The sequence below is a fragment of the Mercenaria mercenaria genome, unplaced genomic scaffold, assembly GCF_021730395.1.
Source record: "Mercenaria mercenaria strain notata unplaced genomic scaffold, MADL_Memer_1 contig_156, whole genome shotgun sequence".
Taxonomy (NCBI): domain Eukaryota; kingdom Metazoa; phylum Mollusca; class Bivalvia; order Venerida; family Veneridae; genus Mercenaria; species Mercenaria mercenaria.
Genome location: NW_026459543.1, coordinates 1 through 58272, shown reverse-complemented (window position 1 = coordinate 58272; position 58272 = coordinate 1). Strand labels below are relative to the sequence as shown.

Sequence of the window (58272 nt, the reverse complement as noted above, 5' to 3'; positions counted from 1 at the left end):
ACTCAGATAAAAACAAAATTCAGAAAAAGCGGGCTCCACTATTCTAAGGATTGATCCAAGAATGGGGTAAAAAGACAACATTGACCTTAAAGCACTCACCTGTGTACAATGGTCCGTGGGCCAAGGCAAAAAAATTTGAAAGTCGTTACCCAGAAATTAGGCAAAGGTTGAGCTATACCATGATGTTATACTATCATTCAGGAAACTTTTAAGGGTGGATGTCGGTCTGAGCAACATGTCAGTAAAATTTAATGACTATTTTAAAAACATTGGTGTCTAATACATATAATTTAGCATGGCATATGGATATCGCTGATTTGGAAGGTAAAAGAGCCATTTATGCCACACTTCTTATAACAAATCTTATCTTTTAATGCCTGAAATAATCAATAATTTACTTTGGTTGTCAAAGAATGCTACAGCATGTATTATATACTGAATAAAATGTAAAATGTAGGGGCTGATGTACCCCACCCACCACATTAGTACATATACTTATGCCGGAAATCTTTAGAACTTTTAATCCTTTATAAAGGACCCGAATCCTAATGTTTACAGTAAAGAAAACAAAATGAATGAATAACTGAATAAATATTCAGACACCTTTGCATTTTAATGTCAGTTGGCTAAACCTATGGTTTGTGTTTCATTTCTGGGCAAATTGCATACTGACAGACCTATTCTTTGCTAGTGCACTAGAAATGATGAAAGTATTGCAAAAACTAACAAGACTGCAAAAGTCATACATCAAAATGGAAGCAGATCCAGCAATATAAGTCTTTATTCAAGATGACACCTATTTCAAATTTATCCAAAATTATTATATAATAAATTATATGAGTTAATGCCACCAAAGGTTTTATATTTTGATGACTTTAATTGTCTTCTGTTCTAGCTTAGGTTTTCTTAGTAGTCATTATGTACATAGAAATTAAATTAACCAAATTTAAGTTTGTTAATCTACCAACAAAATAGGTTATTAAGTTACACAGACTATTCAAATTAAGACGGCTACAACTTTCCAAATAACTGCCTTAAATTTGATCAAACATGCACATATGAAAGAGGCGTAGCTCTTTAAAAATCAAAACTGTAACAGGAATCACCTGATACTGATTGAAACATGTTACAGAGGATTTTACCGCTTACAAAGTGAACACCTGAAATCGGTTACATGTACAAATATTGATGAGCTACTACTGTTTAAATGTTCAGTATTATAAAATAAACCAAATAAGTTTTCAAGATTGAAGTTTGGTTATCCAGATCAGTCTAATTAATATATTTTCCAAACAAATAGTGCAGACTCTGTAAGTATGTACATATGCATCTATGTGTGTAAGATGAACTTATTCTGATACTGATACCGAAGAGTGACTTCTCGCAACCTCTCATATCAAAATTTAGAGTATATTTCTGTCATATGGTGTACATAGGTCTTATAATGTGTCCTCTTGTGTAGTTCTGAAACATACGTTACCGAAAGTAGATTAAGGTAGTTACTAGACTTTAATGGTTGAAACACAGTTCCATACCGAGGTAATTTATATCATACAGTTGAAATACAGAAATTTTTGAACAAACTAGTTGTTTTTTTTGTATTTGTTAATTAGTTTTGAAAGTAGAATATTGAATTTTAGTAAGAACTTAGAACTGACAATAATGATACCACAACCATGACATGAACAAGAAGTCTTATCTAAGATTTCATTAAGGAAATGTAATATGAATTCGTAGTTCAGTAATTCCATCCCACAGTATAAGTGGTATTTGAAAATCACCATGATCAAAAAAACAGAACTATTTTAAAAAGCATGTTTTACCAAAAGTGTCATTTGTTTCACTACATGTACCCATGTTGTACTGTATATGTATGATGCTCTATAAGTTCAAAATATGCCTTGTTTATTTACATCAGAATTTACATCAGCAACTTTGAATACATAATGCATATAAACCGATAATTTCAGTAATGAATACAACCTTACCTTCCATAAATATCAAAAGAATGCATTAAAAATATAAAATCCTCTGTCTTGAAACCATCTAAGTTCATCGAAACCCCAAAACTATCCTAGCTTTAATGTTACTTAATGGTCTGTGTAATCTTGGTAACGTATGTTTCATAATATATGATTCATTTCATCTTTGTAATGCTGTAAAAACTGACTGAGGAGGTGCTTTGCAATGCCAGTAAGCACAATTTATGTATTAGCCTGGAATTATAACATACGACATACAAAATTGAATAGGTGACCTTTAAAACCTAGGTAGGAGAGGAGGTCTAGTGGATAAGGTGCCGGCTGCTCAATCCAGGGGTTGTAGGTTCTTCGAGTCCCACTGGGGTCACGACCATGACCTCTCATAAGGCACCAGTATTGACTTTTCCAGGAAGCGGACTCAAGAGTGGTTTCAAACAGCTTAAACTTTTCATTACAATTGGACTAAAACAAATTAGTATAAACTAAAACCTAGGTAACGTATATTTGATTCTTAGATATCCTCACTTTCTATATTTATTTTGAACGAAAGTCAAAAATATTCAGACTGCGTACATATTGTAACCAAGTCTACGGTTAATTTTCAATATCAGTGTTTCCTGCAGACTCTTAAAGGGGCATGGTGCTTCCCTTGAAAAGGGGCACTTTTAACGCGCGGTTTGGCATTAAAAGGGCGTTCGTCCAAGAACGCTTGTCGGCGTCATTTTACATACTATTTTCTCATTGAATTTGAGAATCTTTCATATCTCAGATATGGGTTAGATATTTTGTTGTATTCTTTATAATGCATACCATGGCATGTTGTGAAAGTGCTTTCCTTTCTTTTGTTTAAATATGACACTGATGATTCATACTTTCAAACATTCTTATTCTGTTACCCTCATGAAGTGTTAGCCTGCATTTTCAGAGACAGATTTCAGGTGATAATTAATAAGCAACAAGTTTTATTGAACAACTATCAGTGCGCAACTTTATTTTGTCAATCGTATCATTTCACCACTGATTTACGTTAAGAGAATAGGCAGTTCGTCAAATCTACATGTAATCAATGACTTTGTACCTATATTGCTGATTAAACCCATTGTTCTTCCTTGCCAGTAAGATTTAGACGACAGGTCGAGTCGGAAAGTTATATTTTGCTAGTGTTTTGGGCATGCGAAAACGAAAGTAGAATGCGACGTAAAAAGTACATGCTGTGAAATTTGCTAGATTAGATCGTCTGCCACTATTTTTATCACTCCCCTGTTGCTCGGATGTTTTTGCGATACATACAGTGACTGACTATGAGTCTGGTTTTTTTTTTCGTCTAATCACACATTATTCAGTAATATAAACATAAATGTGAATACCAATGGTTCAATGCGAGTAATAACTCAAAATTTCGGCTTGCTTGACGCATGCGGCTGTGCACTTTCATCTTAAATTTCGGCCTTATAAAATCATTTTGGCAAATTATTTACTTAGGGCCTTGCATTTTTAGTATATTCATTTAAATCTAGATCAGTTTTTATAACTTAATCGCTAAGTTATCGGTTATTTTCATACCGATGTACGTTTTCAAATTTTCAAGATGGCGACGACTTCTGCATCGGCGCGTCATGAATGTGCTTCGTAATATTACAAATCAAGACATCGGTCGATTTTAATGAATTTGGTATCATTCTAAAGCTTAAATGTTTATCTTATTATTTTTATAAATGATATCCGTAAAGGAATAAAATAAATCTTGTAGATAAAATCGATATAAAATATTTTGAGTCTGGTCAATTTTCATGGGTTGGTCGGCGATCGGCAAACCTTCATATTTTATTTTTAAAGGCCTAATTAGCGCATCGAAAATGTGCGATAATCAATCTGCATTTTTAATGATTACAACCTTATAAAATAATTACGTTTAATTGGCCGTTTCATCATATCTTCCGTAAAAAGGCTACATGTTGCTTCACCGTCGACGTGCTAAAAACAAACAAATTTTCATCTACTGTTCCCAATTAAACTATCATAAAACAGTAATTGATTGCATAATCCTGTCAGTTCTTAATCAGGGTCATTCACGGTTGATGCACCCACGTGTCGACCTGTTGATCACAGCCGCTAATTGACGGTACAATACACGGAACATGGCCCGCGGACACTGGCTTTCCAGACTGGTTTTGAAAGGGCACTTGTCAAGATAAATATACAAGCTTCATAGAATAAAAGGGCACGTGGCGCAAACGGGCGGTTTGAAGGGCAGCTTGGCGGCACTTCAAACGGGGCATGGCGCTGCGCCATGTTAAAAAGGCCTGCAGGAAACACTAAATATGCTATCTTTTGAAGCAGAAGCCATAAAAAATTGCTATTAAATCTATGCCATCTTTACAGTGATGCTGAAAGAGGCACCTTTGTTTTACTGCAGTTTGTCGACATCCTATAACTGAGAATAGTAACAGGGTTAAGTCCAACAAAATTATAACGGTTTTGTATGCATGTTCAGTAAACATAGTTTATTTCAATTAAAAGCATACAAATGCAATTGTTGGAGTTTTCAATGTTGCTAATTCTTCAGGGTGGAAAATTTGAGTGAAAACTGTTACGTATGTTACATATTAAAGTATCTTTATCAAATAAAGGTCAACATTATACATGTAAGCCTACTTTGACATTTAAAACAGAAGAAAACTATTGGTACCCAAAACCTTTCTGAATAAAACACAAATAGGCTCAATTTATTGAGAAACAGCATGTGATTTATATGTATTACATTTACATGCACGTTGTCTATAACCTAAACTGATAGCAAAATTTTATATTATCTCATGAAAATATATAAAATTGTGAATCTTAGCACAATTACTTGATGATGTCTTATTAAACAAGAGGGCCATGAAGGCCCTGTATCGCTCAACTGACCTACTGACCTAAAGATCATCAAGATAGCTTTATTAAGATATGGTCATAAATGTGGCATCTAAAGTGTTAACTAACTTTTTCTTTGATTTGACCCGCTGACCTAGTTTTTAATCCCACATGACCCAGATTCAAACTTGACCAAAAGATCATCATGATTAACAGTCTGACCAAGTTTCAATAATAATTGTAAAATTGGGCCAGCAGTTTCATACAAAAACAAGAGCTGTCACTAATGGTGACAAATGCCCCCGCAGCGCCTTGACCTTTGACCTGGTGACCTTGACCTATGACCTGGTGACCCCAAAGTCAGTAGGGGTCGTGTACTCAATAAGTACTATCAGCATGTGAAGTTGGAAGGTCCTGGGTGCAGTGGTTCGTGAGTAAAGTGCCTTCATGCCTTCATGCGTAACGTTGTGACTAACGAACGAACGAACAGACGGACAGTTGAAAACTAATATGCCTCCCTTCGGGGGCATAAAAAAAGATTTTTAAAGTTTCCACTATATACATATACTATTAGATAAAAGTGACCACGCCCTCTGGTGACCATGTTGTTTTTTTTTTTGGAATCAAAATAATTTTAACTTAAAGAATCTTGGTAGAGGGTCACACAAGGACCATTTGCTTAAATTATTTTAAAATTGGGCTGACAAAATATTGAAAGGTATGAGAAACTTAACTAATTCCTATGTCAAACAAGAGATCACAGAGTGATCTTGGCGCCCATCAATGTGCCATTTTTGAGTGTTCCAAATTTCAAGACTTACTGACTAGCTCAAGGTCAAATTTCCTTTCCGTACATTTCATTAAGATTTGGCCAAAACTGTGACCTCTTTTGATTTGACCTGGTGACCTAGTCTTTAACCCCGGATGACCCAATATCAAATTTGTCTGAGATTTTATTGAGGGTAACATTCTGACCAAGTTTCATTAAGATTGGGCCGAAATTGTGACCTCTAGAGTGTTAACATGCTTTTCCTTTGATTTGACCTGGTGACATAGTTTTTGACCCCACATGACCCAATATGGAACTCATCCAAGATTTCATTGAGGGTAACATTCTGACCAAGTCTGACGGACGAAGGACACAGGGCAATCACAAAAGCTCACCTTTGAGCACTTCGTGCTCAGGTAAGCTAACAAGAGCTGTCAATGGACAGCACGCTCGACTATTCTCACTGCTTGACAGTATAATATAAGCAATGAGTAAAACTTTAACATTACAATAAGCATATTCTAAGTTGAAAAGGGGCCATAATTCAGTCAAAATGTTTGACAGAGTTGCCTCCTCCTTTTTACAGACTGGGGTTATGATGGTAAACAAGTATGCAAAATATGAAAGCAATATCTCAATGGACTTTAAAAATATTTGGGATGGTACGCAAACTTTAACATTTATTCTAAGTTGAAAAGGGGCCATAATTCAGTCAAAATGCTTGATAGAGTTGCCTCCTCCTTTTTACAGACTGGGGTCATGATGGTAAACAAGTATGCAAAATATGAAAGCAATATCTCAATGGACTTTGAAAATATTTGGGGTGGTACGCAAACTATAACATTTGTGTGACGCTCACGCTAACGCTACTTTAACATTTGTGTGACGCTCACGCTAACGCTAACGCCGATGCCGGGGCGAGTAGGATAGCTCCCCTATTCTTCGAATAGTCGAGCTAAAAACTAGGTGAGATAGTCATGGTAAAGATTCTTCAAGATAAGTACTGAAATATGTTAAAAAATTATACAAATATCTTTGCTGTAGCTTCAAAAGCAAGAAAATAGGTCAGTAGGTTAGGGCTATGAACATTAAAGATGAGTATTGAAATCTTTATCGAAAGTGGTCCAAATTTCTAAGCTGTTATGATCGATATGCAAAGCTGTACATCTCGTCCAAATTTAAAGGCCATATCTTAAACAAAAGGGCCAAGATTGCCCTAGGTCGCTCACCTGAGAAACACACAATAACAGTGTAAACATGTTTGACCTAGTGATTTCAAGCAAACATTCTCACCAGTTTTCATTAAGACTGGACCAAAAGTGTAAACAAGTATATATTTTTTCTTCAATTTGACCTAGTAGTCTAGCTTTTGAGCCAAGATGTTCTACATTCAAAGTTTTTTTCTATACAAGTGTATAGAAGTCTATATAAAATTGGAACCCCCAGGGCGGGGCCTCTTTTCACCCCAGAGACATATTTCAAACAATCTTGGTAAAGGACAACTAGATGATGTCACAAACCTAATGTCAAAGCCCTATGCTTTTGAAAAGAAGTTTTTCAAAGATTTTCCTATACAAGTCGATATAAATCATTTGACCTAGAAAGCATCCTCACAAACATTCTAACCAAGTTTTATAAAAATTTGTCACAACTGTGGCCTTTTAGAGTATTAGCTAGACAATGCACATTGCACAAAACAGAACAAACACTGGTCACAATAGCTCACTTTGAGCACAAGCTAAAATGATCTTAACTTAATTTTATGAAGAACAACCAGATAAAAACATTTAGAGATATTTCTACTTTAGTTAAAGGGGCCAGAAGCAACCCCATTTGAATTAATTTAAGGGAGGAATTTATATAAGCCACAGATCAGGTTTAACAAAAATCTATTTATAAAGAATTTCTTCAGAAGTTGTGTAAAGGTATTTTTAGCTCAAGTTTTCAAACATAGGATCTAAGAAGCCTCATTTTAACAAGAAAAAGAGAAAATAGTGCAATGATGCTAAAGGTTGAGTTTGACGAGTTCATGAGCAGATGACACTTCTTAAAGAAAATTCTATCTTTGTCTCAAGTGGCCCCAAAATCTGGTCAAGTGCATCCGCTGAGTGAATTTAAGAAATGACCTCATAATGATGCTACAGACAGAGTTTCGGGAAAATAAAGGAGAATCTGTCCAGCAGTTCATGAAAAGTTGCTTGAAGATTTTTTTCTATTTCTAGATCTAATGGCTCCTAAAATGTGCCAAGTGACCCAATTTGAACAAATCTTGGACTGGACATTGCAATGATGTTACAAACTACATTTGATTAAGATCCATGAAGTGGTTTATGAAAAATCCTTTAAATGTTTCTTTTATATTTTCAACTTCAGCATTCCTATTATAATGGCAAGGTGCCCTGATTTGAAAAATTTGAAAGAGTACTTTACAAGGATGCTACCGACCAAGTTTGGAGTAATGCTGTCCACCAGGTTCAGAGAAAGAGATACTTATGTAAATTGTGGACAACAGATGATGGATGCCAGACAGTCAACCTATACTGATAGCTCACCATAACCATCCTGAACTTTTAGTTCAGGTGAGCTAAAAACAGATATTGGCTTAAATAAACATGAAAATGACACTTCAACTGGTAAAAATTGAAGATTTCTTCTTTCCAATATCCAAATAGACTGAAAAAGCTACTTGACTGCCTAATTAGTAATGTTAACTTGACATTTTACCTCGCCAAAATCAATGGGGATCATGGGGAATATGCCTGCTAAATTTGAGAGTTATGGGTCATAGGGGTTCTTGATACAGAGTGGAAACCATTTTCTCTGTTGGTGTGATCTTGACCTTTGACAAACTGACTCAAAATCAATTTGTTTTATGCATGAGCAATGTGAATATCATATTGCAAGATGATAGGTCAAAGTATTCGTAAGTTAATGAGCAAAAACTAAACTACTAAAAACCTAAATGCCTGCAAACAGTCAAACAACCTGTGTTATCACATAATGACTCCCTTCAGGTGCATAAAAAGTGATAACGCCCATAGTTCTGACATACCAGAATATTTGAACAAACATGGTACAGGACCAGTCAAGGAACACTGCTCTGTAACTATTTCAAAATTTGACTAGCTGTTTCTACACATAACAGGAAGGGTGACCATGGCCTCCTCTAACCTTTTTTTCACAAATTAAATCTATCTGAACACTCTCTCATTGGTAGAGAGTGCCCATGAGGAACATTTAAGTAAATTAATCTGGTCAACAATACCTAATGATTCCCAAGATTACACTATATATTTAGGAAGAAGCTCTACTGAGCTCCCTAGTTGCAATATCAAAGAAGAAGAATCTGACAGAGTGTTGTAGAAGTTCACATAAGATATTGTATGAAATTATTTCGAAATCAAGTATGCAGTTCCTGACTGCTCCATAACTAAGGATAAGACCCAATGGATATTTGTGGAAAAATAATTTTAAACTGTTTTTGTAGGAGATGTTCTTTAAAGAAATTGTAGACAACTGACATCAATCGATCTTAAAAGCTCACTATGAGTGAGTGATTTTTGCTCAAGTGAGTTAAACATTGACATACCTGTGCCTAAAAGAGGTAAAGCTAATGAATGGCATTTGCACTGCTTCATCCCATCAAATATCTCTGTAAATATTGAGGTTACAGCTTTCCTTCTCTCCTTCTCTGTATCTGACTTTTTCCATGGAGTCAAAATTGCATGAGCAACAAATTTGAAGTTGTTGTTACCACCATTACAGATAACCACACTTCCATTGGTAACAAATTTTGATCTGAAAGCATTCTCTTTAGCTTTCTTATACTCTTTCCCTCCCATTTCAATCAGCTTTTTTGTGACAGCGCCATGTCCGTTCCCTTTGGGGACATCCCCACATGCAATCATCTCAATCTTTTGCAAAGTTAATAAATTTGTTGAGTATACATAAACCACCTGTCCTTGACCAAGATGGCAAGCAAAAGACTCTTGGAAATGTCCAGGAGGCTTTTCAAAATTAATATAGGGATATCCTTGTGGAAGTGGTTTTTCTCTATGACTGCTATCATTACTGTTCAAACTTTGAGGGTAACCCTTTTTTTTTATTTCAGATCTAGCAGTTTCAATATCTAAAGTCTTATGCTTCTGTCCATCTTGAGCACCTGAAACAAAATATCTCTACGTAACTAATATACCTACTAAACAACAAGAGGGCCATGATGGCCCTATATCGCTCATCTGAGTAGAGTTGCTTGCTTGAACAAATTTCTTAGCTAAAGCTTTAAGATCTAGGCCTTCTGGTTTATTTTTAGCAAATTTATGAAGATTTCCCTACGCATAATCAAGTAACCCTGGGGCTGGGTCAATTTGACCCTGGGGGGGGTCAAGATCTGAACAAATTTTGTAGAGGTCCACTAGGCAATGCTACATGTCGAATATCTAAGCTCTAGGCCTTCTGTTTTTTTTTTAGAAAATTTTGAAGATTTTTCTATGTACAATCAAGTAACCCCATGGGGCAGAGCCAATTTGAACCCGGGGGTCATGATTTGAATAAATTTTGTAGAAGTCTACTAGGCAATGCTACATGTCAAATATCTAAGATCTAGGCCTTCTGGTTTATTTTTAGAAAACTTTTGAAGATTTTCATATGTAAAATCAAGTGACCCCTGAAACAGGGTCAATTTTGACTCCGGGGCTCATGATTTGAACAAATGTTGTAGAGGTCCACTAGGCCATGCTACATGTGAAATATCTAAGCTCTAGGCCTTCTGGTTTATTTTTAGAAAATGTTTGAAGATTTTCATATGTAAAATCAAGTGACCCCTAGGGCGGGGTCGATTTTGACCCCGGGGTCATGATTTGAACAACTTTAGTAGAGGTCCACTAGGCAATGCTACATGTCAAATATCTAAGCTCTAGGGCTTCTGGTTTTTGAGAAGAAGATTTTTTAAGATTTTCCTATGTAAAATCAAGTGACCCCAGTGGCAGGGCCAATTTTGATCCCAAGGGTCATGATTTAAAGAAATTTTGTAGAGGTCCACTAGGCAATGCTACATGTGAAATATCTAAGCTCTAGGCCTTCTGGTTTATTTTTAGAAAAAAATTTAATATTTTAATATGTAAAATCAAGTCACCACTGGGGCGGGGTCAATTTTGACCCCGGGGTCATGATTTGAACAAATTTAGTAGAGGTCCACTAGGCAATGCTACATGTCAAATATCTAAGCTCCAGGGCTTATGCTTTTTGAGGAGAAGATTTTTTAAGATTTTCCTATGTACAATCAAGTAACCCCTGGGGCAGGGTCAATTTTGACCCCAGGGTCATGATTTGAATAAATGTGGTAGAGGTCCAGTAGGCAATGCTTCACGACATATATCTAAGCTCTAGGGCTTCTGGTTTTTGAGAAGAAGATTTTTAAAGTTTTTCCTATGTAAAATCAAGTGACCCCTGGGGCGGGGTCAATTTTGACCCCGGGGATCATGATTTAAACAAATTTTGTAGAGGTCCACTAGACAATACTACATGTCAAATATCTAAGCTCTAGGCCTTCTGGTTTATTTTTAGAAATTTTTTGAAGATTTTCATATGTAAAATCAAGTGACCCCTGGGGCGGGGTCAATTTTGACCCGGAGGTCGTGATTTGAATAACTTTAGTAGAGGTCCACTAGGCAATGCTACATGTCAAATATCTAAGCTCTAGGGCTTCTGCTTTTTGAGAAGAAGATTTTTTAAGATTTTCCTATGTAAAATCAAGTGACCCCGGGGTCATGATTTGAACAGATTTGGTAGAGGTCCATTAGGCAATACTTCACATCAAATATCTAAGCTCTAGGGCTTCTGGTTTTTGAGAAGAAGATTTTTAAAGTTTTTTCTTTCGGTTGCCATGGCAACCAGAGTTCTCCATGGAATTAAATTCTTTGAATAATTTTGAAAGGGGGCCACCCAACGATCATTCCTGTGAAGTTTGGTGTAATTCTGCCCAGTGGTTTTCAAGAAGAAGATTTTTTTTAGAAATTGTTGATGCATGACAGACGACGCACGACGGACATCAAGCGGTCACAATAGCTCACCTTGTCACTTCGTGACAGGTGAGCTAAAAACATATCAAAATGCATTAAAGACTGGGGAGTTGACAGTGTGCACCTTTGGAGCATTCATTTTCATGTTACAAACAGGAGCCTCTGTGGCAGTGTGGTTAACATCGCTGATATCAAATCACCTGCCTCTCATCTATGAGAGGAAGTCATCCAGCTGATTTCGTAAGGTCGGTGGTTGTACCCAGGTGCTCGCTCATGAAGAAATAATGCACAAAGGGGCACCTGAGTTCTTCCTCCATAATCAAAGCTGGAAAGTTGCCATATGACCTGTAATTATGTTGATGTGATGATAATCCAACAAAATAAACTAGAGTTGTCACAGGAGTGAAGAATTATACCCCAACATTATGGCCTTGTCACAGAACTAAGCAGACCTACTGACCTGAAAATCAATACAAGCCATCTGCTAGTCATGATCAACATCCCTATGAAGTTTCAAGATCCTCATCTTAAGCATTCTCAAGTTATTGTCCGGAAATTTTTCAATGTTCCAGATCACTCTGACCTTTTACCTTTGGAACTTGTAATCAATAGGAGTCCTCTGCTGGTCATGACCAACCTCCCTAATAAGTTTTGTTACCTTATTCCAAAGTGTTCTAAAATCATTGTCCGAAAACCATTTTAAATGTTCTGGGTCACTATGACCTTGACCTGTGACCCTCTGACTTCAAAATCATAAGGGGTCATCTGCTGGTCATAACCAACCTCCCCATTAATTTTCATGATCCTAGACTCAAGCGTTCTCAAGTTATCATCCGGAAACTGTTTAACTATTCTGCGTCATTGTGACCTTGACCCTTGACCTACTAACCTCAAAGTTAAACTTGATCTGTATTTTATTATGTTACACCCTTGTACAAATAATTATGATCCTAGACCAAAGCATTCTAAAGTTATCATCCGAAAACCGTTTAACTGTTCCAAGTCACTGTGGCCTTGACCTTTGACATACTGACCTCAAAGTAAAATTCGACCTGCATTTCATGATGAGACACCTGTGTAAAAAAAATTTTGATCCTAGACACAAGCGTTTTTAAGTCAACATCCAGAAACCTTTTAACTGTTCTGAGTCACTGTGACCTTGACCTTTGATCTACTGACCTCAAAGTTGAAAATGACCTTTATTTTACGATGATACACTTGTATACCAAAATATATGATTCTAGGTCCAAGTGTTCTCAAGTTATCATCTGGAAACCATTTAATTGTTCAGGGTCACTGTGACCTTGACCTTTGACCTACTGACCCCAAACACAGATCTGACCTGTATTTTCTGATGTTGCACCTGCATACCAAAAATTATTTAAATTGGTCAAGCCTTTCGTGAGTTATCATCCGGAAACCATGAAAACCAACAGACCTTAGGGTTAGGGTTAGACAGACGGACCGACAAGCTCACTCCTAAACACCCTTTGTAGGGGTATAATAAATTCATGTTACAAAAGGCTGTAAACTCATTCAGGCCGAGACTAGAGGGGTGATAAAGATAGGCCATCTGCAGTCGAATCCCACTAACAATTATCAACATGTTATTCTTTCTGAATTCTGCCCTGAAAGTCAGATCACACCTCAAGTCAAGATTTTAAAGTGCTTGTTGCGTGAAGCCCCTTTGTCTAAAGTTAAGGATTTTACCTAATCTATTAATATATAATCAAAAACCTTTATCTTTTCTTCTGTTTTGGTCTCTAGCTGTCTGCTTTCTAGCATCCGCTGGCTTGTAAACACTTCTCTCTCCTGGTATCATAGTTGCAAATGCTTCTTGTATATTCGAAATTATGTTCAAGTTTTTGTCAACAAAATGTATTTCTCTCAATGGATCTTTTGACAACTGGCTGTAATGAAGGATAGCCTTTCCATATTGAACACAGCATAACTCTGCTGGACAACCAAATATGCCTACAGGAAAGAAAACATTATCATGAAAATTGATAACATTGACTGTAATGAATCACTTACAAGGCATTTGAACAAAGGAAAGGGAACAAGAGCTGTCACAGGAGACAGCACGCTCGACTATTTCGATGCTGGATAGTGAAACTGGGCACATCTGAGGAAACTAGAGCTGTCACTGGAGTGTTCAATGACTCCAATTGCGGATGAAGATATTGCACAATAGCCTGAGTCTATGTCAAAAATATCAACTTAAAGTAATAAGAGAGGTAAAGATAAAATGTACCAAAACACTATATAAGTATATCCTAAGCAAAAAGGGGCATGATTCATTAAATATTGGTGCCAGAGTTATGCATTTTGTGTCATATGGTGTGGGTGATGATGTTGAACAACTATTTTAAGTGTGAATCAAATCCATTCAGTAATAACAGAGACAGAGTGAAAGTGCATCAAAACTTTAACCTAAAATTCTAAGTAAAAAGGGGGGAATAATTAATGAAAAATTGGTGCCAGAGTTATGCACCTTGCGTCATATGGTGTGGGTGATGATGCTGAACAACTATTTTAAGTTTGAATCAAATCCATTCAGTAATAACAGAGACTGAGTGAAAGTGCATCAAAACTTTAACCTAAAATTCTAAGTAAAAAGGGGAAATAATTCATTAAAAATTGGTCCCAGAGTTATGCACCTTGTGTCATATGATAAGGGTAATGATGTTGAACAATTGTTTAAGTTTGAATCAGATCCATTCAGTAATAACAGAGATAGAGTGAAAGTGCATAAAACTTTAACCTGAAATTCTAAGTAAAAAGGGGAATAATTCATGAAAAATTGTGCCAGAGTTATGCATCTTTGTGTCATATGATGTGGGTGATGATGCTGAACAACTATTTTAAGTTTGAATCAAATCCATTCAGTAATAACAGAGGTAGAGTGAAAGTGCACCAAAACTTTAACCTGAAATTCTAAGTAAAAAGGGGGAATAATTCATGAAAAAATGGTGCCAGAGTTATGCACCTTGTGTCATATGATGTGGGCGATGATGTTGAACAACTTATTTAAGTTTGAATCAAATCCATTCAGTAATAACAGAGATAGAGTGGAAGTGCATCAAAACTTTAACCTGAAAATGTAAGTGAAACAAGAGGACCATGATGGTCCTGAATCGCTCACCTATCCCCACATGACCCAGTGTTGAACTGAGTATGACGTCGTTATTTCTATTATTTGACAAAGTGACCTAGTTTTTCAGCACATGTGACCTAGATATCATCAAGATAAAAAATTCTGACCAATTTTCATAAAGATCCATTGAAAAATATGGCCTCTAAAGAGGTCACAAGGTTTTTCTATTATTTGATCTAATGACCTAGTTTTTGAAGGCACGTGACCCACTTTTAAACTTGACCTAGATATCATCAAGGTGAACATTCTCACCAATTTTCATGAAGATCTCGTGAAAAATATGGCCTCTAGAAAGGTCACAAGGTTTTTCTATTTTTCGACCTACTGACCTAGTTTTTGACGGCACATGACCCAGTTACGAACCTGACCTAGATATCATCAAGCTGAACAGTCTCACCAATTTTCATGAAGATCTCATGAAAAATATGGCCTCTAGAGAGGTCACAAGGTTTTTCTATTTTTAGACCTACTGACCTAGTTTTTGACCCCACGTGACCCAGTTTCGAACCTGACCTAGATATCATCAAGATGAACCTTCTGACCAATATTCATGAAGATCTCATGAAAAATATGGCCTCTAGAGAGGTCACAAGGTTTTTCTATTTTTAGATCTACTGACCTAGTTTTTAACCCCATGTGACCCAGTTTCGAACTTGTTCTAGATATCATCAAGGTAAACATTCTGACCAATTTTCATGAAGATCCATTGAAAAATATGGCCTCTAGAGAGGTCACAAGGTTTTTCTATTTTTAGACCTACTGACCTAGTTTTTGACCGCACGTGACCCAGTTTCAAACTTGACCTACATATCATCAAGGTGAACATTCTGACCAATTTTCATGAAGATCCATTGAGAAATATGGCCTCTAGAGAGGTCACAAGGTTTTTCTATTTTTAGACCTACTGACCTAGTTTTTGATCCCACATGACCCAGTATCGAACTTGACCTAGATATCATCAAGGTGAACATTCTGACCAATATTCATGAAGATCTCATGAAAAATATGGCCTCTAGAGAGGTCACAAGGTTTTTCTATTTTTAGATCTACTGACCTAGTTTTTGAAGGCACGTGACCCAGTTTCGAACTTGACCTAGATATCATCAGGCTGAACATTCTGACCAATTTTCATGAAGATCCATTGAGAAATATGGCCTCTAGAGAGGTCACAAGGTTTTTCTATTTTTAGACCTAATGACCTAGTTTTTGACCCCACGTGACCCAGTTTCAAACTTGACCTAGATATCATCAAGGTGAACATTCTGACCAATATTCATGAAGATCTCATGAAAAATATGGCCTCTAGAGAGGTCACAAGGTTTTACTATTTTTAGACCTACTGACCTAGTTTTTGACCCCACGTGACCCAGTTTCGAACTTGACCTAGATATCATCAAGGTGAACATTCTGACCAATATTCATGAAGATCCATTGAAAAATATGGCCTCTAGAGAGGTCACAAGGTTTTTCTATTTTTAGACCTACTGACCTAGTTTTTGACCCCACGTGACCCAGTTTCGAACTTGACCTAGATATCATCAAGGTGAACATTCTGACCAATATTCATGAAGATCTCATGAAAAATATGGCCTCTAGAGAGGTCACAAGGTTTTTCTATTTTTAGACCTACTGACCTAGTTTTTGACCCCACGTGACCCAGTTTCGAACTTGACCTAGATATCATCAAGGTGAACATCCTGACCAATTTTCATGAAGATCTTGTGAAATATATGGCCTCTAGAGAGGTCACAAGGTTTTTCTATTTTTAGACCTACTGACCTAGTTTTTGACCGCATGTGACCCACTTTCAAACTTGACCTACATATCATCAAGGTGAACATTCTGACCAATTTTCATGAAGATCCATTGAGAAATATGGCCTCTAGAGAGGTCACAATGTTCTTCCATTTTTAGACCTACTGACCTAGTTTTTGATCCCACATGACCCAGTATCGAACTTGACCTAGATATCATCAAGGTGAACATTCTGACCAATTTTCATGAAGATCTCATGAAAAATATGGCCTCTAGAGATCCACAAGGTTTTTCTATTTTTAGATCTACTGACCTAGTTTTTACCCCCACGTGACCCAGTTTCGAACTTGACCTAGATATCATTAAGCTGAACATTCTGACCAATATTCATGAAGATCCATTGAGAAATATGGCCTCTAGAGAGGTCACAAGGTTTTTCTATTTTTAGACCTAATGACCTAGTTTTTGACCCCACGTGACCCAGTTTCAAACTTGACCTAGATATCATCAAGGTGAACATTCTGACCAATATTCATGAAGATCTCATGAAAAATATGGCCTCTAGAGAGGTCACAAGGTTTTTCTATTTTTAAACCTACTGACCTAGTTTTTGACCCCACGTGACCCAGTTTTGAACTTGACCTAGATATCATCAAGGTGAACATTCTGACCAATATTCATGAAGATCTCATGAAAAATATGGCCTCTAGAGAGGTCACAAGGTTTTTCTATTTTTAGACCTACTGACCTAGTTTTTGACCCCACGTGACCCAGTTTCGAACTTGACCTAGATATCATCAAGCTGAACATCCTGACCACTTTTCATGAAGATCTTGTGAAATATATGGCCTCTAGAGAGGTCACAAGGTTTTTCTATTTTTAGACCTACTGACCTAGTTTTTGATGGCACGTGACCCAGTTTCGAACTTGACCTAGATATCATCAAGGTGAACATTCTGACCAATTTTCATAAAGATCCCATGAAAAATGTGACCTCTAGAGTGGTCACAAGCAAAAGTTTACGGACGCACGCACGGACGCACGGACGCACGGACGGACGACGGACGACGGACGCCGCGCGATCACAAAAGCTCACCTTGTCACTTTGTGACAGGTGAGCTAAAAAGGGGATAATTCATGAAATATTGGTGCCAGAGTTATGGCCCTTATCTCAGATGATGTGGATGATGATGAGGAATAAGTATTTCAAGTTTGAATCAAATCCATCAAGTAATTACAGAGATAAGTTGAAAAAAGAGAAATTGTTAAAAAACTTTAACCAAGGTGGGGACGCGGAAAGACGCCAACGCCGGGGTGAGTAGGATAGCTCTCCTTATACTTCGTATTATAGTCGAGCTAAAAACTGATGTGTGCTAACAAAATATCTCCTGGACCCAGTAAGTTATGTCTAGGATGACAGGGCAGTAAATTACAACAAGAGGGCCACAATGGCCCTATATCACTCACCTGAGTACCATTGCTCTTAATGATAAGACCAAGTTTTGACATAGATCACATAGGCATACACATTAAATATCATCAGTATAAATATTTTCTTGTAACAGACCTATGGGTTACATACTAGTCAGGGCCAATCACCATACCAAGTTTGAGGGTCCTAGGCTCAAATGCTGCATATTTGTTCTAGCATGACTACTCCTTACCCTGGAAGACTTAAATAACATTCAAAACCAATCTAATTAGATATTGAGTTATATTCATTTACATAAAAAAGGGAGGTAATTTGTCACAAATTCAGTCAAAAGTTATCTATCCTGATTGTCCGAGTCCATCTGATGGCACAAATGACATATTAAATCAGTATCTTCATTGGTTACTGAGATACACCCATTTTAATTTGAAACAAAGGGAGGTATTTTGACAAAAAATCAGTCCATAGTTATCTACCCTGATTGTCTCAGTCCAACTATATTGACAAAAATGGAATTTCAAATGAGTCCTATAAATACTTACTGAGATAAATCCATTTTTATTAAAATCAGGGGAGGTTATCATGCATTGGTATATGCATGTAGAAGATGCAAAGTACAAGCCTTTACAACAATATATTACAAAGGTAAGTAAAAGTAGAAATTTCTTACCATGGACGACATAAATAATGTTTCAAACAAATCTCATTAGAAGCTGCTAGGTATATTCATTTACATAAAAAATAAAAGGGAGGTAATTTGTCATAAATGCAGTCAATATGTATCTTCATTGAATGTCCAAGTCCATCTGATGGCATAAATGAAATAAGATATCTTCATTAGTTATGGAGTCATACCCATTTTAAATAAAGAGAGGTAATTTGACATAAAATCAGTCCATAGTTATCTACCCTGATTGTCTGAGTCCAACTAAAGACAATAATGAAATTTCAAATGAGTTCTGTAAGTACTTACTGATATATATCCATTTTAAACGAAATCAGGGGAGGTAATCAGCTATAAAATAACTCCAGAACCTATGATTGGATCTGACAGATTCATCATGGAATCCAAGATTTGTTGTTGTTGAAGATATTTTGCAAGTTTGTATCAAATCTAACCATAAATGAAGTCTCCATATGGCTGCAAAAACCAAAACAGCAAATTTTGGACATTTAAGGGGCCATAACTCTGCAACCCATGATGGGATCTGTCCAGTTTTAGAAAAGAACAGAGATATTATGCCAATACATGTTGTGTGCAGGTTTGAATAAAGTTGACTGTAAAATGTTGTCTCTATTGTGTTCACAAGCCAAAATTAGCAAATTTTTATCTTTAAGGGGCCACTCTGGAACCCAAGATGGGATCTGGCCAGTTTTCCAAAGGAACCGAGATATTATGCCAATACAACTTGTGTGCAAGTTTTATTTAAGCTGATCACAAAATGTGGTCTCTATTGTGTTGACAAGCCATAAATGGCAGATTCGAGATATTATGCCTATACAAGTTGTATCCAAGTTTGATTAAGGTTGACTGCAAAATGTTGTCTCTATCATTTTCACAAGTCAAATGGAAAGTTTTGCCCCTATAAGGGGCCATAACTCTAACACCATGATGGGATCTGGCCAGTTTTCGAAAGGAACCGAGATGTTATGCCCATACAAGTTGGGTGCAAGTTTTATTAAAGCTGATCACAAAATGTGTTCACACTGAAATTGTGGCCGGATAGATGGACGATGGATGATGGACGAAGGGCGAAGGGCGATCTCAAAAGCTCACCATGTCACTACCTGACAAGTGAGCTTAAAACAAGAGGGCCATGATGGCCCTATATCACTCACCAGAGTTGATCTGGCCTACCGGCCTAGTTTTTCATCCCAAACGACCCAGTTTTGAATTTAACCTAAAGATCATCAAGACAAACATTTTGACCATGTTTCATAAAGATTGAGTCACAACTGTGTCTTCTAGAGTGTCCACAACTTTTTCCTTTGACCTTGCTTACTGACCTAGTTTTTGACCCCACATGACCCAGTTTCAGCCTTGACCTAGAGATCATCAAGACATATATTCTGACTAAATTTCATAAAGACTGAGTCATAACTGCGCCTTTGGAATGTTTACAAGCTTTTCCTTTGATCTAGCCTACTGACTTGGTTTTTGACCCCATATGATCCAGTTTTGAATTTGACCCAGAAATCATCAAGATAAACATTCTTGCCACGTTTCATAAAGATTGTGTCACAACACTACATGAACCAGGTTCAAACCTGACCTAGAAATCAACAAGACAATCATTCTGACCAAGTTTCATAAATATTGGTCGCAACTGTAGCCTCAAGAGTGTTCACAAGTCTTTCCTTTGATTGTTAACTACATAATTATTTAACACTTTTCATTTGTCATATGATAGGCTATGTCCAAATTCCATATCTTATTATGTTAGGACTTTTTTTCATGTTCTTCAAAAAATACCTTTGGTTTAGAGATTATTTTGATCTTGTGATACCCCACACTGAGTTACAACCAGTACAATGGCACGCTGGTTAAAAACTAAGGCCAACATTTTTTAATTTTCTGGTTTACGGGAGCGCCGACCCTATTTTTTGACAAAACAAAATAAAAATAAAAGTCATTTTCAGTACTTTTATTTTCATTTTATCCGCCGACCGTCCATAATTGCTGCTGCCAAAAATAAATGTTTAACTGTAAGGTAGAGGTTTTTAATCAAGATCAGCAGACGCATGAAAAATGGCGGCCTACACGAATGTAAACTGTGTGAAATTAAATAGGAAAAATATACAAGTTAACAGACAATAATTTTGGAATAAGTTTGCAGAGATAACAAGTATTGTAAGCAAATTGGATCTGAGTAGAAATTACAGAACCTAAAGCTCAACATTAGGAATAATCACATACGAAAAATGACCTTCACTGTCAACGCTGTCCAGATGTTGAAAAATCTGGCGTATCACATGTACGAGATTTGTTGTCTGTATATTATAATTGGACAACGATCAAATTCATGTGGGACTGTCAGAAAAATACCACACTTGATAAAAAGGAAAGAAACCAAAGAAATGGCAAAATGGAAGAGCAAAAGTGAGTATCAACTTGCTAAACATTTTTTTTTCTTTGAAGTCTTAGGCCAAGTTAGGGGTTGGAGAAGAAAAAATAACTAATACCATAATTTTCAGTAGTTCTGTTCAAAACAAAGTGCAATTTCAATGTAAAATGACACATGTCCCTGCAAATGCTTGATAAAGATACATGAGATAAAAAAATTCAAACTACATGTACATGTAGTCAAAATAACTGGACAGTCAGATTAATGGTTGTTTAATATTTTTGACAGGCAATCTTATCCGAGTGGAGATATTGCTCATATGAAAAGATTATCTCAATATTTCCTAGGATCATGTCAAATTAGTTTGACTAAAGTTCTAGCCAGGTACTGTAACTCAAAAGATAATTATCAAACATGAAACTTTCAGCAATATTCTCATGAGTCCTGTTCACTTGAAGTATACCGATAAAAACTGTAAGAAGACCCTTTGAAAGTATGTTTTGGACAAACATTCAGACACTATAATTATGTCACATGTGCCTTTGACACTGAGGAACACATAATGACATATCCAGTAATAAATATTTTTTCGGACTCATAACTTACTAAGTCCAAGTCCCATCTCAGTGAGTCTTATAAATATTCGATACTGTTGTTTAAACATCAGCCAATATGGTTGTTATTTTGTACACATTTCAGCTGAACCATTGAGATTGTTTTGACTTGTCGTACAATATAGGTGGCACTGACAATCGGCAAAATATAAAACAATATTCAAGCCACTGAAACTTAACCAAAGCCATTTAATTTTAAAGCCAGTTTATCAATTTGTAATTTTGGCTTTCTAGTATGACAATGCCTGTCTTTTAAGACTTTGCATCTAAGGCCAATTAATATGCATGTATGCAGGATGCAGACCTAAAGTAGTCATTGCATAACCCCATTCTAATAGCAGTTTTTATTCGTGTTTATATGATAAACATTATGCAATGTTCTTATGATATGTCAACTGTGGTATCTGTATATTTTATCATGAAAAACCACGAGTATATTTTTACTACAAAATAGATACATACAAAAACACAAATAATACATATCTTTGGTGACTTTGAAAATTGCATTATTCATACAAGCTACACATAAAGAAAACAGCAGTATACTGAGATGAGATATAAACCAGTTCAGAATAGTTCATTTGTGAGTGTGTATGCAATTTAAGCTTGCAAGCTTTTGTTTTCTGGGGTGTACAAAAAATAAAAAAATTATATCCTTTTGGACGTTTTATTTTTATTTATTTGGCCGACTGCTCAAAACTGGGATTTTTATTTTTATTTTTATTTGTCCCCCCTGACCCAAACTTTTTGAAAAATCTCCTGTAAACCAGAAAATAAAAAAATGCGGGCCTAATTTAGAACATAGATCATGGAAAGTTTGGTTAAACTAGACAACATAAACTATCTTTAAAAATTATGAAAAGTGCACACGGTCAGTGCTTTTTATATGATAGTGGTCATGTGACAGGTCATTTTCTTGACCTTTAAAGAGTGACAATCTCATGGGTCACTGAAGTGATATGCTTGTATATTTCGGCCTCTGGCCATACTCCGATAATAAACCCCATCCATCACAAAAATGCTTGGATAGGGGGTCAATTTTTGTGGTTGTGTTTTCACAGCGCATTTTAGTACAAAGACAGTGTTGTTCATATAATGTAAGACAATTGACTTAGTACTGATAAGACAATATCACCTTTCAGATTATATAGTATTCAATTATAGAAAGATTTAAGACTTCAAACTTTAAAACTTTTTTTAACTTCTAGCAGATATACATGTCATCAATTTGGTCAAGTTCAGGCCATTTTTTCGTCTAAATGGATGTTGCATTCAAGTGGTCGTAACATAAAATTTAGCCTGGTGACCTATACTTTTTCGCCATTTTTATTTTCACAAAACAATTGTTTATACACAAGGAATTATACACAAGGAAAATAGGAAAAATTCTATGAAAGACTTTTTTCAAAATTAAATAAAATAATCTTTTTTAAGAGTATTTTTCATTGAAAAAAGTTCACAAATGTAAATATGAAACCAGATATTTTCCCATTTGTAAGCATCATTGTAATGATATTGTATTACAAACATGACTGTGATATGCAATAAGTATATAATAACATTTGTATAAAGAATAAACCTTACTGTGCTGTCTTTATGCATACTTTGGTTGGTATTTATAAAACAAGAGGACCATGATGGTCCTGAATCGCTCACCTCTTCCCACATGACCCAGTTTTTGACATAGTGACCTAGTTTTTAAGCTCAGTGACCCAGTTTTGAACTTGACCTAGATATTATCAAGAAAAAAAATGTGCCAATTTTCATGAAGATCCATTGAAAAATATGGTCCTCTAGAGAGGTCACAAGGTTTTTCTATTATTTGACCTATTGACCCAGTTTTCGAAGGTACCCGACCTGTTTTTAACTTTACCTAGATATCATCAAGGTGAAAAAATTTCACTACTTTTATGAAGATCTCATGAAAAAATATGGCCTCTAGCAGGTCACAGGTTTTTCTATTTTTATACTACTGGCCAGTTTTTGACTGCACGTGACCCAGTTTCTAAACTGACCTAGATATAATCAAGTTGAACACTCAGATCAATTTTTATGAAGATCCATTGAAAAATATGGCCTCTAGAGAGGTCAAATGATTTTTCTGATTTTAGACCTACTGACCTAGTTTTTGACCGCAGTTGACCCAATTTCAAACCTGACCTAGATATCATCAAGATGAACATTCAGACCAACTTTCATACAGATCCCATGAAAAGTATGGCCTCTAGAGAGGTCACAAGGTTTTCTTTATTATTTAACCTACTGACCTAGTTTTTTAAGGCACGTGACCCATTTCAAACTTGACCTAGATATCACCAAGGTGAACATTCTGACCAATTTTCATGAAGATCGATTCAAGGGTATGGCCTCTAGAGAGGTCACAAGGTTTTTCTATTTTTAGACCTACTGACCTAGTTTTTGACCGCACATGACCCTGTTTCGAACTTGACCTAGATGTCATCAAGATGAACATTAAGACCAACTTTCATACAGATCCCATGAAAAATATGGCCTTTAAAGAGGTCATAAAGTTTTTCTATTATTTGATCTACTGACCTAGTTTTTGAAGGCACGTGACCCACTTTCAAACTTGACCTAGATATCATCAAGATGAACATTCAGACCAATTTTCATACAGATCCCATGAAAAATATGGCCTCTAGAGAGGTCACAAGGTTTTTCTATTATTTGACCTACTGACCTACTTTTTGAAGGCACATGACCCACTTTCGAACTTGACCTAGATATCATCAAGGTGAACATTCTGACCAATTTTGATGAAGATCTCATGAAATATATGGCCTCTAGAGAGGTCACAAGGTTTTTCTACTTTTAGACCTACTGACCTAGTTTTTGACCACACGTGACCCAGTTTCGAACTTAACCTAGATATCATCAAGATGAACATTCAGATCAACTTTCATACAGATCCCATGAAAAGTATGGCCTACAGAGAGGTCACAAGGTTTTTGTTTTATCTGACCTACTGACCTAGTTTTTGAAGGCACGTAACCCAGTTTCGAACTTGATCTAGACATAATGAAGATGAACATTCTGACTAACTTTCATGAAGATCCATTGAAAAGTATGGTCTAGAGAGGTCATAAGGTTTTTCTATTTTTAGACCTACTGACCTAGTTTTGGACCGCACGTGACCCAGTTTCGAAAACAACCTAGATATCATCAAGATGAACATTTAGACCAAATTTCATGAAGATCCATTGAAAAGTATGGCCTCTAGAGAGGACACAAGGTTTTTCTATTTTTTAGACCTACTGACCTAGTTTTTTATCGCACGTGACCCAGTTTCAAACTTGACCTAGATATCATCAAGATTAACATTCTGACCAACTTTCATAAAGATCCCATGAAAAATGACCTCTAGAGTGGTCACAAGCAAAAGTTTACGGACGTACGCACGCACGGACGACAGACGCTGCGCGATCACAAAAGCTCACCTTGTCACTTTGTGACATGTGAGCTAACAAGAGGACCATGATAGTCCTGAATCGCTCACCTCTTCCCACATGACCCAGTTTTGAGTACAACGTCATTTTTTCTATTATTTGACATAGTGACCTAGTTTTTGAGCTCATATGACCCAGTTTTGAACCTGACCTAGATATCATCAAGATAAAAATTCTGACCAATTCTCATGAAGATTCATTGAAAAATATGGCCTCTAGAGAGGTCTTAAGGTTTTTTCTATTATTTGACCTAGTTTTTGAAGGTATGTGACCCAGTTTTGAAATTGACCTAGATATCATCAAGGTGAACATTCTCACTAATTTTCATGAAGATCTCATGAAAAATATGGCCTCTAGAGAGGTTACAAAGTTCTTTTATTATTTGACCTACTGACCTAGTTTTTGATGGCACATGACCCAGTTTCGAACCTGGCCTAGATATCATCAGGATGAACATTCAGACCAACTTTCATACAGATCCAATGTAAAGTATGGCCTCTAGAGAGGTCACAAGGTTTTTTCATTATTTGACCTACTGACCTAGTTTTTTAAGGCACGTGACCCAGTTTCAACCTGACCTAGATATCATCAAGGTGAACATTCTCACCAATTTTCATGAAGATCCATACAAACATATGGCCTCTAGAGAGGTCACAAGGTTTTTCTATTTTTAGACCTACTGACCTAGTTTTGGACCGCACGTGACCCAGTTTCGAACTTAACCTAGATATCATCAAGGTGAACATTCTGACTAATTTTCATAAAGATCTCATGAAAAATGTGACCTCTAGAGTGGTCACAAGCAAAAGTTTACGCACGCACGCATGGACAGACGACGGACGCTGCGCGATTACAAAAGCTCACCTTGTCACTTTGTGACAGGTGAGCTAACAAATGTTGATGAAAAACTTTATCCAAGAAAGGTCACGCCGATGCCGGGGTGAGTAGAATAGCCACCCTTATATTCTCAAAATAGTGGAGCTAAAAACACATATCATTGTGAAATTGACATAAGAGCAATGCAATCTGTTACTTTTATGGTTATTTCCATTTTCAACCTTACTTCCGTTTACATGAAACTTCAATCGTTGATTATCTACCATCCTCGCTCTTTTTACGAAATTCAACCTAAGTACAATTCATTGAAGTGAGAGATTTTGAATTTTGTTGTAAAATTCCGACATCCCGGGCGCATTGCTCTTGTGTCAGTTTTACAATGATATGTGATTTTCTGATTACATGTCAGTAATGCAAGAAGTGTTTATTAACACGTGCAGAAATCTATTCTTTAATGCTTAGGCCTTAGGCAAAAAAAATTGTTTGTTTCCAGTGACATGGCCAAAAAAAATAGGGTAGGTAGGTAGGCATTTTTTTTTTTTTTTTTTTTTTTAAACCTAACACCACCCTAGTTTCAAACAGGGAGATTATAAACCTTATAAACATGCATCCTATTGTTATGTTTGATTTACACCTGAATGTACAATGACTTTGATGATGTTTTAGCAATATAAAATGCCATTTGATTGTGTATTTAAATATTATGAAATAAATATATGCTTTATGTTTGTGTTTTGTTGTTGTTGTTTTTTCATTTCCAGAGTAGCCCATCTGATTAGCTCAATAGGTAGAGCAGTCGATCTACGGATCAAGTGGTCATAGGATCGTTGTGTCCTATATCATTCATTCTCCGCCGCTAATTCATGTGGAGAAGTTGGTAATTACTTGCGGAGAACATGGTTTATATTTGATTAAACATGAAACTTGAATGAAATCTTGCTGTGGATTCTCTCTTTAAATAATAATTTTAATATTGAATATTATTCAACAACCAACTTTTATATTTCAAACTAAAACCAAGTAAAAGCACACTGGCCAGGAATATGATTTGCATCTTTGATCTGCATTGAGATTAATACCATCACCCCCTACCCCAGTCTAAAATTCTGGATTAACTGGAAATGCTAGACAATGGAGTTTTGACTGGTATGCCCAAATTGTGAATTAATAAAGCTGCAAGTGGTTATTCAACGTCTTACTACTATAAATCCAGGGTTTTCCCTAGGAAATTTATTTTGAGGGACATCATGTCCCCCCAAATTTATTTTTCTGGAAAAAAGAGACTATTTTGGGGGACATGTTAGGATTTGCTGGAATACTTTGATACTCTTTTGGGCTTTTAATAGTTTAAATTGATTGAAATTAACTTTTAATTAATTTGAAAAATTGTTTTTTTGGGAAAACTCATGTCCACCTTTGCTAAGAAAAGGGGGACATGGACCTCGAAAAGTGGTAAATTTACCACCTTTTTTGGGGCTAGGGAAAACCCTGTAAATCCCATCTAAAACTGACTTTCAAGACTCTGCAGGCCTCGACCTTAACTTTTTTCAGCAGGTCACCAACTGCTGAAATCTAGGAGAGCTGCTCAGACTTTAGCGGACCTCCAATTCTATCACATAAATTGTGATGTTGTAGACGTCATAACTTCATATGACTCAAAGAAACAGGACTTATTTCTAAAATAATTAAAAATGGAAGACTGTAGCAATCTGTTATCCCGAAAAATAATTATTTTGAAAAGTGTCCCAAAATATGGACACAATAATCATCATCCACCCGACGTCGACCCGTGTTAAAAGTGAAAATACATTAATAATTATCGGTAATTATTCTGATGATAAACTAAGTAATTAGCCTGGTTTTCATCATTAATTAACACCCCCTCTAAGAGCTAACAGAAGTGTGTCGGTATCATGGCATCTGAAGTGGAGATCAAAGCGGTATAGTGCACCAGATTGTCATGGCATTACGTTATGTTTTCGCGCCATGTGACACATCACTGTCTGATCGTACTTTAATGATTCCTTAAATTGTTGAGAAGAAATCAATAAAAAAGTTTTTTCTTTATCTTTTTTTAAAAGCGAATGTGCAATATCCCGAATAAACTGACATGTAAATGTGTCGTGAACGATGATAGTGGATAGCCTACCTCTGTGACCTATTTGCCCTCAAGGAATTTACATTATTGTTTGAAAAGAATATCTAACAAAGTGTTGTGTCAAAAAATACATGTACTATGAATAATTTAAAACTTATTAAAATCCGCAACAACATCATACTGCTTTATTTTAAAACCACATTTCTATTTACGTTCACGAGGTCACGTAACCTATTCTGCCGTGCTAACAGAAATCTGTTTGCCAAAAATCGTTTTACTCCATGTATTTAAATTGCTGCGCTTTTTCATTATTAAGATTTTTTAATTGTGTTTTTTGTACATTCTGGTCAAGAGTCTGAATTTTATTACCATAGTATGTACCATTTATTTACTTTAAGAAAGAAGTAAATAATCAAGATCGCGCTGTTTGAAATTTTACAAAACATTATATGAAAATCTGATCATTTTTAAAGAATTTTGCCTACATTCCTGTCGATATCTTATTAAAATTGTTATAGAACTCAAACTGTATTAGTTCTCAAGCGGTGTTGAAAATTTGAAGCGATTACATTGAAAAATGAATGCACCACGCGCGTTTATTGTGTCAAAAGTAACCGCGATGTAAATAAGATATTACGATAGGGCGCACGTGTTTGTGGAATGGAAAATTACCAGCATGACGTTTTGATATTTTTACGATTCGCGGGTAAATTCCAGTCAATCCAGGTAATTTTGCCTGATGTATTAATTTCTCAATTTGGTAAAGTTACCACGTAAAAACCACTCGCCCGCTCGGTGGAGTAGACCATTCGTGCAAAGAGCTATAAAAATAAAAATATACTTATTTGCAAAAATATGCGGCCCGATTTTACCACTAAAAAAGTTTAGGGTCGGCGGTAAAAAAATAGGGCAGGTCGGGCCACCGGAAACAAACAATTATTTTTGTTACGCCTTACATAGGCACAAGACCACAGTTATTTGCCCTTGGTTGACCACAATACGGAAGTGGTTACGCGGAAAATTGTTCCTCTGTTTGATGGTGAATATTGGTGAATTTTTGAGTGAAAGACCTGCAATAAATGGCATGATTTAATAGATGAGATATGAAATAGTAGGTACATGTACAATTTGACAGAATGCAAATGTCAGAATATGCATAACATGACTTTTTGATAGGGCCTGTTTTGCCTGTTTGCGGCCATCTAGAGAGTATTCTTCATACGCATGTGATTTGGTTCAAAATGGTGGAAAAAAGAGCCGGTCAACCCAATGTTTACTGTGGCTGGAATTATTTCTCTTGGATAGTTCTGTTGAGTTCAGGTATTTTTTTTAGGGGTTGGAATGCATGCAAAATTGCTATAGTGTCCAGTGCCTATATAGAACATATAGTAAAAATAACTGTGGTCTTAGGCCTGATATAGTGTAAAATGTCAGAAAGTAAATTGTCAATATTTTTGTTATTTTTCAATCTATATGGCTGAAATTTTGACAGTAAATGGCTGGTAGGCATAGAAATCTGGTAAATATTTAGATTAATCATTACATTTGCTGAAATTGCTTCAGTTTGGATAAAAAGTATACATGCACTTGAAACTTGTGAAAAATCCTACTTTCAGTTTACATATTTCTGGATTTTTCTAATTTTGCAGGTTTTCTTGCATGAAATGCATTTTTATAAGTTCTTTGTTTGAAACCGGTATGCGGAAAACAAAATGGGGTATTTCAAATGCCGCGATGTGATATTTTTTGATTTTTTAGAAATTTGAGCTGCGACTGAGGAAATCTGACCTAAAGTCAGATATGTATTTTTTTCTATTCTTGTTTACATAAAATTGCTCTTTTGGTTACTTGAATTTACACAGTACACACAGTCTGAATAGTGAAATATGTGTAATCATAATCTGTGCAAGAAAAATCAGTTCAAGGGCTTGAAAATTGGACAGATTAGGCCTGAAATTGGCATATTTTAATTGATTTTGAAGGAAAACAGGCAGATTTTCACACACTAGACTTGCATATTGGTTTCCTTAATGTTTTATCGAGCATAAATCATCATATCTGAGGTCCTGAATTGTATATTTACTTATTCTGTTGGATTTCTTACACTTTTAGTACCTAAAAACCTGAAATGAGAGCGCTCGGACAATGTGAAGTTTGTCGCATAGACGGGGATTGACCGCCTTTGTACATATATGTCTACAGCTTCTCAGATTTGACCAAAGACAGTTGTTCGGTGTTGTGAATGGGTAAATAATTCCATTTTAGATGCTTTTAATCAAAATCAGGTACTTTCTGTGATTTTGTAAAATTTAATAGACTTCGTTAAATTGCATCGGCAAGCGGAAAAAAGCCAGAAAATAGAATTGTAGTGGAATAACATTATTTCAGCCAGTTTTGCCATAATGACTACTTTCTAAATCATGTGTGGTAGTGAGATAACATTTATAATCAGTTACCATGAAATTGGACAGGAATTTGTTCATAATTGTTGATGCAGTAAGCTGTATTCCCAGTGTGAATACTCAGTTCTGATTGTAGCTAATTTCACCTGAAAATAGTAAACATTGCTTCAGATCTAGCAGTCAGTAAAGCAAGGAAACTGGACAGACTGCTTTGTGATTGATAGTTTTGTTATTCAGACTGTTTGTTATGACACATTTTACTTACATAAGACTTGAATTTGAGGTTTAATATTACATTATGACAGTTTCAGAATGGGGAAAGGAGACTGTGATATAAATATTCATAGAAAAGTTGCTTTGAGGGGCACTTTTTAGCATTTCACACTTTCTTTGCAGTCAGATTGTTTTGAAATATAGTTTGCACATACATACAATCATGTAAACTGATTAAGTATTCATTCTAAGAAATTATGACTAGCTCGACTCGTATTTCAGATGTTGTTCGGCCGAAGGCCTTCCAGTCACACAGAAGATCCTGGTTCAGTCACACGAAGGGTCACTTCCATTGATATTAGTCACAGGAAAAATTAGGAGCACCAGTTGTATTTTCTCAGGTTGATATTTATTTAGGTTTTTGCTGAAATTAAGTCAGTTTGGAACATTCAGCAGGCAGTGATGTACATTAAAATCATTCTTTATAGAGATAGGGGCTGTTTTGCCAGAATGCTCAGCTGTGATACACAGTGTTAAGATTTTGTGCAGTGTAAATGGTCATGGTGTGCATGTTTCATTTACAGAGTGCACTGAATGCCTGTAAACTGTAAGATTTGAGTGAAATATTCATTCCAGAAAGACTCATAAGCTTTTTAGTAAGCTCATATATTGGATTTTTCAGAGCTGTTTGGCTCATTTTACCTAGGGTAGCCATAAATGAATGATCACTGAAAAGTATATGACACATATATGTACAAAAGCTATTCATTCTCATATTTGCCACATACTGGGCTGCTTAAAAAGGGCAAATTTGACAGCTACAGGACTTTTCTTAGTTCACATTTTACTTTTTCGTGTGAGTAGACTCCGCGTTTTGACGTGCTTTTTGTAATATGAATAGTTTTCCTTAAAATTGGAACAGTGATATTGTAATCAGACTTGAAGTGGCTCTTAATTTGGATAGATGTATATTAAGGAAACATGCTGTTTTTTATTTTGGATGAAAATCTCATCAAACAAAAAAGTTATAGAATTTTGCATTTTTTTCATCTGAAAAGTACGCGAACTTTTTTTTTGCTCACATTTGACCGATACCATGTGTAACATTGGAAGCTGTCAAATTTTAGTGCATAGTTCAACAAAGGTGTAACTTTCAGATTTAATTTGCTATACATCTGAGATTATACTGGTAAAATATTTTTTAGTTTGGAGAGAAAAATAGGTCTAAATAGGCACAAGACCACAGTTATTTGCCCTTGGTTGACCACAATACGGAAGTGGTTACGCGGAAAATAGTTCCTCTGTTTGATGGTGAATATTGGTGAATTTTTGAGTGAAAGACCTGCAATAAATGGCATGATTTAATAGAGGAGATATGAAATAGTAGGTACATGTACAATTTGACAGAGTGCAAATGTCAGAATATGCATAACATGACTTTTTGATAGGGCCTGTTTTGCCTGTTTGCGGCCATCTAGAGAGTATTCTTCATACGCATGTGATTTGGTTCAAAATGGTGGAAAAAAGAGCCGGTCAACCCAATGTTTACTGTGGCTGGAATTATTTCTCTTGGATAGTTCTGTTGAGTTCAGGTATTTTTATAGGGGTTGGAATGCATGCAAAATTGCTATAGTGTCCAGTGCCTATATAGAACATATAGTAAAAATAACTGTGGTCTTAGGCCTGATATTGCCTCACTTGGACTACTGTTGCACTATTTGGGGAAACTGCAGCAATGAATTACTTTCAGACATTATCAAATTTCAAAAGAGAGCTGCCAAAATAATCTTAGACAAAAGTTTCGATACCTCTTCAAATGAATTATTTAAAGAACTAAATTGGATGTCATTTGACCAAAGAATTATGTACAAGAAGTCAATTCTCATGTATAAATCTATAAACGAACCATTATTTCCACTTTACATGAAAAATACATTCAAAACAGTTAATCACAGGCACAACTTAAACCTAAGATCTGTACAAAATTCAAACTTAATTATACCAAAACCAAAAATAGAATTGTTTAGAAAGTCATTTACTTACTCCGGTCCAAAAATATAGAATGACATTCCAACACAAATTCTAAATTCTGACACTCTTAGGAAATTTCAAACGTCCAGTGGCAATTCTCTAACTAAATTTTTGCATTATATAATCATCTTAATATCTAAACTGTTAGTGATGAATTGATAAAAATCATTACTTCAAATATTTCATTTTTATTATGTTTCCTACTGTTTACTGTATATATATTGTGTATTATGTTGACTGTATATATGTTGTGTATATGTTGAGGCCCGCATGGAAGATCAGGAAACCGAATGCGTTAGCCTCATTAAATAAAGACGTTACTTACTTACTTACTTACTTACTTACATGTTGGTGCACAAGCTCTGCACATGCAAAATATGTTTAATTGGTCGGAACATCCTTATGTGGTTACGTTGGTCGTGAGTCGACCAAAAATAAAACAATTATCAGCTTCAGTACCTATGTGAAATATCTTGTAAATACATGCATTATTAACAAAAATGTAAAACAATATCAACTGACTGCTTAGGAAATTTGTTGTGTGCATAATTATTATGTGATAAGTATAAAAGTGAAGATCACTATTTTGTAATTTAATTTTCCACAATGTAAAGACATATAATTGATTATATTTCATTTGAAGTATTGCATGCATGGTAAAACTGATGAAATTCTGCTGGAAAACAAGTATGGCATCCATTCTTCATTCAACGATAAAATTACAATTTTAGTTGCACGGCTGCTATGAATTAACATATCACCGTGTTTTCAAGTGATTTTAAATATAGGACAAATGGTATTGACTTTTAGAGGAATATTATATGCTGTTTCTAGTGTTTGTATTTTTCCGCTTATGAAAAAACTTCATAATTTCAAATTTGTTGTCTTTAAAGTCTAAGCGAAAAAAAATCATGAAGTAAAATTTCAAGATTTTGAGAATTTTCATTTTCTGCTTTCTTAATGTATTTATGTTATCAATAGCAATCATCAATACAATACGTAAAAATATTTTACTTATGAAGTTATACCAGCCCAAAGATTTACTATCAGTAGATATTAGTAAAAATTACTGCACATTCCAGATGACAGAAACATGCTTTCATCCCTTTCAGCATATAAACTTAATGGATCATTTTCATACTTTCATTTTCTTTCAACATATAAACTTAATGAATCATTCTCAAACTGTATTACATATAGATGCTAGGCCCAAGCATTCTCAAGGTATCCCTGGGAAAAAGTTTAACTGTTCCGGGTCAATGTGATCTTGACCTCTGGCCTACTGACCTCAAAATCTATAGAGGTCATCTACTGGTCATGACCAACTTCCCCATCAAATTTCATGATCCTAGGCCCAAGCATTCTCAAGTAATTGTTTGGAAACGGTTTAAATTTTCCGGGTCACTGTAACCTTGAACTTTGACCTAATGACCTCGAAATCTAAAGGGGTCATCTGCTGGTCATGATGAACCTCTCTATAATCTTTCATGACCCTTGGCCCAAGCATTCTCAAGTTATTGTCCAGAAACTGTTATATTGTTCCTGGCCAATGTGACCTTGAACTTTGACCTAATGACTTCAAAATCAATAGAGGTCATCTGCTGGTCATCACCAACCTCCCTATCAATTTTCCTGATCCTAGGCCCAAGCTTTCTTTAGTTATTGCCTGGAAACCGTTATACTGTTCCTTGTCACTGTGACCAAGACCTTTGACCTACTGACTTCAAAATCTAAATGGGTCATCTGCTGGTCATGATGAACCTCTCTTTCATCTTTGATGACCCTTGGCCCAAGCATTCTCAAGTTATCGTCCAGAAACTATCAAATTGTTTCTGGCCAATCTGACCTTGAACTTTGACCTAATGACCTCAAAATCAATAAGGGTCATCTACTGGTCATCATTAACCTCCCTATCAATTTTCCTGATCCTAGGCCCAAGCGTTCTTTAGTTATTGCCCGGAAACCGTTTTATTGTTCCTTGTCACTGTGACCTTGAGCTTTGACCTACTGATCTCAAAATCAATAGGGGTCATCTGCTGGTGATAAACAACCTCAATATCAACATTCATGATCCTAGACCCAAGCAATCTTGAGTTACAATCCGGAAACCGTTTTACTGTTACTGGTCACTGTAACCTTAATCTTTGACATACTGTCCTCAAAATCAATAGGGGTCATCTGCAGGTCATGATCAACTTCCCTATCAACTCTCATGATCCTAGGCCTAAGCGTTCATGAGTTATCATCCGGAAACCGTTTCACTGTTCAGGTTCACTGTGACCTTGACCTTTGACATACAGATCTCAAAATAAATAGGGGTCATCTGCTGGTGACGGCCAACCTTCCTATCAGCTTTCATGATCCTAGGCCTAAGTGTTGTTTAGTTATTATCCTGAAACGGATTGGTCTACATACCGACCGACCAACAGACAGACATCTGCAAAACAATATACCCCTCCTTCTTCAAAGGGGGGCATAATAATATCTTTATTTAATCCCTATTAATTCCGATTATCTTGATAATCTGAATATGGTACCGTGGTTTCATAAAATATGAATAGTAGTAGTAGTAGCAGAAGAATAAGAAGAAGAAGAAGAAGAAGAAGTAAACAATCAGTAGTTTTATCTGAAAAACTTTTTACAAGGAAATTCTGATGTTTATTATCAGCATGTGGAACACAGTTACAGTCCTCATTTCTAATCCTACCCTCTTTGAATAATTTCTAAAGAACACTACCCACGGATCATCCCTGTAAAGTTTCATCAAAATTGGCCTTATGGTTTGGGAGGAGATGTTGTTTAAAGGAAAGTATGGACGGACACTGGATGGACGCCAGATGCTGGATGTTGAATGACCACAATAGCACACCCTGAGCCTTTGGCTCAGGTGAGCTAACAACACCAAGGAATTTTTAAGGATAAAAAACACCACAATTTTAGTGAGATCATCAGTTGGTCCAGTTGTAGAATTCAGACTGTAGGCAAACCTTAAAATCAACTTCACACATTGATGAACAGATTGATATATGTTGTCATTAATCATTGTTTAAAAGTATGGCTTTAATTAAAACATTATCTGATTCAGGATTAATCAACAAGTAAGCTTTTTGTATAAATCAATCTGCTGGGAAATTTTTAATAAAATTCCCAAAACTAGTATTTTAACACTGTTTTTTAACACATTTATTGCAATATTGTCAAACAAATGAGTTTGATAGATTGCACAAGTTGCAGTAAGTAGTTGTGACTGATGGGAGGAAATACAGACAGAATCCAATAAAACAAACCTGAACTTATTGCTGGCACTGCAATAGTTTTCATGCCCTCCCTTTCAGCAAGAGATAGACTGTTGATAACAGCATTATAAAGGGCAAGTTCACATTTCTCAACCTTTTCCTGCAAAATAATATAAATAAGAGTACTATTACACAGTTTGCAATAAAATCTTATTCACATGGCAGGAAAAGCTTCAGCACCAGGATTATCCTGGTCTGAAGTAGTTTTTCAGAAACATTTAAATGTACAAATTAACACATAATCTGGTGATAAGTCTGTAGTGATACTACTATTACACACAATTTCAAATCTCGTTTCTGTAAAAAGAAACAGTTTATATTTCACAAGTAAATATGAACATGCATTTATCTTTTTACCTTCTTAGTTTTAAGATTCCAATTACAGTCAAATACCCTTACCTCTATATCCAAGGGAATGTAAAAATTGCATCAACGTATCCAAGTTCGACATAATGATATTGGGACTATAAATTTATCTGTGTAGGACGTCTATACTGTTGTTACATCCCATGCCTCTTTAGAGGATTTGAAAGGGGAAAAGAAATTACATAAAATGTAAATAAGATCTTAATTTTATTGACAAATAAAACATCTTAATTCAATGCTAGTAGTACATACATACATATAACTTTTTTCAATTTTTAAAGTTCATATGTGAACATTAGCATTTTTATTGAAACATGAAAAAGAGCACATCAATGTTCCTGGTTGAGTAGTTATTTGTTAATGTATTCAGATAATGAAAATTTGCTAGTTTAATATGCATCTTGTTACTCAGTTATAATGAATGGCAGAATTTTAGTTTAACAGGTGTCCAAATAAATTGTTATATTTGAAAACAGCTTCCTGCTTGCATGCTGTTTCAGACTAATTATTAGTGATGTTCCGATTGTCGCCGACAATTGATTGTCGATCATTAAATGAGCCAAAGTCGCCAACATCGATTATGAACTTGCATAATCGATTATTTGACATTTAGGCTAGGTTAAAGCATATTCGGGAGTTACGCATCTTTTTGGTAGTATTTCCTCTTTAGGTTCATTTCTTTTCCACTCTTCAAAATGGAGGCAAAGCATACTGCATTCAATCAAAATAATGCAGGGAAGACTATACCACTAGTGTGGAAGTAGTTTGGATTCTACAAGGCATGTAAAGGTGCAACAGTGAAAGAAAATTAAACAAGAGATCACAGAGTGATCTTGGCGCCCACCAGTGTGCCATTTTTGAGTGTTCCAAATTTCAAGACTTCCCTGTTGAGCTGTAGTTCATTAACTGATGAGGGTTCATGAACTGTTCATGAACATTCCTGAACCATTCGTGAACAATGCGATGAATGTTCCTCAAAAAGTTTGTGAACTGTTCATGAACCAAAAGTTCATGAATTGTTCATGAAACTATTCCTGAAAAAGTTCACCAACTGTCTGTGAACATAAAGTTCAAGAATTATTCATGAACTGGTTCTTCAAAAATGTCACTGGAAAAGAATAATGGTGTACACTGATACTTGGTTGGTGAATTTATTGATGTCTTTCATTTCATACCAGAAATCCTTGAAATATTCATGAACTTGTTTAAGAATGAATCAAGATTTTTTCATGAATGTCAATATAACTATAGAATTCAAGAAAAATTCTTGAAAAAAAAGATGAACATTTTATGAGCAGTTTAAGAATATTAAATTCTTAAAACATTTTTGATGTGTTCTTAAGAAAAAGTCATCTAAGATTCAATAAAAGTACTAAAAATTCAAAACCTTTTTCTAGTTCAGTACCTGTTCTTGAACCCAATTAGGAGTTTCTGAACTGTTCACTCATTAAACATAAAACTTAGGTTTTCCTTTTACAATAAAATTTAATGAATAAGTTCATGAACTGTTCATGAATGTTCATGAACATTAAATTTATGTCACATGATCAGTTTCCATTATTTTGTTGCATGCTGGGAAATATTTTGCACATGTTTGCATATTGAAAATTTCACAATTTTTAGAAGTTTGTGCAGCAAATGAGAAGGAAATATTTATCATACCACAGTAAGGAATGGTTTAAAAGGAACATGAGTATACTGAATATACATAAATTGTTCATTTTAAAAAATATAAAATCCTTTTAAAATGTCACATGTTTTCACGACCCTGAAACAAAGCTAGTATCTAATCTGAATGTCAATCTTGAGATTAAAGTAAATTAGACAGTCTAGCAACTGAATTTCGGATAAAATTTCACTTGGGATTTTGTTGTTTTTTCCGCTTTTTTATATTTTGGAATTTAAAGACCTTTTTCAGTGTCGTATGAGGGCTTAATAATTTTTAAATGCAAAACCAGGACACAATCGGATGTCCTTGGATTTAATCACAGGTTTAAACAGTGCAAAGTGTTCTCAAGTCACTGACCTGAGAAAGCCTGCTTTTCTCAGACAGGCTTTATCAGGCAGTTGCTATAGTAATGTCACTATTGTCAAAATGACTGTTTCTAATTCAGCTGGGTTCATCAACTTTCCATTTATCTTGTTACTTTCAGTTCATGAACTCCTGGTTCATGAACTATGGTTCATCAACTTGATGAATAGTTGATGCCGCAAAAAGTCCCATTTGTAGTTGATGAACTGTTCATGAATAGTTCACGAATAGTTCAATAATTATTCATGAACTGTTTATCAAGTTCACGAATTTCTGGTTCATCAAATTCATGAACCTATCAATTCATGAACTTTGATGAACACATCCAGTTCATGAATTTGATGAACCAGTCCAGTTCATGAACTTGATGAACCACGCCCAGTTCATGAATTTTTGATGCCGTAAAAAGTCCCATTTGTAGTTCACTAACTTTCATGAACTATTCGTGAACTGTTCATGAACAAAGTTCTGGAATAGTTCAAGGATTATTCATGAACTGTTCATGAATTTCTCAACAGGGTTATTGACTAGCTCAAGGTCAAATTTCATTTCCGTACACAACACTGTGCATGCGGTCCAAATTCGAAAGCTTGAGTAATGTGAAAGTAGGTCACTAGATCAATTTCAAGGACAAAGTTCTTTGTACACAAAACTATGCATGTGCATCAAGTTTGAAGGCTGTAGCTTGAGAAATTTGAAAGTAGGTCACTAGGTCAATCTTAAAATCAAAGTTTAATTCGGTACACAAAACTATGCAAGTGGTCCAAATTTGAAGGTTGTAGCTTGAGAAATGTGTAAGTACAGTAGGTCATTAGGTCAAAACCAATATCAAATTTCACTTCAGAACACAAATCTATGCATGTGGTCCAAATTTGAAGGCTGTACCTTCAAAAATGTGAAAGTAGGTCACTAGGTCAATGTCAAGGTCAAAGTTTGTTTCGGTACACAATCCTATGCATGTGGTCTAAATTAGAAGCCTGTAGCTACAGAAATGTGAAAGTAGGTCACTAGGTCAATCTTAAGGTCAAAGTTCTTTTCGGTACACCCTTTCTGTAAATTTGCCACCATTTTCCACTGAAAAATCATTGGAAAACAGTGGAGTATTGGAACAAGCCTCTTTGAGTGGAAACTGATGGAAAACATTGAAAAAATAGAGGTTGGAAAGGCCAGTCAAAATTTTCCACCATTTTACATTAAATGCCAGTATCAGTGGAGTATTGGAACATTTTTCACTATTTGCCATTAAAGTTTTTCACTGTTTGCCACTGTCACATATCGATGTAAAAACTGCCATTGTTTTTCATTGAATGCCACTATCAGTGGAGTATTGGAACGTATTTCACCATTTGCCACTTAAATTTTCCACTATTTGCCACCTTAACTGTTGTGGCAATCAGTGTAAAATATGCCACTGTTTTTCTCTAAATGCCACTATTTGCCATGGATATTTCTCCACCATTCTCCACTACCCGGCATGGAGAATGCCACTGTTTTCCACTATTTGCCATCAAGTCCATGAGGTGTATACCATCACTGCATGTGTTTGAAACATGATATGAAATAAATAAAGAAAGGAATATACATGTAATCATTAGGGCAGCTTATGTAATTTTTCCTTTTTAAACTGTCAATTAATTCACATCATTTTCATGCTATATTAAAGCACTTAATTCAACATTAGACTTAAAAATTCTTGAAGTTAATAAAAAAATTGCTTAGATGAAAGAAACTTGTTTTGTTTTAAAGACAGAAGTTTACTAGAACTGTTAATTAAAAAGATATTACAAGAACTTTCCTTACAATAAACACTGTTCAATGAGTTTTATGCTGGAGTAAAGTACTTCTAGACATACTTACAAAAGTTTACACATCAATAGGGTTTCTCTGTGAGCACCATTCACTCTACAGTGTAAATCACTGAAGCCTAAAAATGTCTCGTGCCTCATTATTTCATCTATGTGTGTTTTGGCATATGTCAGGTACATACACACCTCATACTTTATCTGAAAAGTAATTATGATAAAAGAATTTAAACCTTTTTATATTTACTATTGATTTACTTTGTGTAGAAACTGACAAGAGTTGAACCACTGAAGAATAAATGATCATTTCACTCCGGGAGAACTACGTTCCAACGTAAGTCAAGTCTCATCGATATCATGTGACATACCTCAACGATGAAGCTACGGTATCGCTTCGAATGACCTTGTTGATTCACTTATTATGTGTAATTAAGCATATATTTTACGTTTTCATAACTGAAAAGATAAGTTTGATGTGTAGAAGATATATTAGCTATTTGTAGCATTTTGCAAGATACAACGAACTAGTTACAAATACACTTATGTAAGCTACATAAATGTTGCAAGGCCGCAACGATAACATACATTATGTGACAACGTCTCACATACAGTGTTGCAAAGTCTCAGCATCATAATTACCATTTGAACTTGTAGAAAATTACACTTATTAGATAGTACGTACATGCGTACGCCGGTAATCAATACTGTATAGATAATTAGGATAGTAAAGCATTACTCCAAGAAGTTTCCACATAAATTAGCTATTTCGTACCAAATGTTTTCGACACCATGTGCAGGCGTATTGCTCATTTTATCCGCATATAATAATTATTATTACGTCGTGCAAATGTATTAGGAACCTGAGACTTCATAACTCGTAACCATATAATAAAATCTGTAAAAAGATCCTTTGGAAGCAAAGAATGCAACCAAGAAGAATAATAACAGACTCGGTTTGGTTGAGTCTGTTCATGAGAGGTAATGAAATGTGCAACACCTCTTACGCCCCCTAGCACCGGCTTAAGCGGAACTCCATTATATATGTGTTTGAATGGACTCCATGATCCCAAAGGACCAGGCGCAAGTGCCCTCAGGACGGATATTTCTGTCGAGTTCGTAAACACATAACTGGATTTTTTCTTGCATATCGCATAAAAATTACCGTTTCATTCTGACAGATCATTTTTGTTGCATGCCGTATTTTACAAATAACAACAGAAATTTAAAAGCAATTAGAAACACTTCATTTGCAGTACTCATTCTTATGGCAGAGCATGCTACCACAGCGCGATAAATGAACGTCCGTAAGCCGAAGTGACGTCATTACATTCAAGTGAAGCACAATAACAAAGTTCCACTTTAGTTTTATCGTTTTATGAACGTATTTCAGACCGACAAAAATACTACATGTAAATAGGACGAAGAGAAGGTCTCAAGGTACATGATAATGTCTAAGTTCACATATACAATACCATATAATATCAAAGCAGCACAAGTTGTCATAACCAGCACGAGAGCCATCGCATGGGGTGCCAGATGGGTTTTGCAGGCATTGGTAATGTCGACGGAAAGGCCAGTCCGGTGTATTTTTCCTTATTACGTATCTAAAATTATTTCAATTGAGTTTCAATGGACTGCGATCGTGCAATATTTTTCCTTATTATATATGTTACTATAAAAAGTAACAAAAAGCCGTTTAAAACGGTCATTACGGCTTCTGTTTATGTATCCATAATGGCGCAGTGCGCCTCTGGCGCCATAACCATAACGGCCCCGGGTAACCAGAACGTCAGCGCGTTTTGATGTTGACGTCATGAAGCAACATTATTTATGGCGATCGAAAGGTCGCTGAATCAGATCGATTGTCAAATATTGATGGCATCATTGTTGATAAAAAAGCAAAACAAATAATTCTTTTAGGTGTTTGGAAAATATATAAAATGAAAATACCAAAACAAATATGAAGTGAACGTATATGATAAAAAAGTCAATAAACGGCTGGTTGTGCCTTCTAGCCGCAATGGCACACCTAGTTTAATAATAGTCCTCGAAATAAAGCCCTTGTGTTATTATAACACTAGACGTGCCATTATGGCAAGAAAGCACAACCCAGTCGTATATTAACTTCGTAGCAATTCTTTATGATATGATTTTCTTTTCAACCCTAAATTATGCTTTATGTAAGAAAGTACAACTATCAAGGCATTTGATTTTATACAACATGTAGCCCCTTATCCAAATGGTATAGAAACTGAAAAACCCCAGTAAATGCTTGAACAAATGAAAAATGCACGTTAAACTCTTCTTAAACGATTATATACACGTGTAATAAACAGGTAAATAGATGGGAGAACGGTGCCTTTGAGTGATAATGGTCCTAAAAGCAAATAATAGCCCTCGAGCTATTATCACCTTGGCAGGGCCATTATTACTCAAAGGCACCACTCTCCCATATATTAAAATGTACATATGTTATTGCGGACAACGCTTTCATATCGGAGAGTAATGTTTTCTAAATGTTTAAATGGAAAGAATCGCGTGATGTCCATGACGTCCACGCGCACGCTGCGACATCTATTTGACGTTTCAACTTGTGGAAAATATGAATACGCGTCAGCTTGATTTGTTTATTAGATTTTCGGAGAAATTCTTCTCGTGTTTTTCCTGTTTTCGTACCAGAAAGAAAATTTAGACATAAAGCAATTACTTGATAGTAGGTATGTAATAAAAACGTTATCAACTTTGTATGTGGATATATGCATTCGTTCTTCCGCTCCTAAGGTTGCGCAATATTACTGCTGCAGAACAAGTGCATTATACCCACATGCAAAGTCAATAACCTATAAATATCGACGTTTTAGTTTTATTTTGGGTGCGTGTCGTCAATTGTGACGTCAGTTTCATGGATGTCGTCATGTTTTTAAGTTCTTTAACTAGGACATTTTCAGTTCCACTTGGGTTAAAGAACAACTTTTTTATCATTGATATAATGAATAAGGACAACACGAACAAACAATGGAACACAGTGGGGCACCGCCATGGAACGGTCAGTGGCAAAAACACCACTGGGAAGCTTAAACCGGTTTATGGTGCGCACCCAACCTCACTCTTACCCCTACAATGTTCCAAAGACACGGGACAGTGTAAATAAAAGTAATCCCCTCCAGGTGAATCTCTTACACACGTAATGGAAACAGAAAGGCATGACATGTAAAACACAAAAATGCTCGTGTATAAAAATATAAAAAGCAAACCTTAAGAACCAAAAACGTATGTACTCAATGCCTTTTCGCGCAATATTTCTCCATTTCCGCTGCAGAACGCGTGCATATACCTAGATACAAATCTAATAACCTACGATTACATGCTTACTTCAGGTTTCCTAGTTGCGTCCTGTGCTTCAAAAGAATCGTTTTACAGACTTAGTAATAAATGAGGTGTGCGCATGCAATAGTATAAGTCAACTCCGCGGCTACCCCGTACATATTGCTAGTAAGATATCTTGGGGAAACCGTCAAATGATAATAAAAGAAACGGATAAAAAATACTAGTACATATGTACATACTTTGAACAAAATCTGATATTCTGTCACAGACTTGCTGGTACATTTCACTCGAATATAAGTAATGTTTAGCCGCAAGACTTCGATGAGTGTCAGTAACGCTTACCTATGTCGCGTTTAGAGTTAGTAACATCATCGGTTAGAATGAGGAACATGATATTAAATAAATATTGCCTGTTTATGATAAAGCAGTTGCAGTAATATATTTCTAAGATTATAATTGGTATCGCCTTTAATCGATCGTTGACTGTCAGTAAGTATTGCTGTTGAAAAATGTAGTATATTTGTTTTATTCTGAAAAATAGCAAAATGATTCTATTTTCTAAAAAACAGACAACTGTTTTTGAAATTTAAATGTTTTGATAAATTTATGCGATTACTTCTAGAATCTGAATAAATGTTCAAGTCAAGACATAAGTAAATATCATAAAAGTAATTACTATATATGAAAATAATATAAGCCGTGTCACATTGAGCGATACCGTAACCAGAAATCGTTGAGATATGTCACATTATATCGTTGAGACATGACTTACGTTGGAACGTAGTTCTCCCGGAGTGCATTTGAAAAGATTGAGTCAGCATTTAATTTTATCAAGTTTATTCTGAAGCTTCCTGAATGTTATAAAACATGTTTAAATAGAAAATAAGTAAATAGATGTACTTACCCAGTGTCCATTTAAAAGTTATTTTAGCAACATAAACTGTTTAAATTCCAGCTGTATGTGTAAAGGAATATTTCTCCAACAAAGAAGTTCCTGTTTACTTTTAAACTTTTGATATTCTTGAGCGGGTTTCTATTTTGCTATCTAATTGTTGAAGGAATCCCCACTAGAATGTTTTAACAAATACTTAATCTACTAAAAAGAGAATATCTTTCATTGTCTATTTTTAAATATTTAAAAGGCCTTTGAAATAAAACAGGACTGTTGGGATTACTTTGTGTGTTTTGGCTCTACTACATATCTTTATTTTCATTGGTTGAGAGTTCTATTTATAACACAGCAGCATTCCAGAGTTAACCCTTTATCTCTGCAGTGTGTATACACTGTATTTGTATACAATGTACAGGTATCAATGTCATGCTGTGAGAGAATAGCCCCTATAATAAATAGCGCCAGTCAACAAATAGATTCTCAGTAACTTGAGTAAGATACAATGATGAAACAATATTATCTATCTGTAAGTTTGATATTTATTTCAATTGAGATTTGTTACACAGTAGAAACAGCAAATTTAAACAATAAACTACATGTATGTTTAAGAGTGACTCAAACAACAGTTCACCTTCATTATAATTATAAGCAAAATCTATGATTTGGCCAAAAAGAATCTTTGTTTCCGGTAACATTGAAAAAAATAGGGTAGGTATGTCGGAATTTTTTTTTTTGGATTTTTTTTTATTAAGGGAGACTTTTCGGAAAATAATTGAATGCAAATAGGGGGGTTATACCTTTAGAGCATCAGTAAGTTGATTTCTAACATCACTGACCATGTTTAAAGTGTGAAAAGTGCAGTTTTGCAACTTTTTGTCAAAAAGTTGAAGGAATAAGGCCATAAAAATATTTAGGGTCAGGCCAAAAATTTAGGGTAGGTCGGGATACCGGAAACAAACAATTTTTTTTAAGCCTTATGATTAAAATAATTATGTTTTGCAAAAGGAACTAAATATGACAAGTCTTTACTTAAATTTAATGTTTCAGCTTTATCACTACACAAATGATTTCAACATAGAAATTTCCAGTCTCAGAAGTAGAGAAAAATTCTAAGTGTTTTCCACTGGTTTACACTCATAAAAATGGCAAAGTTCAATTTTCCACTGATTTCCACTACAGTTCTGTGGCATTTGGTGGAACTTGTGTTGTCATTTGGTGGTAAACAGTGGCAATGTAAGGAAAAGCCAACAGTTTCCCATCAAATGCCAGTATTGTCCATCATATTTGCCATCTGATGTCACTGAATGCCATACAATGCCATGAAAAATCATGGAAAATTATGGACATTTGTGGCATATTTACAGAAGGGACAAAACCATGCATGTGGTCCAAATTTGAAGGCTGTAGCTTGAGAAATGTGAAAGTAGGTCACTAGGTCAAAATAAAGGTCAAATTTTATTTCGGAATACAAAACTATGCATGCGGTCCAAATTTGAAGCCTGTACCTTCAAAAATGTAAAAGTAGGTCACTAGGTCAATGTTAAGGTCAAAGTTTGTTTCGGTACATAAAACCATGCATGTGGTCCAAATTTGAAGGCGGTAGCTTGAGAAATGTGAAAGTAGGTCACTGGGTCAAAGTCAAGGTCAAATTTTATTTGGGAACACAAAACTATGCATGTGGTCCAAATTTGAAGCCTGTACCTTCAAAGATGTGAAAGTAGGTCACTAGGTCAATGTCAAGGTCAAAGTTTTTTCAGTGCACAAAACTATGCACGTGGTCCAAATATGAAGGTTGTAGCTACAAAAATGTGAAAGTAGGTCACTAGGTCAAAATCAAGGTCAAGGTTCACCTTGCCACTCAAAACCATACATGTGGTCCAAATTTGAATGTTGTAGGTTATGGACAAGAAGTTTTTAAAAGCTTTTCCCTATATAAGTCTATATGAACCATGTGGCCCCCAGGGCGGGGCCATATTTGATCCTTGGGGGATAATTTTAACAAGAGGGCCATGATGGCCCTATATCGCTCACCTGTTATCATTGCACATTGACAAGTCTTCAAGGTCAAAAGATCATAATAGAAATCAATCAAAAGAATTATGAGAAAATATAGTTGAAATTTTCTTTAAGTAACTTTAAAAACAAGATTTGAAAACTTTTTGTAGAGGTCCACTAGGCAATGCTACATGTCAAATATCTAAGCTCTTCTGGTTTATTTTTAGAAAATTTTGAAGATTTTTCTATGTATAATCAAGTAACTCCATGGGGCAGGGTCAATTTGACCCCAGGGGTCATGATTTGAATAAATTTTGTAAAAGTCTAACAGGCAATGCTACATGTCAAATATCTAAGATCTAGGCCTTCTGGTTTATTTTTAGAATTTTTTTTTTAAGATTTTCCTATGTAAAATCAAGTGACCCCTAGGGCGGAGTCAATTTTGACCCCGGGGAACAAGGTTTGAACAAATTTTGTAGAGGTCCATTAGGAAATGCCACATGTCCAATATCGAGTCTCTAGGCCTTCTAGTTTATTTTTAGAAAATTTTTGAAGATTTTCCTATGTAAAATCAAGTGACCCCTGGGGCGGGGTCAATTTTGACCCAGGGGGTCATGATATGAAAATTTTTTTGTAGAGGTCCACTAGGTAATGCTTCATATGAAATATCTAAGCTCTAGGCCTTCTGGTTTATTTTTAGAAAACTTTTGAAGATTTTCCTATGTAAAGTCAAATGACCCCTAGGGCGGGGTCAATTTTGACCCAGGGTCATAATTTGAACAACTTTAGTAGAGGTCCACTAGGCAATGCTACATGTCAAATATCTAAGCTCTAGGGCTTCTGGTTTTTGAGAAGAAGATTTTTTAAATATTTTCCTATGTAAAATCAAGTGACCCCTGGGGCGGGGTCAATTTTGACTCCGGGGGCCATGATTTGAACAAATTTTGTAGAGGTCCACTAGGCAATGCTACATGTGAAATATCTAAGCTCTAGGCCTTCTGGTTTATTTTTAGAAATTTTTTGAAGATTTTCCTATGTAAAATCAAGTGACCCCTGGGGCGGGGGTCAATTTTGACCCCAGGGTCATGATTTGAACAATTTTAGTAGAGGTCCACTAGGCAATGCTACATGTCAAATATCTAAGCTCTAAGGCTTCTGGTTTTTGAGAAAAAGATTTTTTAAGATTTTCTTATGTAAAATCAAGTGACCCCGGGGTCATGATTTGAACAAAGTTGGTAGAGGTCCAATAGGCAATGCTTCACACCAAATATCTAAGCTCTAGGGCTTCTGGTTTTTGAGAAGAAGATTTTTAAAGTTTTTCCTTTCGGTTGCCATGGCAACCAGTGTTCTGCATGGAATTCAATTCTTTGAACAATTTTGAAAGGGGGCCATCCAAGGAACATCCCTGTGAAGTTTCATCAAAATTGGCCTGTTGGTTTAGGAGGAGATGTTGTTTAAAGGAAAGTGTGGACGGACGTACAACGGACGGACGTACAACGGACGGACGGACGCCGGACGGTGAGCGATCACAATACCTCACCCTGAGCACTTTGTGCTCAGGTGAGCTAACAAACTTGGTAGAGAACCACTAGATGATGCTACATTACAACAAGAGCTCGTCGAACACCAAATGCCCCCCTTGATGCATTCAGTAACTGCACAAGGAACAGAAACTAACAGAAACTATATGCTCACAGTAAACAAAAGATCTACCATTCTGGTTTAATCTGACCTTGACCTTTAACCTATTAACCTAACAAGAGATTACAGAGCGATCTTGGCGCCATTCACTGAGCCTTTTTTGAATGTTCCAAATTTCAAGACTAGCTCAAGGTCAAAATCAAGGTCAAATTTCATTTTGGTATAAAACAATGTGTATGTAGTCCAAATTTGAAAGCTGTGGCTTGAGAAATGTGAAAGCAGGACACTAGATCAATTTCAAGGTCAAAGTTTATTTCGGTAGACAGAACTGTGCATGTGCTTCAAATCTGGAGGCTGTAGCTTGAAAAATGTGAAAGTAGGTAATAGGTAAAAATCAATGTCAACTTTCAATTCAGAACACAAAAATATGCATGCTGTCCAAATTTGAAGCCTGTAGCTTCAGAAATGTGAAAGTAGGTCACTAGGTCAATCTCAAGATCAAAGTTCATTTCAGTACACAAAACTATGCTTGTGGTTCAAATTTGAAGGCTTTAGCTTGAGAAATGTGAAAGTAGGTCACTAGGTCAAAATCAAGGTCAAATTTTATTTTTGAACAAAAAACTATTCATGTGGTCCAAATTTGAAGCCTGTACCTTCAAAAATGTAAAAGTAGGTCACTAGGTCACTAGGTCAATAACAAGGTCAAAGTTTTTTCGGTACACAAACCTATGCATGTGGTCCAAATTTGAAGGCTGCAGCTACAGAAATGTGAAAGTAGGTCACTAGGTCAAGATCAAGGTCAACTCATGTCAAGGTTCATCTTGCCATTTAAAACGTTACATGTGGTCCAAATTTTAATGATGTAAGTTATGGACATGAAGATTCTAAGTTTTTCCCTATATAAGTCTATATGAACCATATGACCCCTGGGGCGGGGCCATATTTGACCCTAGAGGGATAATTTGAACAAACTTGGTAGAGAACCACTAAATGATGCTACATTACAAAATATCAAAGCCATAGTCTTTGTGGTTTGGACAAGAAGATTTTTTAAAGTTTTTCCCTATCTATGTAAACCATGTGACCCCCAGGGCGGAGCCATATTTGACCCTTGGGGAATAATTTGAACAATCTTAGTAGAGGACCACTAGATGATGTCATATACAAAATATCAAAGCCCTAGGCCCTGTGGTTTTGGACAAGAGGTTGTTGAAAGTTTTTTCCTATATAAGTCTATATAAACCATGTGACCCCCGGGGTGGGGACATATTTGACCCCAGGGAAAAAATCTGAACAATCTTAGTAGAGGACCACTAGATTTTGCTACATACCAAATATCAAAGCCCTAGGCCCTATGGTTTTGGACAAGAAGATCAGAAACTGTTTAACTGTTCCTGGCCAATGTGACCTTGACCTTTGACCTAATGACCTCAAAATCAATAGGGGTCATCTGCTGGTCATGGCCAACCTAACTATCAATTTTCCTGATACTAGACTTAAGCGTTCTTGAGTTACTGCCTGGAAACCATTTTACTGTTCCTGGTCACTGTGACCTTGACCTTTGAAATACTGACCTCAAAATCAATAGGGGTCATCTGCTGGTCATGACCAACCTCCCTATCAACTTTCTTGATCCTAGGCCTAAGCGTTCTTGAGTTATCATCTGGAAACCGTTTTACTGTTCAGGGTCACTATGACCTTGACCTTTAACATACTGACCTCAAAATCAATAGGGGTCATCTGCTGGTCAACCAACTTCCCTATCAACTTTCATGATCCTAGGCCCAAGAGTTCTTGAGTTATCATCAAGAAACTGTTTTACTATTCAGGGTCACTGTGACCTTGACCTTTGACATACAGACCTCAAAATCAATAGGGGTCATCTGCTGGTGATGATCAACCTCCCTATCAACTTTCATGATCCTAGGCCCAAGCGTTCTTGAGTTATCATCCGGAAACGGATTGGTCTACATTCCGACCGACCGACCTACCGACCTACCGACCAACCGACAGACCGACCGACATCTGCAAAACAATATACCCCTCCTTCTTTGAAGGGGGGCATAAATATCAAAGCCCTAGGCTTTGTGGTTTGGACAAGAAGATTTTTAAAGCTTTTCCCTATATAAGTCTATGTAAACCATATGACCCCTGGGGCGGGGCCATATTTAACCCTTGGGGGATAATTTGACCAATCTTAGTAGAAGACCACTAGATCATGTCACATATAAAATATCAAAGCCCTAGGCCCTGTGGTTTTGGACAAGAGGTTTTTCAAAGTTTTTCCCTATATAAGTCTATATAAACCATGTGACCCCCGGGGCGGGGCCATATTAGACCCCAGGGAAATAATTTGAATTATCTTGGTAGAGGACCACTAGATGATGCTTCATACCAAATATCAAAGCCCTAGGCTCTGTGGTTTTGGACAAGAAGATTTTCAAAGTTTTTCCCTATATAAATCTATGTAAATTATAGAAATAAACAAAGGGATATAACTTATTAAAAAATTGTTGAACCAGTCTGATTTTCAGGGGGACACAACTAGGGTACCAATACATCATTCTGACAAAGTTTGGTCAAAATCCCCCTGGTAGTTTCTGAGGAGATGCGATAACGAGAAATTGTTAACGGAAGGACGGACGGACGGAAGGACAACGGACCACGGACGCAGAGTGATTTGAATAGCCCACCATCTGATGATGGTGGGCTAAAAATATCAAAGCCCTAGGCCCTGTGGTTTTGGACAAGATATTTTTCAAAGTTTTCCCCTGTATAAGTCTATATAAAACATGTGACCCTGGGGCTTGGCCATATTTGACCACAGGGAAATAATTTGAATCATCTTGGTAGAGGACCACTAGATGATGCTTCATACCAAATATCAAAGCCCTAGCTCTGTGGTTTTGGACAAGAAGGTTTTCAAAGTTTTTCCCTATAATCTATGTAAATTATAGAAATAAACAAAGGGCCATAACTCATTCATAAATTGTTGAACCAGTCTGATTTTCAGGGGGACACAACTAGGGTACAAATACATCATTCTGACAAAGTTTGGTCAAAATCCCCCCAGTAGTTTCTGAGGAGATGCGATAACGAGAAATTGTTTGCGGACGGACGGAATGACGGACGGACGGACCACGGTTGCAGAGTGATTTGAATAGCCCACCATCTGATGATGGTGGGCTAAAAATGGGGAGTGTCATTTGCCGATTATGCAGTTACAAGACCGCAAATAATGGTACCCCGCCCACTTTCGTAATGTAGGTTAATTTACTTCATAATTTCAATCAGCATTATGCTTCTAGATATTTTTAATATACAGCTGTAGATGTGTAATTTAATAAACAAGAAATAGTTAATATGAAATTAGGTGCTACACAGGGCTCCGGAAATTTTGATGACTCAATCGGTCCGAAACGAAAATCCTGACATCGGCGCTACCCCACCCATCACATTCCCAATATTACATATTTTGTAAAACGTGATAGGGTAAAGATATAAGCATGTCATGCATTAAAACTGAGTTACCAGTCACCGCGCGTTACCATACAATGAAGACAGTTATTCAGTGTTATGTGTGATGGTTACTTTGTTTAAATTTCGATGTTTTTCCGAGATAATACGAGGCATTGACACCGTGTGCGTATCTAGTCTAAAAGCCAACGCACGTGACTTCAATACCGTATACACGGCAGATACTTTGTGATGTTTCCTCATTCTTTGACGGAATTCTATAAAATACAATGCGTCAAAGTGAGTTACACAACACATATTCTCTGCTAAACAGCCTCAGTATTTAAAGAATACTCTGCTGCGGACCGAATGTGTACGTTATTTGAATGCTGAGATCGAATTTCCCGCATGTATAGTACCAAAACGTCACGCGGGTTGGCCACGGATATTTCATTTCACTTACGTTGTACTTCAATAAGCAACTACATTTTATAAAGTTATATGTTCTCTTCTGATGTAAACAAAATTTCATTTTGAAATGTTTTTTAAAAGACCTATTTGATAAACAGTGCCACTCCTGTTTTCTTTATCATTCGTGGTTGCCCGTCCATTTTTTTCTTTTTTATACAGTCGGGTTGCAAAGACGATTTTCTGCATTTGTTTCAACTGGAGCCCCAACAAATGAATCATGTAATTTTTTCAAATCAAGTAATTATGTCTCCCCAGGAGACATATTGTTTTTGCCCTGTCCGTCCGTCCGTCCGTACGTACGTCACACTTCATTTCCGAGCAATAACTGGAGAACCATTTGACCTAGAACCTTCAAACCTCATAGGGTTGTAGGGCTGCTGGAGTAGACGACCCCTATTGTTTTTGGGGTCACTCCATCAAAGGTCAAGGTCACAGGGGCCTGAACATTGAAAACCATTTCCGATCAATAACTAGAGAACCACTTGACCCAGAATGTTGAAACTTCATAGGATGATTGGTCATGAAGAGTAGATGACCCCTATTGATTTTAGGGTCACTCTGTCAAAGGTCAAGGTCACAGGGGCCTGAACATTGAAAACCATTTCCGATCAATAACTAGAGAACCACTTGACCCAGAATGTTGAAACTTCATAGGATGATTGGTCATGAAGAGTAGATGACCCCTATTGATTTTGGGGACACTCCATCAAAGGTCAAGGTCACAGGGGCCTGAACATGGAAAACCATTTCCGATCAGTAACTAGAGAACCACTTGACCCAGAATGTTGAAACTTCATAGGATGATTGTGCATGCAAAGTAGATGACCCCTATCGATTTTGGGGTCACTCCATTAAAGGTCAAGGTCACAGGAACCTGAAGATTGAAAACCATTTCCGGTCAGTAACTTGGGAACCACTTGACCCAGAATATTGAAACTTAATAGGATGATTGGTCATGCAGAGTAGATGACCCCTAACGATTTTGGGGTCACTCTGTGAAAGGTCAAGGTCACAGGGGCCTGAACATTGAAAACCATTTCCGGTCAGTAACTTGAGAACCACTTGACCCAGAATGTTGAAACTTCATAGGATGATTGGTCATGCAGAGTAGATGACCCCTAACAATTTTAGGGTGAGGGTCACTCTGTTAAAGGTCAAGGCCATAGGGGCCTGAACATGGAAAACCATTTCCAATCAATAACTTGAGAACCTGTCGACCCAGAATGTTGAAACTCCATAGGATGATTGTTCATGCAGAGTAAATGACCCCTATTGTTTTTGGGGTCACTCCGTTAAAGGTCAAGGTCACAGAGGCCTGAACATTGATAACCAGTTCCGATCAATAACTTGAGAACCACTTGACCCAGAATGTTGGAACTTCATAGGATGATTGAACATGCAGAGTAGATGACCCCAACTGATTTTGGGGTCAGTCTATTAAAGGTCAAGGTCACAGGGGCCTGTTCATGTAAAATCATTTTTTGGAAATAACTTTAGAACCACTTGCCCTACAATGTTGAAACTTAATAGACTGATTGGACATGCAGAGTAGATGACCCCTATTTATTTTGAGGTCACTTGATCAAAGGTCAAGGTCACAGGAGCCTGAACAGTGACTTGAGAACCACTAGGCCAAGAGTGTTGAAATTTAGCGGGATGACTGGACATGCCAAGTAGGTGATCCCTATTGCAGCCAACCATCAGTGTCTCTTCGACTTTCGCTCCTGACCCCTATTGACTTCTTGCCTATAGGACTTTGCATTGGGGGAGGCATGCGCTTTTTTACAAAAGCATTTTCTAGTTATAAAAATTATTTTTACTGGTTTTCCGTATGATGTCTCATTAAATCAAAGACCTATAATGTACAATTATAGCTCTTTGATTAAATGCAGCGACCATTTGTTTGTTACCGTGATCAAACATAGCCTTTTGAAATAAACCATCCGTCGGATTCTAAATAAAAGAAGTGAATCCCCGTCGAAATGATTTGGATCCAGTCAGAAACGTTAGGAAACCAGTCAAAAATGTTTAATACACGGCAGTCGGCTGTCTGCAAACATTAAAGGATGTGCAGCGCGAGCACTGTTTGTTTCACGCGCTAATTACAGACCGATTGACACGCTTATTGATTATCTGAAGGTGCGACCAACAATTTCCTACTTGGCAGGTGATCGTGTATTGAGATACAAGACCGAAATTTATACTTTTCTCCATTTTTACGGGACCGATTTTTTTCGTTTTTTCACTTCACGAATCGGTCTGAAAAGTCAAAAATTGGTCCAAAACCGACAAACCGGCAAATTTCCGAAGCCCTGGTGCTACATATAAAGGCAGAGCTCCCCTGAAAAATCACAGTGCCCCTTAAAAAATAAAGGACTGGTGTTGGAATTTGTCTGGATTTATGGATTCATTTAGGAAGTTTATGTTCTATTAGATCTACTGGTTTCCCAGAGGTTTCCGGACCCAAATAGTTTTCCGGACCTTTTACATTTCGTGCTGTATAGACTTTATTCCGCCATAAAGCATCTGGGTAACAATATTATTTCATGTGGACCGTTGTTACCTTTACACAGCAGCGAAAGCCTAGCATTACCAACTTATTTATTATTTGAATATCCCGGTTGTTTAAACTTACTTCGATGTAATTGTTTACACAAGGGATTGTCAACTGCAGGGGAATTCCAGTTACAGTGCGCATGCGCAGAAATTGAGACTCCTTGAAGGTAAACATCAGTTAATTGATGCTCCCATTTGCAGGCGATACAGTAAAAACATTCAGATTTTACTAAAATGAAACAAAGAAAGTCAGAATCAAAGGCCTGAAGGGCCTGAGTCGGCTAATGATTGATGTACTGACAGTATAGTCTACCAGTTTCAGTTTGTTTTTAGTTTTTTTCTTAAATTTTCATAACACAGCTCGATATTTACCCAAAATATTATATCCGGATACGATTACACTTTTCTCCAGTTTCAACAATATATTTTACAAATTGTGATGATACGAAGACATTTAGCAGCAATTGGCAGTATCTGACATTGAAGTTTACAGTTAAATTACCTCTTATTTAAATCTTTTCATAAAAAAGTTGTTTCGTTTCGTGAAAGCAGCCAAACATAGACGATCTACTTTCGATTTCAAAAACTACAAGAAAATACAATTTAATGTTTCGCCGATTTGTTTATTTCTCGAAAAATAAGAATTAAAATCATTTTTAATATCAGTAGTAACTAAACAAACCAGTAAGATTTATCCGTTTACTGACTGCAAAATTCAACCCACGCAAAGTTTATAGAAATCATACTATGCGTGTTTACGTTCAATGTGGGAGAATTAAGGCTGATCGGCTATGTTACCTAACGCATCCAGACGATTCAGATTTTGTTTTTAAAAAAGCATTGTGTGCGTTTCTGTAATTTTATATACGTTTTTATACGCTTAGAAATTATCAGACATGCGTATTATTTCTATACGTAATTTACGCTAATACGCATCTTATCTGGAGCCCTGTGGAACTACTTTTTGTCTTTCGCTGGATGTTACCCAGCTTTGTAAGCCTGCGCAATTCTTAAAATGCACATTTATGCTTAATGAGTTACATTCGAGTATTGCACAATTACAAGTCATAAATATGACAGATTACATGGTATATTGGTCATAGCAAAGGGAATTGACAAAACTTAACTTCATTCATGCAGTGAACTGTTTGAAGTTTGAGAAATCTAATGGAACTACATCTCTTCACGTGTTATTCGGTCCATTTAGAGAATCGCTGAACAGCAAGGACTCGTCAAAAGGCTTTCAGCCTTTAGCCGACTCAAAAATAGGCTTATTCACTATACTACGGCATTAAATTATCAATTAAAATTGGAACCAAAATAGACGGGTATTTACCGTAGATACCGTAGCTCAATCAGATGTTTAGCAGCTGTGCCCGAGTGGTCAGGACGTTAGACTACCAATTTTGAGACCATTCTTGTTCTTTTTTTAAGTTGTTAACTATATCAAAAGTTCTTAATTTCTTTTTTTTTTGTAATATTACCAGTCCGCTCAATAGGCTCCGTCATTTTTAGCGTGACGTTGCAAAAGTCATTTAAACGTAATTAGACGTAATTGTAATGAGCGTATTACAAATCTAGTATTTGTTTAATTCTTAAAATATACTTTTCAAATCATCATCACGCCTTAGAATTATGTTTTAATTTTGAATATTTATAATGAAATCGGAAATGTTTGCTTTTACAGAAAGGTTACAACTGTTAGAATGAAAGGCCCGGAAAACTACTCGGAATAACTGGGATATTAATAGAATTAATTACCCCTTTTGAGGCCTCGTCTACATTTGTGTTAATGAACGCAAGTGTAATACGACTTCCGCATGGTGTTTAAGAAGAACCTAGCTTTATTCTGTGAAAATTTTATGTTTCTACTATGTTTTGTTTGAAAGTTGCTGGCAAAACATAGCGATTTCGGTCCGGAAACTACTGGGAAACCAGTATTAAAACTATAAGTATAAATGATAATTCATGATTTCTGAATGCATGTTTTAGACTGCATTCTTGACATGTGAAATACGTACTCGAAAGATATTCTGTGTATAATTAAAAGAATGTTCGATATAGATTAAAATCTGCACAAAGATGAAGAAAAAAACGTATTTGAATAATTTCTGTTATTCTTATCAAAATGTACTGCATCAACAATTTTCAACAATTTTACATAAATTATTATCATGCTGGAAACCAGTCACAAATGATAACTCCTTCAAATTGAAAAGCTTCAAACCTAACAGAATCTAATTAGGCCAATAGAAGGAATTCTGTCTCTTTGCGTGTGAATGTTTGGCAATAAGGACTTGATGTAAAAAGTTAATGTTTCAATTCCAAAGTTAACAGATATCAGAATTTACATAATCCTGGAAATGACTATTGTAATTCTTTTAAATGTCATTATTGTCAAATTTTGGTTCTTTCTGAAAGGAAGAATGATTGTGTCCAACTTTCAGTCAAAAATACTGCTATAATAGACGCCTGGTATGGGAAAATTACAATCATTTACATGACTTACAAAGCTTGTTTTAAACCCAAATGACTAGCAATTTTTAAAAGTTAATGATCAGAATTTTACCTAGAGAAAAACAGTGTTTCCCGAAATTCTCGGAAAACCCTGTTTATTTACTGAACTTCTAAGCATTTCTATGGGGTTTTTTTATGGTTAATCTTTTAGCACTATAGAATAGGGATGGTAGTAAGAACCTTTTTGAATGTTTATTGATCATAGCTTTAGTTTTTTTTGATAAACTCTGGTCAATGATTTTAAAGCTAACAGATGAAATATATGCAAACGGGGAGAAGAGCATTATTTGCTTTTCACAGTTCAATGCTTGTATATTTTGATCCTAAAGCTTTTTTCTTTTTTTTTTTTAAAGTTATGTCTACTGACTACTGCACAGGCACTACATTGGAACCTGACATCCATACTAAACACTTGTTAAATTTCACATGAATGACTTTAGGTATACAATATTTTCAAAACTCATAATAATACAAAAAACAAGAGCTGTCGGAGGACAGCAACGCTCGACTATTCAACAGCCTTGTCAACTGAATGAATACAAAAGTTGAAAAAGGGGCATAATTTTGTAAAATGCAAAGTAGAGGTATTGAACCTCTGTACTGCATGTCATATCACGACAGTGAACAAGTGTGTGAAGTTTCAATCCTTTCCAATTTGTGGATACTGAGATACCAGCTTACATACAAAAACTTAACCAAAAACTGCTAAGTCAAAGGGGCATAGTTTTGTAAAAATGCCAAGTAGAGTTATGGGACCTTCACAGTGCATGTTAGATCATGACAGTGAACAAGTGTGTGAAGTTTCAATCCATTCCAATTAGTGGATACTGAGATATCAGATTACATACAAAAATTTAACCAAAAACTACTAAGTCGAAAAGGGGCATAATTTTGAAAAAAAAAAGAGTAGAGTTATGGGACTTGCTTAGTGCGTGTCAGATCATGACAGTGAACAAGTATGTGAAGTTTCAATCCATTCCCATTAGTAAGTACTGAGATACTAGCTTACATACAAAACCTTAACCAAAAATTTCTAAGTCGAAAAAGGGGCATAATTTTGTAAAAAAGCAAAATAGAGTTATGGAACCTGTGCAATGTAAGTCAGTTTGTCACAGTGAATAAGTGTGTGAAGTTTCAATCCATTCCCACAAGTGGTTACTGAGATACCAGCTTACATACAAAACCTTAACCAAAATCGGGACGCGGACGCCGACGCATGGGCG

General features: G+C 36.0%; 1 protein-coding gene across 1 annotated transcript; it reads right to left on the bottom strand.

Annotated features, from left to right (window-relative positions):
- Positions 1-9196: 9196 nt before the first annotated feature.
- Positions 9197-36095, bottom strand: LOC128551690 (uncharacterized; the record flags this gene model as incomplete). The annotated part of the gene is made up of 3 exons (XM_053532598.1): positions 35986-36095; positions 13365-13601; positions 9197-9769 (listed from the first exon to the last, which is right to left on the bottom strand). Coding segments are annotated over exons 1-3 (844 nt in total), but the record flags the coding sequence as incomplete, so codon positions are not given.
- Between the last annotated feature and the right edge of the window lie 22177 nt (positions 36096-58272).